General features: G+C 43.8%; 1 protein-coding gene and 1 pseudogene across 3 annotated transcripts; one reads left to right on the forward strand and one right to left on the reverse strand.

Moving 5' to 3' along the window:
* Positions 1–14218: 14218 nt before the first annotated feature.
* Gprk2 (G protein-coupled receptor kinase 2) lies at positions 14219–60701 on the forward strand. 3 transcript variants are annotated; one of them, XM_084590952.1, is made up of 9 exons: positions 14219–14356; positions 15182–15277; positions 20864–20976; positions 29322–29399; positions 29457–29554; positions 57511–57808; positions 57879–58556; positions 58616–58753; positions 58814–60701. In XM_084590952.1, the coding sequence occupies exons 1-9, from the start codon at positions 14305–14307 to the stop codon at positions 58958–58960; spliced, it is 1698 nt and encodes a 565-aa protein (XP_084447078.1). In that variant the 5' UTR covers positions 14219–14304; the 3' UTR covers positions 58961–60701. The 3 variants fall into 3 exon arrangements, with proteins under 3 accessions (XP_084447078.1, XP_084447079.1, XP_084447077.1); XM_084590953.1 differs by having other exon boundaries at positions 57640–57808; XM_084590951.1 differs by having other exon boundaries at positions 29322–29554.
* LOC146206309 (uncharacterized) lies at positions 33073–33776 on the reverse strand (annotated as a pseudogene).
* Positions 60702–63448: the final 2747 nt, after the last annotated feature.

Genomic DNA, 63448 nt, shown 5'->3' on the forward strand with positions numbered 1-63448 from the left:
CACCTTAGTTGACTGATTTAATTAACTATTTAGTTTTTGATACATCTTAATGTCACCCTAATTGACTGACTTAACTATTTTAGTATTTGATACATTCAAATGTGGCGCCAAGCCATTGGCTAATGAGACCATTTTCGCATTATATTTGTTTACTTTAATTAATTACCTAATTAACTTATTGGCCTAATTATTTTTCAGACACAACAATACATCACCCTCCATCGATTGACACCACTCATTACCCTCTACCACTTCTCAATTACTCACAGTTGCTGCGGACATGATTTTTCGGGCACGTTCTGTGGATACGGTGTTCGGACAGAAATCTGTGAACACAGAGAAGTAATACTTTTGCATTAATAAATCTTCCAGCTGCACAGTCTCTAATTATTGCATGTTTTTTTAAATAACGGGTAATTTTTTTATCCTACTCTGCAGCTAATGTCTGCTGCTCCTTTGTAAATGGGTCCAGGACCTAAGTGCATGAGTTGCTCTCTGAAACATTTAATTTAGCTCTCGAGACTAATATGCTCGAATTGAAATCACTGACTCCAGATTGGACTTTGAAATTAGTTGCAAAATTTTTAACTGCAAAGCCTATTGAAATCTAATATGTTTGTGTATTTTTACTAGGGAGCGAAATGCATCAGCTTCCTTTAATATCTTAGCCAGCACGCACACAATGCATCATTGAAATGTAGTTTGAATTCCAGTTTCGCCACGCATAACAATTGTCCATTCATGTTGGATGTTCATTAGAAATAACAATTCTAACCAGTAAGATGACCAGAACTTAGCAGCCCATAATAAAAATAAATTGCTTGTTTACAGAGTTAAAACTATGCAGTTGGGACTAAGTACTTATTCCAGCTGGGAGGTCATCTGGAAACTGGAAGACATTTGATTATGGAAATTCAATTAGGACTGAAAATTCTAACTGGAAAGAATGAAAAGATGCCTAAATGGAATGAGGGCTTCAAGAGAAAGTGTAAATTCTGGAAATTCAATGGGATAATGGAAGACTTTCTAGCAGGATCTAGAACACACCTTTTACAAATACATGAAACTTAAAAGAGCACTGGCTGGTACTCACAGCCGCAGCTCTCAGAATAACTGACAGCATGGGCAAAACTACAGTAGGTGTTAGTGCAGTACACACCAGTGTTGTCCCTGCGAAGTGAAGAGCCACAAAGCAAAGGACTGCCAATATAAAAGTCCTTCTCAGAGTCACCCCATTGTTTCCTGGCAGATCATGGGCCTTCAGCTTCATCGTCATGTTTTCTCATTTTTAGTCTTTTGTAGGATGTATTGGTCCTTCAGTGGTCTGTCAGGCAGCACTGCATAATTAATCCACTGATTGTAAAGCCGTTAACCAACAAAAATATCTTTTCACTTCATATGCGGCACAAAAACATCATGCATAAAAGAGGCCGCATGTCACTATTCCATCTTTATTTACACTTTCTCCCTTTAGCACACTCGAAAACCATTCCAGCAAAAAAGCTATAGCTTCTTTTATGCAAAGCGACATGGCAATTATTGTAGCTTGAAACATTTTCAAAACGGAAAAATAAATGCATGTGGTGGCTCAAAACCATTGTTTTTTGTAAAATTGTGTTGCTTCATAGGCAGTAACTTGAACAACACTGACAACATTTCTACATTACTTTGAAACAACCCAGGCAAAAATCCTAACTGGTGTAGCTGGTTTAAGGAACAAACTTCCAGTTCATACCAGTTGGATAACAATAGATCCCCAATTGCAATTCAACTGGGATCAACGTTCATGCGTATAAGGTACCCGTTGTATGCGAGCCTCGCTACCTGTTGATGGTTTACAACTCTAAAGAACACAAAAACGAGGGCACAAGTGCAGATAAGGCACATGTTTGCAGTCTCCAAGACCGGTTGTATTCATTTCTCTGTATCCCATGAAAGCACTCCATTTCTAACCCCCAATGGTATAGGTCTGCGACATTCGGTGAAGTAACGCGGGGCACCCCCCCCCCCCCCCACTTCCCCCACAACCTCTTCATGCACACACCTGAGTGCAATACCATCACCTACTTTGTCCTCAAGGCTTTCTTCGATGGGGGAAGTTTGTTTTTCGTATCGCACAACATGGAGCAAGCCGAGGCATTTTTTTCCTTCATTTCTTTTTAAGACTTCAACGTAACAAGCATACCCCACAACTGATAATAAGCTATTTTACGAGGGGCATGTCATATTTTTTTCTTTTCTTAAGAAAGGCGCATTTGTGAAGAACTAAATAGAGGTTTTTGACAGATGAACTTCTAGATTGGAACGACACAAATAAAAGGGCACACAAAAACAACGAGAATTGCAAACTTTCAGCATGTAGAATTACTTGGTCTAATGCACGCACAGTAACTAGAAAGTGGCAAAGTGGCAGATGCGACCAGGATTATAACATGATGCCACTGTGGACTATTTCATTTACATCAGGCATAGCGCAGTGCCAGCAAAAACCTCGAGAACTGGCTGTATTGCAGTTCATACTTTTTATGCTTCCACAAACTCTTCACAAGGACTGTTGAAAGCTTTGAACACGCACAAGACAACTGCACTTACATCGGCCACAGTGACAAAGAATAAAGTAAATGCGAACCAGCTAGGATGTTAGACTAAGCGTTCACATGCAAATATAGGCATAGAAATGCCATTTGAGAAGTAAGCATGCTAATAGCGAAAGGACAACCCGAACACACAGAAAAGAACTGAAGTTACAAAAACAAGCAGTCATAATTGAGGCCTTCAACGACTACGCTGTAAAAGACAAAGTTTGCAGAGGGACAAGCGCATAATTAAGTCTGCCGCACAAACGAAATAGTGAGCATACCCCTCGATCGATTCATTAAACAATATAGAAATGGCTTGTGTACAAAAAGTGGGAAACACTGAAGTCATCTTGCTTTGAGCAACTAATTTCGGATAATATAAACCTTGTTCTGAAAGTGGGTATTGATCTAAAGAGCATAAAGCAAAAATAAAAAATAAAAAAAAAACAACAAACAACCCAAACGCCAAAATTTTCATTTTCCGGTCTTTAAGGCTTCAAAGCTGCTACTCGGTTTGTCAAAATCAATGTTCTTTGCCAGCTCACCTTCGAGAGATGATAATGCAAGATCTGAAAGCGTGCACTGACCCATCATAGGTCCTCCTCCTCACAGGATACAACCTCCTCCTCTCACAGGATACAACAGACACTCATATATTAGGAATAGCTGCAGGCTGGGGAGAGGCTCTAGAAAATCTCAATCCGGGGAACTCCAATGCTGCCCAACTGTTGGCCTCTTCGAGTCCAATGCTAGCCACTTTAATTTGAGGTGTCTCCTCAGCCAAGGAATTTCGATGAAATGTGCTCTATCAGACAGCTTGTCGTAGAAGGATGTAAGCTTCGGAATACATACTTTAAGGCTTGAGCAGTTCCTCAGTACAATAAAAAAATCTCTTCACTTCAAGAGGACCAGATATGTTCTACAGCTTCTAAAATCGCTTTTGATTTAATGCAGAGCTTGGCATAAAATCTACCAGTGCAGTCCAGCATCACCCCTTTTATTTTCTTCCTGCAATGAAAACCCCTAACCTCAGACACATTCCCCTACCATACTCTTTTTTAACTTCTAGGGCCTGTCTACTGATATTCTGAGCTCATTTGATTTTACGAGTTTCTGCTCAATAGCATTATACACTGTGACCACACTCATCTTTGAGAAAGGGCTTTAAATCCTCCAACTTTGCCACCACTTTGGCAAGGTATAGGTGCTTTGTCTGCAAATGAAGTTGCGCAGCGTTTACTATTTCAGGTACTGCATGCTATAGGTGTAAGCAACATAGAAAAGCAGTCACAGACTACTGTAGCCTCCATGCAAATAAAAATGTTACCAATGAGCAGTGATGCCTTGCTAACAGAATTTAGTCTCAAAGTGGTCTTCAGCAGCGGAGTGACAGTGGGGGTCGTCAGGTTTGATTTCATGATTGATTGACTTGTATCTCTCATTTTAACAATAACCTTCTCTTACAGCAACAAAAGAGAGAAAGCATTCTCTTGAGGAAAAAAACTTAAGGCCCACAGTATTGCAGCATGTGAATTGTCTTGCATATATTTCGCTAACTGCATTTTCTAAGAAAGCATCTGTGTCTACTCATTTCTCTTTGCATTCTCACCCTCTCCCCCCCCCCCCCCCCCCCCCCCCATTACTAGCCACACTCCCCTGAGCACTGCACCCGGTGCAGTCCATACACCCCTATAGGGACAGCAAGGTTTCTAACCCCTCCTTTATGCTAAAAAAATGCCTTTTTATATTCTGAAAAGCAATCCCACAACGTCTGGACAGCCTGAAATTCAGCAAATACTCGTTTTACTCATCTCTACATCTTAGTAATGTATAAGTTTTTTTTTTTTTTGCTGTTGACATATTAGTCGCATAAAAGGTGGCATATGGCCAGAAAATGATGTTAAAAATTGGCTATAGTGCATGCTACCTTTCTCTTTCATAAGTCTTTTGCAAACTGAAGTGGTGGGCCACATTAACTTATTCTTCGTTGCATTATGCCATCATTGTGCAATTAAAAAAGTGTTCACTTGAATATATTCACAAGTGGTTTTGATAAATAACTGTCTTTAAACTCAGAGGTTGTGTGAAAGAGATACCAAATGGAAGGAAAAATAGTGTAGCACATATATAACTTTATATGTGTTTGCAAGTGTAAGGTATAGCCAAATAAGAATGTGAAGAATTTCTGGACTGCAAGCAATCACTGTAACGAATGACAAACATTTACTCAAGGCAATGAAAGTTATTGAAGCATTTCAATGTTTTTATGAAAAAAATAAATGCAGTGTTTGAATATATAATAAACAAATTTGTGATGGCAGTCAGCAGTCTGTTTCAGGCTACAGGTCCAGTTAACAATCACAATTGACACATATGACGGATGCAAAACTTGTTGCCATGAAAGAAATGCGGAAGACGTAAGGCGCTGTTTATTACGTATTAGACATGCGAAGGCATGACAAGCTGAAATGGTCCATGCGTTGCATTAGAACAAGTACTAAGTCATTAAACGATGCATGGATCACATGGATCTCAATTTGACAGCAAACATATGCTAACACTTACAAAACATACAATGCCATTACTCTTCATGTGATATACACTACAATATTTTCATGTTTTCTAAAGGCTACGCACAGTTCTGTACTACTTAGAAAGTACATATCTTATGATGCCCCTAGTTACCCAAATATAACATGACCGCATTAGTAACAATGTACATTTCTTCTTGTTAGCCTGAAATCCTGAGGCTGAATGTCCTGAAACCTGGTTGTATTAATTGCGACTTTATGATATGCTCCACCAACTTTATTTGAGGTATGAAGGCATTATGCTCTAAGTGCAAGATGGGGATTTGCTTTATTAAACTTAATCTAAAACAAGCCCTGATCAATGTGAAATGACTTACATAGCATTATAATAATCATAGCCCTAATGAGAATAGGATATCCATCAGGCACTTAATTGTTTTTGGCAACAGGGTAACCAAACAATGAGAGGTCATCCTTTAATACTACAGCTTATTTAGTTATTTTTTTCTCCTAATGAACACATCACTCCCAGCATCCCAATTCCAACCTAAACCTTTTTTGCCCCCTACAGTCATCGAATAGCTAGCTATTGCAGCCAGGATGTGCTTATAATAGTGCCGGCACTGCGGTGTTGCCAGCCGGCATCATATACATTCACCGGCGCGTTAGTTTGGAGTGAGGAAATTAGGCCCTTTTAGCCAATAAGAGGGGTCACTGAGCCCATTTCTGGTTAAAACAATTCATAATGAACTATTTCGCTTAGAAAAAGACCAAATTATATCGGACGCGCGGCAACGGGACGAGCGACCGTTGCCGAGAGCCCGCGCCTGAAAGACGTCGCACTGAGAAAGCTATTTTGCAAGGAAACGTTTTGCAAATATAAGAAATGTGTAGAAGAGCCGAATCACCGCAAACATGATGTACAGTTGTCATTGGAAAATTCGCTCGGCCAGCCTACGAACAGGTCAAACCGCGTTGGCGAACCTCGATTGTTTTTGTCGCCGAAAGGTCTCACACAGATCTAGATAAAGGAAAAGCAATTAAAATGTGATTTCCTCAGCAATTCGTGCGGTGTGACAAGCTTTCAGAAGCTTCTTCGCGGCTCGAAGCGTACATATATTATTTGACGTCGCTGCCGTTTCCACGGTGTCCGCACCACACGCAGCTAGGCCTCGCGGCTTGCCGCCGACAGCCATCGGCTGGGTGTCGCCAGGTCTGGCCGGGTGCTCTCAAAAGCATGGGGAATCCAGGGACAGTCTAGAGAAAACACGTGCGCCCTACATTCGGACATGACGTCATAAACTATCACGTGACCCTTGACGTTGTTGTGACGTCATATATGACGTGTAACAAATTTTGGGCCAATCAGCGTTTCCAGGCGAGCTACCCCGAAACGCTTTTTTTAGCACTGCTCCGCCTGAGGAGCTGGTCAGGAGGGAAAACGGCGACGACGACCCGAAACGCAGGAATGGGCGCCAAAGAGCTGCGCTCAAAAATTATGAAAACACCGCAAAATTGAAAAGCGGGTGTTAAGCAGGCTATCACTGCAAAACTCAGCTTTCGCTCTATCACTAGGCTCAAGCCATACCTAAACCCCATAATTTTTTTTTTTCAGTTTCAAAATGCATCTGTCTTGTCCACGGCTTCAAGCTCCTCACAGAGAATAACCATCCAATTGCGATAAATTGTTAATTAGTGGCTGTTAGTTAATTAGCTGGGTGATTTGGAGGTTCACAGCATATGCAGTGTCCACCGCAGCACAGAGTTTGTTCCTGCAAATATATTTTAAGAGTGTGATAGGGAACCCAAGCTCAAGTTTCACCGCACGACAGCAGCGTTGCATATCTCGTGTGGTGGCAAAATTTGAAACCACGGAGCATCGCCGGAACAGACGCTCCGCTAGCTTCCTGTGCACATACGGCGAACGAGTTGTTCCAGGTGGTTTTTTTGCAATACCGAAATGCTTCCGCCAAAGCAAAACGGAGATGCGAAGAGTTGTCATGGGACAGCTACAACAGCGTGCGAAACGCTGAATGACGAGGCTCACACATGGAACTATGCAGCTTCCTTTGTCAGCTTTTCCGCAAGACCTGTTTTCCAACCCAAAAACTTCGTTCTGAGACGTCTCGCATTCTGTATGGAAATGAAAAGATCAAGTTCCCCTTCTGCGTAAACTCCAAAATGTTGCCATTTGACAGATAGCTTGGAACGGCATCGAAAGAGTATACTATGATTTAATAACACGCTTAGAAAATGACCGGGATAGCGGATTCTCCTTTGCCTCGATCCCCGCGTGTGAGTTGTTTTGCCGATTTCCTGTGCACTCTCCCTGCTTTCAAGTGGAATACTTCTAACACAACACATAAGGGGGACCAGACAGCGTTGCGCTAGAGGTATTCCACTTTGAAAGCATGAACCAACTAGCCCGGAAACAAATGTTGCTCTCTCCCTGCTTTGTGAGCGCTTTAAAACCAACCAAATCAACAGATATCAAGCATGCAACATCCGCAATCGATTCGCATGTGTGAATGTGCCCTAAGGAACACCGCCTTAGCATTTCTACAACGACCGAAAAATATCGAGGAGCGAGGCCTTTTGGTTGGAAAATGTGCCTTTCTGAGAACTTTACTAACAGATTTCCGCAAATTGGTCAATAGCAAAATAATGTCGCAAGCGCAATACAACGGCGCACCTGTGGCGATCGATCGAAGCCACTCACACGGAACACTCCATTCCCTTCACAGACAAGACCCGATATATATATATATTGCTACGAAGATGACGAAGCGGGCAGTAGCACGGGGCGGAGCGCTCGCGCCTGGCCCACTGGCCATTAAAGCATATTTCATCGTCATGTCAGCACGTCGTTTTGTTTCTGTTGTGTCGCCATGTTCCATCGCTTGTCATGCCACCACGTAACAATATATAGGCACACGACCGACTTAACCGTCCTTCTCTTCTACCACGCGCTTGCGCTGCACCATGATTCCGTCTTCTCAACAGTAGGGACTTTAGTAGGGTCTAGGCTAAGGCGCCTCGATACCAGCGCCGCCAGCGCGCTAGTAGGGTCTAGAGTTGCTGTATATGCTACCGAAAGTAGCTGCCTTTGGTAGCATGTAACTCTAGTATGATGATGATGATGACATCATGGTCAAGCCGACTGTGGTCAAGCCCTTTGCAACTGGTGGACGTCGGTTTTCACGAGTTCGACCAATGATGATGATGATGCTCAGGCCATACCCTTTGAAACAAGTCGGCACCAAAACTGGTGCGCAGGCCAAAAGTGAAAGGAAGAAGAAAAAGAACAAACAAACAAAAGACAGAGGACTGGGAGAAGAGAAGCACGAACAGGATGATGCCACACCCTCCCAGGTGGAGTTTGAGGTGCAATAGCTGGCTCCACACTACACTCCTATACCACGCCGCACCACATTCATCCGCTCAGTTAGTCGCCTCTGTCACTGCCACTGGACTTGAACCACTTCCTGCAGTGGTGAAGTTGGGTACCGAGCGAGGGCAAAAACCCAGTGACTGTAGTAACGTGGCGATGGATAGCAAAAATCCTGTTACAACGAAGAGCGCAATTAAAGCCTACTGCTCTCGTCGCTTCTGTGGCTCAGTTGATAAAAGCTGCGTTTTGGAACGGCGAAACAACGATTCGAAATCTTATTGAGACTTTTTATGTAATTTTTTACAATTGACAATAAAATAGATTACTAACAAATTCATAGAGATGTACGTGTTCTCTTTTAGGTTGCATTTTTTTATGATTTTGATTATAAGTTGCCAGAAAAGCAGCCGTGTACGAGCCGGGAGGTATGACATCAAACGCTCGCACTCAATTCCGCAATTATTCCAGTTTATTTCCTGCCATCAGTGGGTGTGTATTACCTTTAGGTTGTGTTCAAACATACTTCTGCGCCGTAATCACCGTTTGCCCCAAGCTTCCCTTTCTGCGCCTTTATATATATATATATATATATATATATATATATATATATATATATATATATATATATATATATATATATATATATATACACATACCCCGGGCCCATTATAAACACGCGCAAATCTAATAATAATAATAATAATAATAATAATAATAATAATAACAGAATGTCTATATACACTCAGATATAGACATGAAAGAGAAAAAAGGGGGAAGAGAAAGAAAGATGGTTTAGCCTAGCAAAGTCTTGTTATGATGGTCGTTGGGCATTTCTTTGGTGTTTGACAGGCTAAACCATGGTAGACCAGCACCGACCGATTCAGCCGCGTGGCGTTCCCGCCTACTTGTGTCAGCGCGGCACCGCTCGGTTTAGGAGGTCGTGACGCTACGGCCTATCATGTAAACGCTGCGTTTCGGCTGCTCAGCGAGTCCAGAGTCACTCACGTGACCAAATTTTGGTTGATCTGGAAGTGACCTTGACCTATGCAATGGCTTGACCACTGACCATCCAGCGGTTCTCCAAACATATACTGAAGGTCTGACCTTATCTGAGCATTGAAGGTAACGGGCAGCGCACACCGAAGACGGCCAAGGCCTCAAGTAGTGAAGCTACTGCTCCAGAAGGAAACGTGGACGTAAAGAAATGTGGCGTTTATGAATAATGGGGGCGCCTGCGATCATTATGATGAACTGTGCTTAAGTTACAATTTGAGATTACAGTCCGGCCCACTTATAACAGCCGCAGATATAATGAACGCTCGCTTAATACGAACAGGGGCGGTGCTACCGTCAAAATATATATTGGAGCAATGGCACAGTGTCTCACATAGAATGAACTGTTGTGGCCTCAACACTCGGTTAGAGCGAACAAGAAGCTGTCGGGCCCCCGTGGTTGACCGAGCCGGCGGTGTTTGGCGCGGTTTCGCTCGACTGCGAACCCGCGGCAGGTGAATTTCGCGCACTTTGTGTTCCCGTGACACGACGCGAACACAGAGCGCACAAAGCGTCCTTGGGCGCTCCTTTGCGGGTAAAATAAAGTAAAAAAAGAAAAATTGCGCGCGCGCGCGGTGACGAAAGAGAAAGTGGTGCCGCCCGCGTCGCTGTGATGAATCCACGTGATCTGCATCGGCCAATCCGGAAAGTCAAGCGCCTGCTCTACCGGCTCAAAACAGTTCTTCATTTGTTGCTCCGTTGTCAACCCACGCCGAGGGCATTGCGCCGTCGATTCTTTCTGTGCGATGGCACTGCGTTGACATCATTGCTGCATCCGTGCCTTTCCCAGATCGGGGAGTTGAAGGCTGCCTCAACGCACGAGCCCAAGGACTTGACTTGCGCCTGGTGCGATGGAGGACTGTACGCCGACCTCTTCAGGTGCTAAAAGGAAAGCTGTCGACATCGCAACGAAGATGGCCATTGTTAATGAACTTGCTCAAGGTGCAAAAAACTGCGAACTGGTCAAGTAGTACGGACTGTCGAAATCGACCATTTCAACTATGCTAAGGGCAAGGAAAAGATTCTTGGTGCTACCGTGAATGCCGACTCGATGACTAGAAAGCGCCTTCGGAAGGCGACCTATGCGGACGTTGAAGACGCACTGCTGAAGTGGTTCTACCGCCGGTTGCTGTGAACGCTTCAACCGCGATCGGTTACATCGCGTCGCTTAAGGAACTCGTGTGCAGCAGAGGCCTTGGCGATGAACATATTACCGCGCTGGAAAAATTAGAAACGGCAGTGATGCGATCAGCTTTGAAGAAGCAGACATGCATCACGGACTTTTTTCAAAAATAAAGTTAACTTTCGTCTGGCTTGCTCTTTTTGCCCGTATTATAGGTGGTCCACTTACTACGAACTTTGGATACAACGAACAAATGCCGCGTGACGATCAAGTTTGTTATAAGTGAGCTGGACTGTATTGTTAAATGCATAAACTAAATTTGTTGGAAAAAGACAGGAACAAAACTTCTTAGACATAACAACAGTAGAGCTAAGTAAAAAAGAAAAGCGCTTTTCACGGGGCAACAGTGGTACATAGCTTTTATAGGACATTTATAGATGGCACTACAGTTCATAAGGCCTTGAACTCCAGGAAGAAATAAATGTACCGTGGAAAAGTGGGATTAAAATGAGCTAGGCCTACTCATAAGTACAAAAATTAAGGAAGTAAAAGCAGCAAAATGCAGGAATGGAAAGAGGAAGCCACAACGGTAGTGGAATGAAAATTAGGGAAGCCATCAAACCATGACAGGTAGCTTCAAAAGTACTCTGAGAGGCAATGAAGGTGCAGCTATGTCAGGAAAAAGTAGAGAAAAAGTGGGAATCATATTGACTAAAGAAACTAGTTGTACAGGCCTTCGTCCAAAGCAAAATAAAGCAGTCCACCGATAGCTGAACGGTTGAGATCTGCAATGCAACTAAAGCCAGACCAAGAAAATTCTGGAACCACATAAGTTGGCTAGGTAAAAAGGATCTGAGAGATCAGGAATAAATTCTAGATATCGTGAAAATATGTTAAGGGAGATCGATGCTGTTACTATGCTACATGAGTCATTTAGGAGTGACGAAAGGGCAATCTCACAGCATGAAGGAACAACACAGGACAACAAGCTAGAAAGCAGCTTAGAACTTACCAATCTGAACAGAAAAGAGGCTAAATGCACATCCGCAGGGATTGACGAAATTCCAATCAAGCTGATGCACTTGATCCCAGAAGCAAGGAAACGTTAAACGGTTTAAAACAGTCATAACGAATAAGCAAATTTCAGGCAGCTGGCAGCAGAGTAAAATGAATTTGATTTATAAGGGGAAAGGATATACGCTGCACATGGAAAGAAGGCTACAAGAGAGCAATCTGGGTTTTAATCAATCATATAAATTAGGTAGAAAAGTCATAGAGCAGTGCGTCCTAAGTTTAATGAATGCGGAATATATTGCACAGTTAGCAGATAGCCAGAAAGACTTGCAAACACTAGTTAATTCTTGTGGAGATGAAGGGGACACTCTAGACTTCAGTTTTAGCACAATTAAGTCGGGTCTGATGATTTTCAATGGTTCAACCGATCACGCGCTTAAAATACAAGACCATCAAATACCCAGAATGGCAGAATATAAATACCTCAGGGTATGGATAAATGAAGGACTAGCATACATGAAAAAGCATGAACAGTATGTTATCACAAAAGGGAAAGAGGTGCCGGGATAATAAAACATAGGGCATTGTGGGGTTACAACAGATATAAGGCGCTGAGGGGTATTTGGAAAGGAATTATGGAGCCAAGGCCTACTTTCGGCAATGCGGTTTTGGACCTAAAGGCAGAGGTACAGTGGTGGTTAGAAATAAATCAGAGCTGTTGGACGATTAGCACTAGGTGCCCACGGCAAAACCACAAACAAGGCGGTACAGGGTGATATGGGCTGGGCATCTTTCTAAGCACAGGAAGCTCAATGTAAAATATTATATGAAAAATGCCAGAGGAAAAGGACAGTAACAGGTATGTAGCTAGAGTATTTAAATACCTACACCTAGGAACCATTGACTCAATATGGAGGAACCGAACTAGTAAAAGAACCAAGTATGCAGAGCACAAGGGCAGGGAAATAAAGGGCGTTAAACAGCAGGTAAAAGATACAGAAGGTAAAAATTAGATACATTTTATAGATAAGAAGCAGAGTGTAGAAACATATCGAAACTAGAAAAGGCAGATCAGGAAGTAATCTTTCTTTGATAACTTAATACATGCAGTGCCCTACTTTTGAAACTGGGTGGCTTAGAACACGGCTACAGAAAGAAATTTAACCAAGATGACACATTTCCAATGCGTGGTAAATTCGCAGAAACAACTAAACTCAAATACGATATGGTATCCATCTGGATCTCGACGCAGGCACAGTCACTTCCCCTAGATACACTGTAAGTACCTTATAGAGGCTGGTCGGGTGAACGAATCTGTTGTGCAAATTAGCAAAAAGCAATTAGAAGATTCGTGGCATAAATAAAAGTTTTGAAACTGAAATGACGAGGGATTTACAGCAATATTTAGGATATAGAGAAAAAAAAAAAAAGAACGAGCATGATGGAACAACTGCCACTACCGCGTTTCAAAGGGATCCATCCAGCTGCTTGGTAATGCAGGAAAAACTGGTGTTGTTACATAAGAAATAACGTAGGTCGCTCTACACTGTGAGCGATGCGTGCGCTACATGCACTGCTATGGTCTTCTCTGTAGATCGCGCTTGCCGATAAACGCACAATCACAGCAAACACGGTAAAAACGAGTAACTGGCCATGTCACATGTAAGATTGTCAGCGCACGCGCCTACAAAGTGACCGTAGCGCTATAGTGCCTAGAGTATATTCTAGGCACTATAGTAGCGCTGAATCAGTGCATGTCGCCGGGTTGACAAGAACATTGACAAGAATACGGCCAACAAGCGTTCAAGAACTGGGGTACTCCAGAAAAACAAGCATACCTATTAATGTAAACGCATAGGGTTATGAGCTATCGGAAAATCGCCTATTTTAGCAGACGAATGCGGCGATTTCAGAATTACACTAAGTTTTAGCATGACCACATTGTTCATTCCACTATAAAACCTTTGTTGTCCGTCACATTGTTCACCATGCGATATGAAGAAATGGAAAAGCATACACTAGAAAAGAAAATGCTATCATTCGAGTTTTCCTACCGGAATACGTTCCTGTTGTTTGCGCTCTTTTAACCTTTTATTGTAAACGTGCATTCTAAAGAACGCTGTCACTGAATACGGCAAACGAGTGAACATAGATGTACAACGCTAAAAATAATAAACGTCAGTTTTTATCCGATACTACCTGTTATTTCTAGTGGGCGCACTGAAAAAGCAATAAATAATACGTAAAAATCTGACCAATGGCTAGCCTCGCTGTCCGACGCATCTCTGCTCACCGCCATTTTACCCCACCCAAGGCTCCGTGGAGGACTGTTATTTTCTTGTTATATTTATACCTAGTATTTATTCATAGATATTTATATTTCAGTTTGATCTGGAATGGTGTACTGAGAGGAAAGCCGGAGCTAGCCAAAATGCAGTCCACCAGAGCACCAGGAGAGTTTTCAGCGAGGTGAAACGGAAATTTACAAACTTCGGGCATGTGTTTACTGTACGAGTCCGTAGAAATATTCTCATCGACTAAGGGCTGAACAAAAACGGGGTGGGTTCCATAAAGAACCCGCCGTTGGACCAAACTGCGTTCAAGCTGGAACTGATGGAACTGGAGAATATTGTCGCCAACACGGTTTACCTCAAGGCCAGGGAAGGTTGGTGTTTTCGTCTCCGTAGGCCAGGTGCATGCAATCTGCACGTTCGCTCGCGAGGGTGGCGGTTGGGTGCGAAATGCCGGCAGTGGGCCGCCTTTCGTGCCGACATCGGCCAGCTTGCCTCCGGGCCTTTCTTCGTGATCAGAGTCCAAGAGTGCGACGATCTGGCGCGTGCTGTTCGTTCACGGCGGCGCAGCTGGCTCGCGCAGTTTCTCAAATGAAATCTCCAGCGAGTATCGCGCTACTCGGCGTGGCCCCGGTGATCTACGGGCGCCAGTCAGCGCGCTGGAAACGCGTCGCTGGCGGTCGCTCGAAATGCACCTTCAAGCCCAGTGCCTCAAACTATTTGGTTTTCTGGCGCTGTGCTTCGTGCGCCGCGTAGCCGTCCAAAAAGCGAGGCTCAACTGCGACCGGCCATTTCGGCGGCCCTGAACTGCCGCTGTAGTTTCCACGCAGGGACTCGCCATGTAGTCTACAATGCGCACCCTCTTGGTTTTAGCGCCTGCGAGCCTGGATATTTTCTCCATATGTTGCTGCAGCATAAACCTCGCTACCTTTGGTGGCGCATTACTAAGAATCTCGAGGATCCACCGGCGGCTTTTTTCCTCTTGCCCGATGTGCACCAACGCTCGGACGCAATTCTGCGGAGCAGACACACTTGGCAGCGGCCAGTGTCGCCCAAGGCGTGTACAAGAATATTATTTTGGTGCCGTTATTTGTGTTCACGCTGCTGTTGTGAGGGGAGATTAACACTACATGCTGACGCACACACGTGATTGCATGTTTGAATTTTGTCAAGAACTGATGCGTGTTCTAACCCGACAGGTGGTGCAGACTCAAACAAAGGCAAGAGCAAAAAATGGAAGAAGATACTGCAGTTTCCGCACATTTCACAGTGCGTATATCTCAGGGACAAAGTTGGTAAGCAACTCTATATCGGCGCGTTTTGATTCTCTGAAGCAAAGGCACTGGGCTCCTCAGCATGTGCCATTTTTTTTTTTTTGTGAGCAGTTACCTGGTATCCTGCGTTAGTTGTTTGCAGGTTTTAAGCGCAGCAGCTAACTAATCTTACTTGTTAGTACTTGACAATTTTGTTATTAGAAATAGCTCAAGTTGCCAGGTTTCGTGTTATGGAAATGTTTCATTGTTTCATGCTAGTCTATAATTATGTGGAGATGTTTGCTGAATTCTTTGCTGCTGTAGCTGAAACGTTATCATTATCTAGTGATTGAATTCGAATCATTTTCAGTGTCTTCTTTATTAGTAGTAGTACAGATCATGTGGGTACATTTTACAATCACTTCATTTTCCACAGCACCATTCCTCTTGACACTGACTGAGCTTATTAGCTTGCTGTTAACCACTAGGTTGTGTACTCTTTTTCTTTGCTACCACAAAAATGAACGCTTAATGTCAGTGCAGTTCTATTCATTCTAGTGCAGCGCCATTACATTTATTGCACTTTGCAGTATTTCTGATAGTCATATCTATAAATGACGGCATCTAGCCCCACTTTGCATGCCACGGGAAAAAAAGTACTGCAGCTTGATTGCCTGAGGAATTTTTCATCTTGTGTGGTCTGCAGGAAATTCAGTCGATTGTAATGTATCTAGAATGGGCTGCATTATTTGATGGCTATTTAACACTTGTACATTAGCATTGGTGCCTTCCCCTGTGCTCTTTAACAGAGTGGAGCTAATTTGTAGGTCACTTTCAGGTTGTAAAAGAAATATATTGAGCTCTGGTTCTTCTTTCTAAAAGGCTTTTAATTTTCGTTGTTAATCTAGCACAATTCAAAGATTATTGCTTCATTGCACCTTTTGTGTTTTCATCTGCCATGCGGCTCTCAGTCTGTATCATTTTTGTTAAGTACGGCTTCGGCACTGGGTAGTGCAGTTTGCAACACTGGTTTGATAATTTTTTCATATAATTTTTTGTTAACCTTTATGTTGTTCTTGCTTTTAGGTGATTCAGGTCCTTAAAACGAATAACTAGAGCTATATTGGCTGAATGGCTGGCAAGCATAATTATTAGGGAGTGACAATGAAAGTGATGTGTGACCACAAAGGCTCCTGTGGTGTAGACTGTCACTTGTTTGTGTGGAATGTGCAAATGAGGTTGTGGGCCTGATTATATTATATATATAATTAACTGTATGAATGGGCAGTCATATAAAGTGTATATGATAATTTTCTCGAATCCATGCCAGCATCAGTGGTAAACGGTATTGGTAGAGCAGCTTTTTTGTTTCATTGTGCATTGTAGTAGGTTTTTTTTTAAGGAAGCCATTATGGGGAGCTCACAAATTTGTTCAAAGTCGTTCAGACAAAAGTGCTTGAAGTATGAGGCTAAGTAAGAGTATCTATGCAGCCACAGGGAACTAGGAATGAGAAATTAAATAATAAAATGTTTCAGAAAAATTTATTAAACACTAAAGTGTAGTTTCAGGAACCTGATTTGGCATCTAAAGTCAGCCATTCAGCTGCTATTGATTTTTGCTTTTTCTGCAGTAGGTGCTGCTTGCCATGTTGGCGAACATATCCGAACTGTTTGCTGAAGACTAATCAAAGTCGAAACATGCATGCAAGAAGGCATTGTGTTTAAAGAGCAGAATTTTTGCTCTTTGAATGCAATGTAATAACATGCTACAAGCAAAGGCAACTGTACCTCACTATTGTTTTTTCTGTGTTGAATGAACCTTCGTGTGCACATAACTTTTAATTTGTTTCTGGCTTTTTTGTGTGGCCATTATTGTATTTATTTCCCTTACACAATGCAGTACAGTGATGATAAACAATTTGCCACAGTCCAAGTTGGCATGGTGTTTCATGGTGTCACATTATTTAGTAACCGCAGGTTGAGTTACTTTTAGGCAGTTTTTTGGGGAAACTGCTAGACTCCTTAACTGTCCTGTATCCAGTGGGTCCAGTATTACATAGTTTGTTTTCAAGGGACGCAAGTTTTATTAAATTGCTGGGAAAAACTTTTAGATGCAGTCTTCTTGTCAAGAAATATGTCTTTTGCTGCAAGACTTACATCAACATACTTCTAGAGAGAGTCGTGGAACTGCTGTACCAGCCATAGTTTTACTAAGAATGAAAATTGGGTACTCGGCGTCTCTTTACAATAATGACTGAAAACTGACCCAGAGGTGCACTGTGATCAGATTAAAAATGAGAAGGCCTTGCCACATATAGGCAGGTCAAGCATTGTAGTAACAATAAAATATGGATTTATGATTTCAATTTGGCATTGAAGTCTGAAGCTACATTGTGCAGTGAAATTCGCTATTGTTGATGTATCCCATCACGTTGCCATGTCTCACTGAAATATGAGATGTGAAACTGAAGGGTGCTGTGTTTTATTTTAGGCAACTTTTCATTTGCATTGTCAAGCTGAAGTACTTTGTGTAGTTGCTTCTAGATGACACCATAGGCTTTTTAACCCACTCTCTGCCAAAGCCGGGGAATCACCGGGGGTACGTGTGGTGGCCATATTGCCAAAGCCAGCAATTCGCCGGCCGGGCCGGACACCCGTTTGCCGTGATTTGTAAATTTGTACTTAGATGATGCTACAAGCTTGGTTTCAATGATTATTACTAGCATGTATTGTCATTAAATGACAATGCTTTGCAGTATTGTTGACATTTAAAGTGCTTTCTTCTTCTTTTCTATTTTTTTTTTTTTTCATTATTGAAAAGGGTTGATGAGAACTGGTGTTTGTGTGTGGTAGCAAACAGGTTAAGTCATAATGGTAGTGCGGTTTTGCTATGTTGCCATCGACAAGACATGTTTGTGCCATAATGGGTTGGTATGCGAAAATGGAAGTTAGTGTTATACCCCAGTCACGCGGTAATTTTCAAAGGCGATTGAGTCGATAGCCTTCGAGATTTTCAATTGCTATTGAACTCGAAGGAGTTGTGCCGCTGCTACATGGCAAAACTCAAAGGCTGTTGAAATAGTTCTGGTTTGCGGCAAACTTTTGAGGCGCCACTATCATTGCTTTCGGATGGCTGTGCTTTTAATTGTGTTTGCTTTTCTCGGCAACGCAGGTTACAGTGGTAGACAGCACAAAAATAATGCGCCTTAAAAAATAGCGCTGCTGTTTTTAAATTATTGCGCACACTAATATTTTACAGCATAAAATAAAGATATAAAATAACAATTGTTCATGTTTTTTTATCGTAAACACACTGTCCACGAGAGTGCACATGGCGCTCTTCGGGTCAACGCTAGCAACCTTGCGCGACGTTCGAAGGCCTTCGAGATCTCGATAGAGCTCTGAGCTGTTTCGTTGACTAGATAGACTATCGATTCAACGGCCATTGAAAACATTCGTGCGGCAGCGTTCGAAGGCCTTCGAGTCGATAGACAATCTGTTGGAGGGCCTTCGAAATGCAAGTGTGACAGCGGTAGTAATGTATGCTGAACTAAAGGTGTTTAAGCCCTTGAAGGATGTTTATGGCCGTGTCCTAATGCAACAAAATCTGTAGAAGTGGTCATTGTGAGTATTCGAGTCAAATTTAAAAACTCTGATTGGGCCCCATAATTTACAAATAATTTTTTTAAACTGCTCCTTGCAACTGCTCGGAACCAATTTGGGTGACATCTCACCATGGCGTTGTTAGTTGCCCTAGCCTGTTGATGTAAACTGGGTAGTCTGGATGCACCCAAGTGATACTGGCACGGGGCGCTATGGGGCATCATCGTAACTTTTTTTTTTCTTATGTGTCGGCACGTGCAAGTGAGAAAGGAGGAGTATCATTTTTTATCACTAATGTCATGACATTAGTGAAGCTAACTTCTTGTGTTGTGGAGACGAGTGATGGAATACTGATTGTCGTGCGTGTTTTCTAGTCATAGCAAGCATCTTTTTATGGTTCCTTTAATTGCTGTCTTTCTGGCCGGACTATTTATTTTTCGATTCCTTGATTTTTTGCTGCCGTGCAATCGCCATCATGCTCACCAATCGTTATTTCCTGCATTGGGGAACATGAATGTGAATGTATCCACTGGTAATTAAATTTTTCTGATAGATATGCGGCATTTCTTAAACTGTCAGAGTCCCGAGGTGGCGCAGTGTTTTCGGCATGATCTCTGACCTCATGTGTTGCACTGTTCAGACATTACATGACAGATAACGGCATAAAACACCGAAAAGCGACCTTATTAATCATGAGCATGTTGTCACGTGGGCCTGGTATCGACGGTGCTCGACAGGTTTCACAGGCATCACGGGCATGCATTGCTTGGTTTGGTGTCAGTTGTTTGAGAGCTGTAACAGAAGTCGGAATGAGTTTGTATATATAGGGCTGCCAACAGCTTGAAGTTTGCCAACTTCGTTTTCTTGCGCCCATCTTGTCGAGATATAGTCTCGAAAAGAAGGGGCAGGGCTTCATTCTAGATTTTTCGAATCTAAGTGCCCTCGCTCACTTTGGTCATCGCGATTGTGAAAAAAAAAGGGGGGCTTAGAATCGAGTAAATATGGTTTTCTTTATTGCGGTAACGACTTGGCAGAACTGGGTTTGATGCAGGACGAGCAAAGTAGGCTCAAATTTGCGGCCAATATAGGACATAGAAGAAAAAGCAACAGACAATGTCCATAGCAGCAATTTGGCCAGCTGACTGAAAAAAATGGCTTGAGGCCAAGGCACTTGATGAACCGGCTCTTTCTCATAAATTTCTTGCAATGCTGTTAACACCAGGTAGATTCCTTGTGTGGTTTGGGCCAAGGGTTCTGTGCCCTTGACTTCTTCTCTCTAGCTTGAGCTTTGATTTTCTTTCTCTTCCACTTTACCTTTATCCTTTTGGTCCCGCCAGGGTGGCGCAGTGGTTGCGGCACTCGACTACTGTTCCCAAGGATGCGGGATCGAATGCCGGCGGCCGCTTTTCGATGGGAGGCGAGAAACAAGGCGCCCGCGAGCTGTGCGATGTCAGTGCATGAGAACCCCAGGTGGTCGAAATTTCCAGAGTCCTCCACTACGCCGTCTGTCATAGCCTGAGTCGCTTTGGGACGTTAAACCCCACCAACCAAACCAACCAACCAACCTTTATCCTTTTGACTTGTTCACATCTAAACTGTACATGTTTTCAGAGGATAAATTTGGGCATAATAAAGATGAGATAAGATTGAACCCTCCGAGACCTTTGGAACCTGAGTCACACAAGCACGTTCTATGGTTTTGGTCTTTCACATGATATGTGCGACTTTGTGAGGTAATATAGGTGCAGGTTAAAGGATTGGTGATTAAGCGAATAGCAAAGGCCATATATGCGAACGAGTATCTGCAAGGAGATACAATGGGAGACATTAAAGCTATCGTGTCATACCCTTAATGGCGGAGCTGAAGTGTCTCCCAAGTAGGATCTGTCATCCCATCTGACCAGACTGCGATGTATCTTTTCAGACAAGTCTTAGGCAAGAGGTGCCAGTTTGTGTCATTTTCCATTGCCGTGTTTGTTGGTGTGCTGGGATCAAGTTCTTACCGTGGCTGGTCTCTGTTTGCAGACATCTCTTACGGGTACATTGTGGAGCAGCAGCCCATTGGCAGGCTCCTCTTCCGGCAGTACTGCCAAACAAAACCCCATTACTGCAAGTGCAACAGCTTCTTAGATGCTGTGGTAAGGAGTACAGCATTCTTCTTCTAATGGTCTGCATTGCATTCAGGAGGGTAAAATATGTGCATATAGGTGTTCCTTTCCATATGGTGATCTCTATGCTGCAACCACTCACTTGTATTCAAAAATATGGTGCCACTTTCTATCTTCAATCTTTATCCCTGAGGCTGGGTGGCTCATAATTTACTGTGAATGCTACCATTGGTTGGCAAGCTTGTGTGAAAGCAGAGGAAAGCACAGTCACAAGCACGCTATTAAGAAGATAGTGTGCAGCACGATGGCGTGTAATCAGAAAGAGGTTCAGGACTATTTCTATACTGGCTGGCTGCAACAAAATTTTACTTTGTTACGAGGCCGCCTAATGCGCTCGGTGTGTTGTAAAACCAATTATAATGGTTTCATGTTAATTCTGTAGTTACAACCACTTTAAAGCTGTGTAGCAGATGATATTTGCACCTGGCGGTGTATCGTGGAGTGGGCAACTTGCCACATGCCACATGTGATGTAGGAACGGGCGCTCGAGAGCTGTCCTTAAGCTGGACTTAGTGTGAGTGTATGGACTAGGGATGGCATGCAGTGAAGTGCTGGAGGCTAAAGTTTGTTTGGCTTGGTTGTCCTAGTTTGCTACAGTGGTGAAGTTTTTATAATTTCAGGCATCATTACTACGCTCAAATCCTATATAATTGTTGGGGGCACAGACGAGCATGGTGGACAAGAACTTGCATGTTGGAGGACATCTGTTCCCACTGCCTTAAATACATGTAATAGGCATTAGCGTCGCTCACAATACCTGAATGTAATGCGTGCCCACTCGTTGAGGTTTCTACGAGCAGCAAGCCGCCAAAATGACATGACTACTGTACCCATGGTTCGAATTGCGGCCCTTTTTACATCACTTTTGGCTCTTAATTGCCACCATGTTTCCAGTTTTAGTTTGGAAAATGGTGGTTTTTGAGAGCAATTCCCGACACACCAGGTACACTTTTATACGAATGCCATATTTTGTTTTAGTACCCTCTCCTGATGTGGTACTAGAAAACACACCTTTTCTGTAGCAAAAAATTCCATTGCAGTTTGCTTTTCAGACATGCTGTCCAGATGGGTGTTGGTGATTAGTATCATTCAGGCCATTGAAAGCACTAACTGTTCAGTCTCATAATCATGCATATCTAACCATGACAGAATAGTAAAGAAATAATGTTCAGACATATGTTACTACTTTTGAGCCTTTCAAAAATTGTATGAAATTTGTGCCCATGTTGCAGCTGCCACATTTGCTTGTTCGTGGTTGTTGTGCTTTATCAAACTTGGAAGTGTTGTGTCACTTCTATGTTGGACAGTCAATGGCCCCTACTGCATTCAGTAATACCACGTCATGCATGTGTGTAATTTTTACTATTGATAATTTAACCTTACTTATTAAATGTACAGAATTGCACGCATGCATTTTTTTAAATAGTTGTCGGCTATATTTTTGTGCAGTTCTAGCATAAGTCATTTTGCTGACTGCAGTGTTTTCCCCCTTCCCTTCCTTTAATTTTTTGTAGTTGTATTCTTTTCAATATCATCCTAACGGGCACAATTGCACTGTATTGAAGGGTGTGCACTGCTTTCACTAGAACGGTGTGCACTGCTTCCACTAGAATGTTTAGAGGCCATCAATTGACTTGATACACTGCTGGCTCAGTTGCCATGCAACCTCCTGTGCTGACCGATGAGTCAGTAAGACTACGTTTGAGTGCCTCTGCAACATGAGTATTGTAGAACCTCAGTTATATGATTTCAGGAGAGGACCATGCGAAATCATCATATAATCTGGGCATCGTTGATAGGAAATCTCGCAGAATAGGTGTGTTTGCATATAAATGCATCCACTACTGTGACTGCCAAAAAGTTTTAATTCTTTTCTCCACACATTACGAAAGCACCAATTTTTTCATTCTGCAAGAGTGAACTAATTAACTCGTGTAATTTGCTCTTTTTCTTCAAGTCATTTTTTTTTTTTTTAATGGTGTGTGCAAACTATGTAATTTTGCAAAAACACCCTAAAAGTTCTACAAGGATGAAAACATGCAATATACACTGTATATACACTGTATATTGCTGTGTAAACGCCAATCCCGAAATTCATGCCTCTCACTGGGAACAAAAATATTGCCTTCAAGATATAAATCGAGGCTGATGCTTGCACCCTGCCCCTTGCTCCATCATCTCATTTGTTGTTATGTAGTTTCCTTCAGAATGGCACATATGTGCAGCTCAGAGCAGTAAACGTGACAATGCAATCACGAATCTAGCAGTCAGGAGCAAATGGAGACCGATCAGACCTTGCTTGAGGACCAAGTAAGAAACGGAACCCTGTTTGGTAGTTTCGGATTAAGGTGAGTGCGCGCTGGAGGTTACTGGAAGTGTTTTGTCGCATCTCTTCATCCGCGAAACTGTCTTATGTGAATGAGCTAGAAAATGGCATGCAGTTTGAATGTTCTTTACCAACACCAATATGTAAACTGATTATACAAACTTGGCGACGTGACTGTGGCGATGACCCCAAGCTGGCCTTGCACACACCTAACCTCATATTGGTGTTCTAGAGCAGCAGGGAGCGTAAGATATATGAGTAAAAGGTTTTTGTTAACTTCAGTAGTAGATCAGGTGTGAACAAATTATGCAAGTAAATAAGTTGTAATGCGTCTGCGCAGCCAGGCTTTTTGGCATAGCAAAGGTAGGTTTTGACGGGGCCCACATGCACTCCTGTCCCATTGCGTTAAGGGCATACAGGGCCCGTGAAGGGCCGAAAATCGCGAACAAAAGCGACTCTTTAAAAGCAACATTTTGGAAAGCAACCCATCTCTTACATACCTACTAATTTATTCACGCCGTGGGCCATTCATCCCACTTTACAAGGTGCAGACGAGCCGAATAAATTCCATCTCAATTCATATTTTCTCGTTTTCTAAAATGCAAATTTTTGATGGTTTGCTAATTTCTTGTAGGATATATTTGCCTTTAGAGCTCCTAGGCGTTTAAGCTATACAATGTTAAAAACTGATTTTTCAATTCATGCCTGCTAATTTTTTTGCATGGTCTTAATTTAAATGGCTCGGTAACCTCTTTTTCTTGCATCAAACAACTCGAGAAATGACTAATACTGCCTTGATTAAAAATGTAGTTCCTACATTGTATTCTTTATACTACTATATACTATCTAGGTAGAACGAGAGGAGAAAATGGTTTACACGATACGAAGGAGCACTGAACAAGGGTAAATGGGGTACGCCTCAGTTCGCAGGTCGAGCCAACGTTTTGACAACTGGACTGGGCAAGTCCACTTGTCGAAATGTTGGCTCGACCTGCGAACTGAGGCGTACCCCATATACCCTTGTTCTGTGCTCCTTCATACTATATACTATCTAGCCACATGTTAATAGTAGTTTTCTGATTACTGGATTTTTGTCTTGTTCCTATAAACAAGGGATTAAAAATGTCAAATAATTAGAAAACTAATTGACATATCAGAAATGTAATTACATATTTAAAATCGACACAAAGAGGTGATTAAGCCTGCGCATTTTCATTACATTTTGCATAAAAATAAAGAAATGTTTCAAGATCCCTGTCCCCCTTAAGTAGGCATTACATGCGCCTTGAATGCTATCATCTGGACAGTGTACCAGAAATATACCTACTTCAGCACTTCAGTCTTCAGAGACATTTTATAATGTTTGGTAGAAAGATGCCAGCAACAAGTCTTCTGCTCACACTCCATTTAGAACTGCTGTCATTCGTTGCAGGGAAAAAACTAAATAGATATCGGTGTTTGCTTGCAGAGTGGATGTGGGTCTAGAGTGCACCTAAGCCATTGCATGGTTCCCGCAGCGATGTGCTGCCCTGCGGGGAAAGTACGCCACTCGTTGTGGTAGACCTAATGTGCTCTCCCACTGATTACAGGAACTCTTAACCTTCATACTGCCCCCACAATAACTTCATTCTGTTACCAGTGTAATATTGATTTCCGTAATTTCTTCATCAGCGAAGCATACAGTAAAGCGGACTAAACGAGGGCCATCACGCACCAGTCAACAGCCGCAGGTCGCACAAGCAAAGTCAGAGCCATTACCAGGACTATCAGTGCACAGGTCGTCATATGCTGAATCGTATCGTCGCGCACATTCTGTTGTGATTATGATTTGGAACACACTGGGTTGACGTGACTTCTGCCATTAAGATGCTCTGCCATTGTCTCTCATTCCACAGTTCCCACAGGTCGTTGTACTAAGCGGGGGGGTGTATGTAATTTTTCGTATTGTAATCAAGGTTTATAGTACACTACCCCTGTGGAAAATTCACCACACCTGGGCTAATTTGTCGTAAAATGTGGGTCGTTTCATAAACGGGAGCATTTACTCGGGGTTTCTACTGTACTCTTATCTAATGCTAATGGTTGCAACCATTGAGCTCATATGCTGACTCGAGAACACTAGTGGTAGGCACTCTACCATGCGCACCCTTTCTGCAATTTTGCAAACCTTTGTGGTCAGCATTATGGCACAACAAAATTTGGTGTCTATCAAAACAGTGGTTGATGTCTGTTCAAACAAATGTTCTTTCATAAAACAAGCTGCTAGCCGAACTCGTGAGGGTAACCGAGAGTGTACATGATAACATCATAGTGGGTCACCTCTCCGTACATAAGCGCCTTCTGTATAGGTTGCCATATTTGTGCAGCAACAGGAAGGGCATAGCATTTCCAAAGGTGCATCAGTGGGCTATGTAGTAGAATTATCAATTGTGTGCAATAGATTGACAGGTAGCGTCACCTGCCCAAGGTGAAGGCTGATTCACTTCAGTGCCTGGCATCATTTTATGCACAGGTTTGGCATGATTTCACGCATGTGTAGTCGAGGGCCATGCCTCTGTAATCAAGTATGCTTTGTGTTCATAATGAATGCCTCACCGAGCTCTTGGTCCTAACTACAGCATCACAAAATATACCTTTAACTGCTAAATGGGTATCCATGTAAAGATTGAAATCTGGCCAAGTATTTTTTTCTCATTAGTGCAAGCTCTGCAAAGTAGTAAGTATAAACAGGAATAACTGAAAATTTGATTAACGCTCCATCGTTTGTTATTATTTGTCGTGTTTGAATAAGTTAGGTTTTATATTTTATGAAGCTTAATTGGCAATTTTAGCACAAAAAGTTGTTCATGTAAAGCAGCCAAATTTGGTTATAAAGACTTATAGCGGTGGAGATTTCCTAATACAGTAGAACCCCGCTATAGTAAATTCGGATATAGTAAAAACTCTGATATAGTAAAGTGAAACTGAAGTCCTAGTTCATCTTCCATAGACAACTGTACGTTTCCCCCCTTTATAGTAAACACAATTTTGGCAAAAATCAGTTGTAAAGTGCGCCTGGCCGTGGCGACGACTCCCACGATGTGACATCGCCGCCCGCGCACTATCTAGAATCGTGAGGCAAAGAGTTTTTGTATTTGAAAACAGAAAAACACCGAATGTTCTTTTAGGTGTCTTTACCACTAGGCTTAGCAGCCGTCAGGAGAAGCCTACTTTACGGAGGCCTCGAAGCCATGAGAGAAAGCATGCAGTGCGTAAGAAAGAAAAAAAAAAAGAGAGTAAAGCTGTCTACAAACATAGAAAAGAGGCGGTGCTGTCCGTAGTAAAGTGCAGCAAAGAATGGCTAAGGGGAAGAAACGGGCAAACATTCCCAGCACTGTGCAGCACGAAGCATGAGGTAGTGGAGGCAAGAAGTGGGGGTGCAGCGTTTGTGGTCTTGCAGCACTTGATTGCCACATGCATTTATCATTTATTGCTTTTTAAAAGACAGAAACAGCAAAAAGTGACACAGTGTTAGTCCTCATGCTTAGGAGGTACTTCAACAAGTTGTAAAAAATTTTTATAACTGAAAAAAAAAAAAATCCACAGAGATAACAGAGAGGTGAAAGGTATTGAATGTTTTTTTTTTTTTTTCTTGGGACCATGTCATCACCAACAACTGATGTAGTAAAGACCCTGATATAGTAAAGGTTTTTGCTGGTTCCAGTGACTTTACTATAAAGGGGTTCTATTGTACACCATGATTTTAAGGCGAAAGCCATTATTGCCTCATCGTTGTCGCCAGCAAGTGTCATGCTTTTGCGGTGGCTCTGATTAGTCGAGACTGGATGACATCATAGAGGTCTCTACCAAGAGCACCACCATAGTATGCACGAATGCGTGCCTTGTATGGCCATATACCAATCAATGAGTAATTACTAAATAATGAATAATTAAGTAATTATTAATGGCTATTCAATTAATTACTTATTAATTATTTATAATTACTAACAGTTATTATTATGTAATAATTATTACTAATTGATGTCGCGCACCTGGTAGAAACCACACAACAGTAAATGTAGAACAACTACGTAGCTGCAAGGAGTGCGATCTCGTCGCTGCCAACCAGAATTCTGAATAAATGCACTCCCAGAATGTGAAAGAGTAGTCGCTCGCTTTACTCGTAGCAGCATTCATCACTACATGCGCAACAGTCGCGTAGCTGAATGCAGCACTCAGGCTTTTGCCTTTCATCACTTTAGTCGCCAAAGTGTCTTCAAATTTTTGAAAAGTGAAAGTGTGTTAGCCCATTTGGCTTTTTGTTGCCATATATGAGCATGTTTGAAATGAAAGAGGTGACTGAGTGTATTGCAAAAAGAACAAGAACTAATGGGCTCGTTGGTCAGACGTAATGATGACGCAGCACTGTGTCTCGTTCCTTCTTGTCCTGTGCCCTCGTGCCATTATGCTGTTGCATTAGAAATGCAAAAGAAGGACTAAGTGTGTGAGAAGATGAGGTGATTTTTGTTGCCTAAATTTATTATTTTTGCTTGAACATTTCGCATAACTATATAAGCATGCAGCACACTAAAATGGGGGCAAATAAATATGCTGTTTTGTACAGTAATATCTCATTCATTCAACTCCCGTTTATTCAACAGTTCAGCTAATTGAAACTAGGAGCGCAGTTCCAGCAGAAATTTTTTCGTCACAAATGTATTATATTATGTAATAAGATATGTATACAAGTTGATTTTACGTGTTTTGTGCATATTTTCATTTGTGGAATTGTTTTATAATAGCCAATGGCAAAATATCTCAACAAAAACATGATGTAACCGTGTACGCAACTTCCAAATTAAGCGTGGTGCGCCACTGCAGCTACGCCATTTTCAGTTAGGGGGCGGTTGTTATTGTTCATGGTGTTTTTAATGGGGGCTCACGGAATCATGGCCTAGTGTCAAATTTTAAGCATTTTTTAGTGTTTTACTGCTTTAAAAAGCTGTTCTTTGAACTTCACGCTTGGAGGTTCCAATTTTTTTTTAAAAACATGTTTTTCAGTTGCCAGTTTCGTGCCAACGAGTGCTTATGCGAGTGCACTCCGCTTTCCCGTTTAGCACTGAATAGCATAAAGTCTCCTTCAAGCTTCTAGTATCCCAATCAAGCGTGCAAGTTGAAGTGCACTTCCGCGGAGTGCACTTCACAGCTTGAAAGAGACTTTACGCTACGCAGTGCTAAACGGGAAAGCGAAGTGCACTCGCATACGCACTGGTTGGTACGAAACTAGCACTCGGAAAACATGTTTTAAAAAAGAAATTGGAACCTCCAAGTGCGAAGTTCAGGGAACTGCTTTTTAAAGTAGTAAAACATTCAAAAAATGCTTAAAATTTGACACCGGGCCATGATTCGTAGACCCCTTATCAACGAACACCATGAACAATAACAACCGCCCCCTAACTGAAAATGGCGTAGCCGCAGTAGCGCACCACTCATTATGTGGAAGTTGCGTTCGCGGTTACATCACGTTTTTGTTATTTGATATTTTGCCCGTCGCTATTATAAAACATTTCATCAAATGAAAATATGTACAAAACACGTAAAATCAACTTGTATACATATCTTATTACATAATGCATTTGTGACGAAGAAATTTCTGCCGGCGAGGCTACGCGCTCAGCCCTCGAAGTCTGTTTTGCGAACGCACTCCGACCTGAGTGCACACTTTGGCAAGTGCACTTATATTACGCTGTTTAGCAGCGGTAGAGTGCACCTTTCGTAAGTGACACTCGCCGTAAGTGCACTTTATTTTGCACGCTTGACAGGGGTATAAGTGCACTCCGCGTAAGTGCACTTAACTTTCACGCTTGACTGGGGTATAAGTTCCTCACAGCTGTCTTTGTAACGTTTAGCATGTTTGTGATGATTATGATGCCTGCTTTGGCCGGCTTGAAACTCTAGCATCAAATGAAAAGAAGGTTGTCAATTCCTAATTTTTATTTTCCTCTTTTAGGAAGCATATGAACTGCAGTTGGATGAAGACCGTGCTTTGGCAGCTCAAGATGTATTTAACAAGTTTCTCAGTGAACAGGTAAAGCTTCAGCACTGGTTTAGAGCGGGAATTATATGCGCTACTTTTGTTTTGCAGTCAAGTGAATTTGTTGATGTGGTCAATGAAGATCTTCTGGAGAAGTGCAAACAAGGCTTGACTGAAGCATCCAAAGACTTGTTTTCTGAATGTGCAAGGTAAGCCACATGTTGCCCTACACCAATATCGTGCTTTTCTGCATAATCGGGACTTATTTTGTAAGTAGTAGAAGTTGTATATCTTCATTTTTTTCACCTCGAAAATTTTGGTTCTACTCCAGTGTGGTTTTGAAAGCATCAGATTGGTGAGGGTGCTACATGTATAAAAATCGTTTGCAAACGCCGTTTTTACCATTTCAAAAAGTTGCAAGTTTGGAGCCCGGTTGCATACACACTCAACATTTCTCGTGAATTATTTTCTTAGCGAATAAGTTTACGCAGCTTTTACTAATAAAAACACTAAAAAAAAAAAGTGTTTTGATGCACTATGTGTTTTATTAAAAAATTGTTAACTTTGATTCAGGAGCAGTGCACTGCACAAAAGTCAATTTTCAGCGCTTTATTCTGGCATGATGCTCCCAAATTTTTCCGCTGAAACTTTTTGCCTGCATTAGGAGGTTATATTCTCTATTTCAACCAAAAGTGCAGTTGTAAGATTGTAAAAAATTTTTCCATGGCGCTTCAAAATCTGCTGAGGTTCAAAAACTTCAAAAAACGAGCAAATTTGATTTAAAAATAAAAAAATACATCATCTTCGATTTGTTTTTATAATTTGTCTGAATAATCCCTCATGTCTCTTAATTGTATCACGCTGAAAAAGTGTTGCATTATATTGTTTAAAATTATAAAAATACAAAATGCAAACTCAAGCTCGTGATTCCTGGGGATTTCGTAGTATTACCATTACAAATGTTTGGTTTGGTTTGGTTTGTTCGGTTTAACGTCCCAAAGCAACTCAGGCTATGAGAGACGCCGTAGTGGAGGACACCGGAAATTTCGACCACCTGGGGTTCTTTAACGTGCACTGACATCGCACAGCACACGGGCGCCTTTGCTTCCATCTTAACTGCGAAAGGGTAAATAAATTTGGAGCAATGAAAATGCAAGCAGATTTCCTTTTGCACAGTTTACAAAATCCTCATCAACCCCCTGGTTTATTTTTTTGCAATTACAGTGTGCGAAAGTTGGAGCAAATTCGCTTTTTGGCTTAATTTCTTGAGAACTGCTTAACATCGGTCAAACGTGTCCGCACTGTGCAAGTTCTACATTGTATGCGGCGCTTTGCTATGGAATAGATTATTTATTGATAGAGAATAACTGCACCTTCAAAATCTTTTTTGAATCTGCATACATAACAGGAATCTGTGGAATCTCGCAAAAAGTGTTACCGTGTTTGCTCGAATCTAAGCCGGCCGCGATTGCAAGCCGACCCCCCAAAACTCGCGAACCCGGGAAAAAAAAAACAAACACCTCGAATGCAAGCCGACAGAAAGAGACCACCCAGGACTAGAAAGACATTTATTCAATCAAATGAAGGCCGACTGATCACTCGTCGTCGTCTTTCTCACTGGAGGCTTCCTTATCACTGTCTTCCTCCCACAGCGCGCTGTCCTCAGTACCATCCAGGGCGTTTGAAATGTAGCATTTACGGAATTACCGCACGATCATCTCCGCGGGAATATCTTCCCACGCTGCTGCAACCCATTTGGCCACTTGACTTAGCGATGCGCGTTTAATGCGACCTGTCGGAGTGAGTTTGTGATCTTGTTCTGTCAGCCAATCAGTGGAGTACTTGCGCACCCTAGATTTGAAGGGTTTGTTGATGGCAACATCGAGTGGCTGAAGCTGACTGGTCATGCCGCCAGGTATTATAGCTACATCTGTCCCACCTCGTGAGAGTGCAGCCTTCACGCCGTCCGTCTAGTGTCCGCTGTACGAGTCTAGATCAGGAGGGAGTCCCGACACAACAATGCCCCTGGTCGACGTTGCCACACGAGTCTAATCCATTCTTCGACCATTGCCACGGTCATCCATCCGTTTTCGTGCAAACGAACGGTGACGTTTTTCGGGAACACTTCTTTCGCAGGAAGAGTCTTCCGCTTGAAGATGATGTACAGTGGCATCTTCCGTCCATCGGCAGTACAGCAAAGCATTACGGTTGAACGTTGCTTCTCGTAGCCCGCAGTACGCATTTTTACTTCTTTTGACCCCTTCTCGGCCACTGTGTACGCCATGGGCATATCGAAGTAAACTGGGGTCTGGTCGGCATTTCCAATTTGCCCAAGTGCGTACCCCTTTTCAAGCTTCTTTATGACATACCATTGAAAAGAAATTAATTTCTCTTCAAAATCTCCGGGCAGCTTCTGGCACACTGAAACCAAACCGCTTCATAAACCTTTGAAGCCAGCCTCTGCTTGCCTTGAACGTAGTGTGCGGGATGCCTCGTGCTTTCGCGACCTCCCTTGCCTTCGCCTGAATAACTTCTGTAGTTACAGGAAGTGCTCCGGCCCTCTGCGTCTTAACAAACTTGGCGACTTCTTCCACCACATGGTGACGGCTTCTGCGGGGTCCGGAAAATGCCATTCGGGTTGCAGCGCAGTTGAACAACTGGTCCCGTTGTTTTCGCCAGCGGCGGATATTTGTTTCGTCCACGCCGTACTCTCGCTGTGCTTGAAGGTTGGACGAGCTTTCTGCCGCAAGCACAACTTTCCGCCTGAAAGCAGCGGTATAATGACACCGCTTATTTGTAGGTGCCATCGCGTCGGGAAACGAAGGTCACGAATCGAAAGAACCACACGGAGAGTCCACGGACACACAGGCCAACGCTAGTCACCTGTGCAATACCGCGATGGCGATGGCGATTGTGCAGCCACATCCTCGAATCTAAGCCGACACCTCAGTTTCGTATTCGGAATTTCAGTAAAAACTATCGGCTTAGATTCGAATAAATACGGTAAATATAGCGTTTTTGATTGCTATGCGCTCTAACCGATGCACGACGGCTCCAGCTACCTGTCTCCTTCGCGCATACAAGGTGGCCGTTTCTGAGATAGCTACTACGGCGATGGCTACAAGCGATACCCACGATAGTGGCACGGGTTAGCGAAATCTGATATCTTCGGCACTGTCGGCGACGGCTCACTCATATGGCCGTGTGCGCGACGACGGAACTGGAAGCAATCCTCTACCTCTAGCAAGAGTCTATCTCCCGCTCTCGCAATAAACATCAGTACCTACCTTTTCCACCCTTATGCTGAAAAAATAATTCTTAGAGTGAACCCAGCAGCTGTGTTGAAAGATTCCCCAAGCACAGAGCTCCCTTGCCCCCAACTTGACATTGAAGGAGTAAGGTGACGTTTTGCGGCATCATTCTACCGCAGAAGTCTGTTTTTCTACAAGCCCCTTTTTTTAGTAACGGTGGCGTTCCCTGTACACCTGATATAACTCGGGGTTCTGTGGTTCTGCAGGGCACTGCCACAGTAGAAAATTTCTTCTGAAGGGGAACATTTTATTTTCAAAATTCAAAAAGGGTTTAACTGGCAAGGCAAGTTACAGATATGATGCCACTTTGTGTGTAGATTCTAATTCAGGAAAATCCTACAAGACAAAAAAAAAATAGCAGTCATTGACGTTGCTATTTGCTTCGCATATTGCCCAGCGCACAACCACAAACCAGATCACAGTCTCTTCCAATCTTCATCTGCAGGGGTGGCCACGTAAAAAGCGTTGCCTTCAGTTGACTGCACATACTTCCACATGTGAAGCGTCTGGACTGAAAACATCCATTTTATCTCTAGGCATTCATTGTGTTGTAGCTCACGAAACTGAAATTTATTCTTGAAGTGAGCAGGAGCTCCATCGCTTGCGTAGGTTACCTTGGTGTAGACTGGTGCGTTGTCCTCAAGGTGGGCTTTGATCTTCGCCAGAGCCAAGCATGCATGAGCTGAATCATGAGACGTGTCGTTGGAAATAACAGCATAGTTCCAAGTAGATTTTCTTGACGTGGCAACACATGTAAAAACAGTTACCTGCTTTTTTTGCCAATGGTACGCTTGTACTGCATCGGGAAGCACAACTGTCCAGTTCTAGGCAAAATCAAAATGCAAAACAATTTTTCCTTTCTCGGAGCCACGCTTTCCTTCGTGTATAGCTTTTGCTTGTACACATGGAACATGGTTGTGAGGATTTGAAATTCTCTCATGAACGATGAGGCATTCAGAGTTTTCTTAAGTTTGCCAGAAGCCCAGTTAGCTATGAGCACCTCGTCCTCATCGCTGATGCCAAATTTTTCGAAAGTGAAAATTTCATCTTGAAGGCACTGGTCACAGTTCCTGAGGAACCAAGATGTAGTAGGTACCTGGCGTACACAGGCTCTGCACATCTTCCGGAGAGAGGGAATTTCCGGACGCATTCTGCAGTCCTACAAGGCACAACTGAAAGTTTGCTTAACACGCACAAACACACACTTGCCACCGCAGAGCGCACTTCACCCATTTAGGACGCAAGGATATGAATTTTGTGAGTCCAACATTAGAGGCGGGTTGAGCTATCTTGTACCGGCGGTAAGCTTCTCGCAATGACTGTGTCATGAAACGTTTTGCTACCCATTCTTTCTGCCCGTCCCTCTGAATTTGCATAGCATCTTTTTTGTTGGGACTTTGTCTGGAGCAGTCGAGTTCATCCGTGGTGTATAATTCTAAAATTGCGGTAATGTCTTCCTGCTGTAGCTTACACCTAGTGAATCTCTCGAAAGTGGACCATCTGCTCTGCCATCTTCCTCGCTTTTTGAATTATGTACCTTGTTGCCTCAGGTACGATGACCTGTACATTTTTCACAGTCGGGGCGGATGGTAGTAGTGTCAGCAGTTGGCAACGTTCTTGAAATGATGAACATCGGTTGTAGGCGGCATGAAGGTTGCTTTCCCAGCTACTACAATTCGCACACTCGTCTACTGGTACAACAGAAGTCCCGGGGACATTATATGCTGCCTGTATCTCTGATCGGATTTCCCTGACCACCACTCTTGTCACCTCTCGCCGCTTTCACTTTGCATAGGAAAGTCTTGGACGTTTCTTCACAATGCTGGGCCGAATTACGTACCGCTCACAATTTCACTCACACATTTGTGAGCGTGATGTCAAATTGACATGGCTATGACGTGATCTTGAGACGTCAATCGCGACGGATTGCGAAATCGTCCAATTACCATTGACTTGTAGCATGGCTCCGTCCCTGAAGCGCCCGTTCCGTGGCCAACGCTGTTGCTACATCGTTGCCGCAACCTTGGCCGAACTCGACAAGGAACCGTCTCATAACTTTTTGTGAAACGGTGCAATAAATATGCAGTAAATAAAAGGAGCAAAGTTTTATCTTGCAAGAAAATGTTTTTAAAACCCAATAACATCAAGCAGAATTACTTTTGCAATTAAATCTTCCCTTCAGTAACCTACGCTGCCGCGAAGGCACGCTGACGACGTCAAACCGTGCACATGGCGGCTTCCGAAAGAACAGCTGATTCCTCGGCTATTTGCTGCTTTTCACGCGTCGTCTAAAATCGAGCTACCGTGTGGATGGGTTTAGTAGCCGACAAAAATCTTATTGAAGGCAGTGAAGGCTACAGACCTGCAGTGATCAACATGGTAGAAGCGCTTGGCACGAAAATCAACGAATGCAACTTGCTCATGTTCGTGTTGTCCGTCGATGCTTGCTATCTGACAAGAGCCACACGTGGGAGGTATGTGATCGGCGGTTTGGTATCTCTAGAATCTACAAGACGACTACGAAGGCTACCAACAGAGGAAAGCTGGCAAGTGCAGTAAGGCAGATGCTATGTAAGAGCTATCAGCCACTTGTGTGCAGAACGAGAAACGAAAGCCAACATGGTGACCCATCACCATGGACTCCTCGTGCATACAGTGAACGCTGCGCACATCGGGCTCGTGTCTTAATATTCCGTTCTCCGTACCGTTCACATTCAGTTGCTGATGTTGGTTGTTTAGCCTGGGTCAGAGGCAGAGAAGCTGTGATGTTTATGCTCCGTTTGGTTCGTTCACAGAGGAAGAAATTACTTTATTCAGCAGCCTTGTTATATTCACATGTGGTCGCATGTAGTCACAGTTGCATGTATTACGCAGTAAACACTATTGACATATCGCCTCAACGATGCATCTGTGATATTTACACTTATTTTTCTGCCGGCAAAGATATTCGAGTCATTCAGCAATCATTGTTGCACCCAGTCTGCAGTACACTCATGCACTCAGTTGTACACGAATCTCCTTGCAGCTGCTACAGCAGTTCACACTGCTCAGCATCTCTGGTCGTATACCACCCTGCTGGCATTGTCACTTCTGATATGTAAGCATATTATACACACGAAATGTTTGTAGTCAGGTAGCTTCAATATGAAAGAGAATAGGCACATCGAGCCCAGTAATTCAATCTGTCCTACACATGAAAATGCTCTACAATCGCTGTTCATGAAGGTATAGAGGTAAAGTGTGTTTGTATATATTATTCTACCTCTTTTGTAATATAAAAAATACTCGAGCAAAATGCCGTGGCTAAGAAATAAAACTACTATCTGTAATGAATATGCGTGGTACTAAAAAAATGTTCGGTTGTATTCAGTGCATCAAAACACCCCTACTACCGTCACCCGCACTCATGGGCTGTGGGCCCTCCTCCTGAAATGATATTTTCTGATCGCAGTATCGCAAATATATACTGCCCATTTAAGCATGTTTAATGGTGAATTCCAATCGCAGAGCAGGAGCACTTCCAGAGCAACGTTTTCTGCTCCTTTCGGAGCAATTGTCTTCCAAACGCAGATCCGGAACACGGATCGCGTCTTCCAAACGCAGAACGGGAGCAATTGCCGAGCAAGGGTCGCTCCGCGGAGCAGTCAAAACTGCTCTGCCAAAATCGGGGGAACCGACCGGAAGTTTGCATGACGTGACTTTCCGAGCGGCGCTTGCGCATGCGCTAGCTAGCGCATCCATTTCCGGTGGCTCGCCGCGTTGGCTTCAGAGGCAACGCGCCGCTCCATAGCAGACGATCAGTATTTGCCGCCGCCATGGATGGTGATTCGCGTCGCGCTCTTGCGCTCGCTTTGCTTGAGGACAGCGAGTCGGAGAGCAGCAGTTCCGACACATCTGTCGAAGAATCAAGAATCAACTATTTATATGTCCATCGTCCGTGTAAACTCAAAGCCGCGCACGTTACAGCTCGGCTCTGGAAGACTGCAAACATTCGGTACGTGAACCGAAGTTTTCTTCCATATTAAAGAAAGTGCTGAAGGAGTCTTACCTTGTGTGTCCACGCTCGGCTCTTCGAGCAAGGAGGATATAATTGTGTAAACGGCTGGTGTAACCTCCATATCAAAGGGAATAAAGGCTGCAGGCTTGCAAAGCAGACGACGCGAGCGCACGAAAAGCGCGGGCAAGTGCAAGGAATGATGGGTACTTTCTCCATCACCGTTTGCTCGCGAGCGCCACCTACTTGCTCCGGCCAGAGCAAGAGTATTCTAAACGCAGAGTCTGGGAGCGTGCTCTCCGCCGGATTGAGGCGTTCTGTGATGGAGCGTGCGCGCTGCTCCAGTTCTGCGATTGGAATTCGCCATAACACATGCATGTTAAACACAGTGGAAGCTGTGACAGATTTTTTCTTCTTGGGCTCCAAGATAACCCCGGAAGGAGACTGCAGCCATGAAATTAGGAGACGCCTACTTCTGGGAAAGAGAGCCATGGCTAGCCTTGACCGCCTAGTAAAGAGCAGAGACATTAGTCTGCCAACCAAGATCCGTATAACTCGTGCTATGGTATTTCCAGTTGTGATGTATGGATGTGAGAGTTGGACTGTGAAAAAGGCTGACCGCCGAAGAATTGACGCGCTGGCGAAGACTCTTGAGAGTTCCTTGGACTGCCAGAAGATCAAATCAGTCGATATTGTCGACCATAAACCCTGACTGCTCATTGGAGGGTCAAATTCTAAAGTTAAAGCTCAGCTACTTTGGTCATCTGATGAGAAGAGAGGAGTCGTCGGAGAAAGATTTGATGTTGGGAAAGGTTGAGGGTCACCGGAGAAGGGGTAGGCAGCGAACGCGATGGTTAGATGGTATCCTCGAGTCGCTGCAGATGAAGTTATGTGATGTTAGGAAGATAGTGAGAGACCGGAAAGCGTGGCGTGATATGGTCTATAGGGTCACGAAGAGTCGGACATGACTGGACAACTGAACTGAACTGAACTGAACACATAACTAGTAAACACAGCCAACTGCACTAGGCTGCAAGGCGATAGGAAGGAAGGGAAAGCGAGTTGGAGCTGGGATGGCTTCGCACTGGTGTAAGCAGCTGTGACTCCAGTGGGTAGTGCACTGTCCCCTGCATAACAAACAAAACAAATTACATCCACTTAGGCCCACCTTCATCCGAGCCTAGCATAACATGTATTATACAACTGAAGATCCATATTAAGTAGCGCACAGCCTGTCTTTGCTAAACATTCACAGATCCAACAACTCGTGATAGTGCTTAAGCGAGCACCGTTGTAAGGATAGCCCTGTAGCATCACATTAACATAAACAATGTGCTGATTGTTTTCATAATACAAACATCACAGTTTCTTAGGCAGCAAATGCAATAGATGTAAACTCAATAACCATCTAAGTGAAAGCTCGTTAATTCGAACCTCGATCATTCGAATTTTTGGATAATTCGAACTAGACTACTTGGTCCGGCCAAGCTCCATAGAGATCTGTGTATAAAAAAGCTCGTTAATTCGAACGCGAGTCGGTTTCGCTACGGATAATTCGAACTATGCGCCGCCGCATCTAGGCGGCTTGACGCACATCACGCGGCCAAAGTAAAGAAACTTCCGCGATCTGTAGGCATAATTAGAGGCTGCCACGTCTAAAACGGGGGCAGAAGATCGAACCAGGTAAAGCCATGGAAGAGTGGGTAAAACCTGAATGGCGCCATGACCGGCGTGGCGGCCGGCGGCGTTGGAGGGAGGGGACGGCGGCCGCAGCAAGGTCAGTGCATGGCCGCGCGGCGGCGGCTGCCTGCTCTCCCTTCTGCGCAACCTCCGTAGCTCGCAACTAAATACTCGTTAATTCCAACCCTGTTAATTTGGGAATAGGGATAAGTACTGTCAGCGCGGTCCCAGCCAACGCCCATAAAAGGCTATGATCTCGGACGGGCACTACGGGAACTTTTTTTGCGATAGCCATCCATCCTTCCACCCATCAGTCGTCAACGGAAGCACGCGAGTCAGCCGCGATCATGACGCCGGCTTTTAGCACCGTTCATTCCGATGATTGGAGTGGCAGTAGACTCTCATAGCATGATGAAGCGAACGTACTGAAAAGAAGGCTTGCACAATCGGACAAGCGCTGGCACTTTGCCAAGTTCGCTTTCCTCCCCCCTGCCCGAGCTACAGTCAAAAATAAACACGGCGCGCACTGCCAAGAAATGTGTTGTGGACCGTGACAGCGCAAAACGGAGGGACGCGCTAACGACTGACGCCTTTATTTATTATTTTAATTTTTTTTTATTCGTAGGCACAAATTGGGGCTAGGTGGGTTCATTATGTGAGCGAGTTCGTTACGCGACTAAATACAGTACATTTACCGTAATACAAATGGTTTTGGTCAGTTTTTTCGAGGCCATTCGATAATTCTAACTTTTTTCCTGGTCCCGTGAAGTTGGAATTAACGAGCTTTTACTGCCCGGCTGTGCACAATGGTGTAGTATTTATGGCGCTCGACTGCTGTTGCCCAGGGATGCTGACCGAGGCAACCGCTTTTCGATGGAGGAGAAAAGCAAGACGCCCATGTGCCGCGCGCTGTCAGTGCACTCTGAAAAGAGCTCCAGGTGGTAGAATTTCCGGAGTCGTTCTCTACGGCATCTTTCGTAGCCTGAGTCGCTTTGGGACGTTAAACCCCATAAACCAAAACAAAGCTATTTTTGCTGCTCTGATACTTTGCTCAATACATATAATCTAGGTCGTTCGATGACCGGCAGGGCTTCTTTAAAACTTACACAGGAAAAAGTCGCAGGCATTCTGCAGGCCTATGTCCACAGTGGAAGAATACCGCCAGACGAATGCGTGTCGTACGTGGTAAGAACGTAAGATTCTAAGATTCTAGGCAGCGAGGGTCCTCAGCCAGCAGAATGCGCATGTAGGTGTCGCAGATCTGAGGAAAAATAGGCACGGCACAACTTTACTGTGACCTTCAGAATTCATAGCCGGACACACGCATTAAAAAAAAAAAAGCCGAAGTCTGCTCACTTTTGCGATTTTCACAACGTTGATCCCCTTGCCTTGCGACTTGTTTGAGTGTCACCCCACGGGATCAGCATGCTGCCGGATGGCTTCCGCTACCGATGCACGCACTTGCTGACGGACGGTGGTGGGATGCCAATGGTATTACGATCCCAACGGAAATTGTAAGCCTCCAGTAGCGAAAAAACGTGGCGCGCATGCCATCACAGTGACGATGCATTCGCCAGCAAGCCTGCGTTCATCAGCGAGTGTCACCCCACGGCGCCTTGACGGCAATCAGCATGCCGCCCGATGGCTTCCGCTCTCGATGCACGCACTTGCTGACGGATGGCGGTGGGATGCCAACGGTATTACGATCCTAACGGAAATTGTAAGCCTCCAGTAGCGAAAAAGCGCGGCGCATGCCATCACAGTGACGACGCATTCGCCAGCAAGCCTCCGTTCATCGGCGAGTGTCACCCCACGGCGCCTTGACGGCAATCAGCATGCCGCCCAATGGCTTCCGCTCCCGATGCACGCACTTTCTGACGGATGGCGGTGGGATGCCAACGGTATTACGATCCCAACGGAAATTGTAAGCCTCCAGTAACGAAAAAACGCGGCGCATGCCATCACAGTGACGACGCATTCGCCAGCAAGCCTCCGTTCATCGGCGAGTTTGTCGGCAATCGTCGCACAGCTGCTCCCCTTTCAGCCGGCTCCCGAGTTGTACAGTGTCGGACAGCTCGTCCGGCAAATCAAACGAGTCTTCATGTGCCATCCGTCATAGATCGCGCCGACGCCACGGTCCCAGGCGCCGTTTCTCGAGGTAAAGAAACAGCCGCCATTTTCGCTCACAAACTTTGTGAGCGGTTTGTGCCTACTCCGCTGCGCTCACAATTTTAGTCACAATTCAGCGCGTGTGCAACGTCATCACTTTAGTTGTGTTCGTGACGTAAAACGCACTCACCAGTGAAGTCTGTGGTGGCGCAAAAATTCAATATGCCTGCCGCTTAGGGCCGACCAATAGGAGCAAGGCATTGTGAGCGGTTTGTCACTGTGAGCGGTACGTAATTCGGCCCTGGATTTCCCTGACCACCACTCTTGTCACCTCTCGCTGCTTTCACTTTGCATAGAAAAGTCTTAGACGTTTCTTCACAATGCTCGGTGGTTTGAAGGGTGAAATTTCGGAAGAAAGACTGACACTGGCGTTTAAGTTTTCCACAATTTCCTGCTCTGGGAAGAATTCTTCACCTACTTCCATGCCGTCTCTCTGCATGTTATCAATGTTTTCCTTGTAGCAGCGGTAACAGGTCTGACAGCTTACGTCACTTTCACGCATACGGAGAGCTTCTTCGGGAAGAAGGACTTTTCTGAGAGCCGCGACATTGAGATTCACTACACTGAAAATTTTGTCCACTTTCAATTTTCTTCTTGTGTCTCTTTGAGTAGTCAGCGTAAAACATTCGCCTCGGATAGTTCATGGTGCGAAATGCTCCCTCTTTTGAAGTGTCTTCCGAATAATCGCTGTTAGCAGACGCAGGTCCCAGGGCACATTTTCCTGTCGCACTTCACTGGTTATGAACCGGCAACACTGTTATTGTATAAGCCGCATGCAGTACTTATGAGCTGATGTGCCAAGCACTCTCGCAGAGAGAGCTCTAAAGCGTGCGGAGAAGCCTGAGAGAAAAAGCGACCTCACCGAATACGAAGCCCGATAACATCCGCTCACGATAGATTGGGCTGCATGTAAGGCCATAGCTCAAACAGATATGTTAAGCGTTCGGAAAAGAGGTAGTTTGCGACTAAGATCGATGGAATTGAGCTTAACTCCCCACGCAGCGGCGGCGGCAAAAGGGGTGCTATCACAGCCGGGATGTGCCAGGGGTTATACGCCTACGGAGCGGCTGTAGTCACGAGCAGTGGCATCTCTTTGAAGATACCTTGAGAGCAGCAACACGCGTCTTGAATACATATCTAGACTACCACAAAATGTCCGAGCTCTAAAATTGCGATCTAAAGTATGCTGTGAGTCAAACATGCCCCAGTGTCATGCAAGTTCTCAAAGTGAATACAAGTTTTTGTCTTTTATGATGGCTAAAAACACAAAGAATTTGCACTTGCGTATAGACAACTACACTGCTGAATATGTAGAAATATACCTAGCCTGGTCGAAGTTTCATAAAAGACACTTTCCAAGAGCAAATTTTAAGGAATTCCAATGAATGAAAACATTAACTTATATTTGTATTTATTTTTATAATTTCAAACAATATAATGCAACACTTTTTTAGCATGTTATAATTACGAGACAGGTGGGATCATTCTGATAAATTAAAAAAAAATCAACGTTTTTTTTTTTAATTATTATTCAAATTAAATTTGCTCGTTTTTTGACATTTTTGAACCTCAGCAGAGTTTGAAGTGCCATGGAAAAAAATTTTACAGTCTTACAACTGCACTATTTGCTTGAAATAGAGAATATACCCTCCATATTGCAGGCAAAAAGTTTCAGCGGAAAAATTTAGGAGCATCATGCCAAAATAAAGGGCTAAAAATTGACTTTTGTGCAGCGCGCTGCTCCTGAATCAAAGTTCGCGATTTTTTAATAAAACACATATTGCAGCAAAACGCTTTCTTTTTAGCGTTATTATTAGTAAAAGTTGCATACATTTATTCATTACAAAATAATTAACGAGAAATGTTTAGTGTGTATGCAACCGGGCCCCAAACTTGCAACTTCTTGAAATGGCAAAAACGGCGTTTTTCACCTCTAGTGATATAGGATTTTTTTCCGAGAAATCTACTGCATATCTTGCAAAACTAAGGTTCTTTCCTTTGTGTCGAGACATTTGCCCACAATATATAAAAATTTCATTGAAAATAAAAAATGGTCATGGAGCCTCAATATCGTTCTTATCAGAACACACCCATATATAAATGTAACAGATACCAAACTGCAGCTATTTAAATGTTCTTTCATACACTTGAATAATATTTGCTTAAGCATTTTATTTGTGCTTCGTGTTTGTAAACAATGTGGAGCTACAATCGGTAGTGACGCCGGAGTGTAGAAAAAACTCGGCATGCCTACACTGCTCCCAGCAACTCTGCTAAGAAGAACTTTGGTTTATGCCTAGTGAGTAGTTCCACACTTTTTCTGCCTACTACTGATGGAAATTTCCGGTGAAGAGCTGTGCCAGCTTTCTTCCCCTTCTATAGTTGCCAGCAACAGCGTGGCTACGGTGGGCGATTTGATTAAATTAAATGAAATAAAGTGCTATGTATAGACAAATTCTGCAGTAGAACCCTACTATAGTAAACTCGGGTATAGTTAAGTGAAACTGAAGTCCCACTTCATCTTCCATAGACAATTGTACATTTTTTTTTCCCCTTTACAGTAAAGAGGTTTTTGGGTTATAGTAAAGTATATCTGGCTGTGACGACATACTTCCTACAAAATAATATAGCGGCATGTGCGCGACCTAGAGTCATGGTAATTTTCTCTTTAAAAAAAAAAAGCATTTTTTTTTTTAATGGTTTTACCACCAGTTTTACCAGCTCCGAGGAGAAGCCAACATCATGTGGACTACATGGACCTTGAAGCCATGAAACAAAGCAAGAGGTGCTTAGGAAAAAAACATACAAATGAAGCTGGCTATGAACGTGGAAAGAAGTGATCTCTTCGATTTGGCTTGCACTGGCTGCAAGCCAAATCGGACACTAGTGTGCAACGGCAGCTGCCAAAGCGAGTATGCAAGTGTAGGATTCTGCAACCTATAGCAGACGTCAATGTGGACGCAATACATGGCAATACATCACTTGCCATAGCACTGATCACTATGGCCCATTTCGAAGCTTGCGTAGGCCAACTGCACTCGGAAAGTGACGACAACTGTGGCGGCAGTGGCGTCAATGGTGCCAAGTTCACCATTGTTTGCGTGGCTGCACGATCGTTATATCCGTCTGCGAAGATGCCATTCATGCGCCTGGGTACGAGAGAATTGAAGTTGTAAGCAGTTGCCGCGAGTATTAGTTTAAATCTATGCTGCTTCTGAAAAGACATATATGCCTCATTCTGTGGTGTGTACATTTACTCACAAACGTTTATGTAATCTGTGAGCGACTATTAAGTTTGGTGTCAACTCGTGTCTCTCACATCACTCAGCGGCCAAATCATGCTGGCATGGCGGAAATGACTCGATCGCAACTGCTTTCTCTTCGCACCTGCCCGTCTTTTTAGGTCAAGGGCAGTGCCACCAAACATGATACAAAAAAAGAAACCACATAGGAAAATGCGCGAAGATGCTGTATCGTGGCCACGTACCGCTACAATTAACTACGTATAATACCACTCCTGACCACCAACAAAATATTAATCACCAGCATGCAGCACAGCTACAGTGCAGTCCACTTATAACGATTCCGGATATAGCAATATATCGCTTATAATGATCAAATTCATGAGATTTGTCATTTTTCTCATTGTTCCTATGTACAGCGCGTTGCACAATTAGAGGCGCGCTGTAGAATGCCTCTCCCAGCTAAACTGCGAAATCCTCGCAGTTCAAATTTCGCTCAGAAATGACATTTTGTCATTAGTATTTTTTAATATCAAATTTGTTTGGGGTACTTGCGTGATTCGATCAAAAGAAGTCGGATGTTCTTACTATATGTGGCGGCGGCGAAGCAAAAGAAACCACCGCCCAACGCGTACACCAGAGGCGCCATCTTGTGCTGTTTCCCCAAACTCTGTCACAACAAAACAAAAGGCGACGAAAGGTTGTTGCACAAGATGGCACCTCTGGTGTAAGTGTTGGGGCGGTGGTGTCTTTTGCTTCGCCGCCGCCGAATACAGTAAGAACATCCGACTTCTTTTGATTGAATCAGGTAAGTACTCCAAACAAGTTTGGTATTAAAAAATACTAATGACAAAATGTCATTTCTGTGCGAAATTTGAACTGCGAGGATTCTGCGGTTTAGTTGGGAGAAGCATTCTACAGCGTGCCACTAATTGTGCAACACGCTATAAAAATAAACCAGATATAGCGATCGATTATCGGCAATACATCGGATACAACGAATCGCTGTCCGATAAATGTTTACCACGAAAATTTGACTGAATATTCAATAAAAGATAAAATATTAAGAAGGCAGTGATGTGAAAACTGGACATATGCGGCGAAAACTAAAGGAAATGAGCACTATCATTATCGCAATCGCAGCCGCGCAAATGGTGCTGCTGCGGCCATATCGTCATCGCCATCGCCGATTCTGCATCCTGTGGAGGATGGCGGCGACCACATTGATGGGCGGCGCGATAGCTCACGAGATGAAATGGCAGATTTATTGGGATTTTTGGCATGGTTTCAAGGTTGGAAGCCTCGTGAAAAAATACGGACATTCGAACGGTACGATTTTAATGATCATCAAGGCTAGGGATGTCCTTCAGTTCATCCAGTCGCTAATCAGTTTTGTGCACGCAAAAAGGACTGCCACCAGCGTAGCACACGCTACTGGAAGCGATGCTCACAGTGATTGTCGAGCTTCAGCTGCTGCTCAAGCGAGCGCGAATTTCCGACCTCTGCTTAAGTTATTTTATGGCTATTGATGTACTATACTCAAATAAAGTGTTTAGTGCTCTTTACGATGATTAGCGTTGTTCAACCTGATTTACTCATCTCTAGCAAGTAGGCAAGCCTACATGCATGTGAAAATATGTGGGTGTTCTTTGTTTATTTCAGCTTTTTTTTTTTTTTTTCTGCCAGTCCAAATATAACGATAATCGGTTATAACAATCGTATTTTCAGGTTTTCTCAATATTGTTATAAGTGGCCTGCACTGTGCCTTGTATATGTAAACATTCGCGAATCCGTTAGCAACAAACCGTCTGGGTTCTAAAGGAGGCGGACTTTATGAAGCTCTGCAGAACGATGCACAGCATCGTCTGGACTTGGCTGAGCAGCACGTAGCCATGCTGCACTTTTTTCTACACCTCCTCCGGAGCGAGTGCGTGATGGGCGAGGACCATGCGCAGAACTACTCCTGCACTGGCAAAACGAGGACGGCGGTGCTGCACTTCTTGAACTGGTGCAGCTGGTATAGCCAAATCGAAGAAGCCTAAGATGATGCGATCTGTTCAGAAAGTAACAGAAAGTAAAACTGGGGAGAGAAGTAGGGACGGGAAGAAACAGCTGAGCGCTCACAGCACTATGATGCACGAAGCAGCAGTAGCAAGAAGTGGAGGCGCAGCATGTGCGGTTTTTTCGCATTCAACTGTCGCATACATTTCTCATTCATTGTCTCTTAACTGACAAACTGTGGAAGACTAGCCATGTTCGTGAAATCAAACTCAGTTGTATTCGTAGCCTCACTGTATTCATGTTTAAGAGGTACTTCCACGAATAACTGGAAAAAAATATTGCGCAAAGAGAAGGATGAAATTTTTGGAATTTTTTTTTATATTTAAAGCAACAAGACATGTTTAATAAAAAGCCATTTAATTACCTGACAGCATCTTCAAGGCCATGTTTTTATCAACAACTGATCTAGTAAACACCCTTATATAAAGTTTTCTGCTGTTTGACTTTTATTGAGAGGCTCTACTGTAATCACCTCCACTTATGAATTTCTGGGCCTATTGATAGTGCATGCACGAAGGACAGTTGCATGGACGGCAAAAAAGATCTTTTCCATATGACAAACCTTCTGACATGTTTTCTGCAAGCATCTTTGCAGAAAAATCACTGGGAACTTAAGTCATGCAGTTACTTTGAATAAAAACATTTTGCCTTTGTAATATCGCTGAGTGTGCTGCAAACTTAATTCATGCTTTATTCTGCTCGATGAAACTTGTTTGAGGCAGCAGTTGAGGTCTTTGTCCACATGTATGCATGGAGATCCGCAAGAACATTTCACTTACTCTGCGCAAGTGTGTATTAAGATGTTTTCCTCGAGCTTCTAGCAAAACTTTCTCACTGTGCTGAGCTTCATATTCAAAATCATAGTCTTACTTCAAATTTTTATTCGGGTTTGCATCTTACTCTACTAACTAATTTTTCATCCCTCACAGCTGATGTCACTTTGGTGCGTTAACCCCAAATGCCACCTTCTTGTAGCTTTCAGCATGGTATTTTGTATGCTCGTAAGGTTCTAAATAACCTTTAATGAGAAAATTTCGATAATATTGGAAATAACACTGCGTGACTTTTTAGAATTCTAGTTATGCTTAATCGCTTTCTAGGAACGGTGTTGAAGTAGTCACTTGTTGAAGCTCGCGTGAGTGAGAAAAGAGGAAAAAAAAAACTATGCGTCATGCTACTTCTCAGTCTGGGCTGCTAATGGAACATCGCCTTTAGCGGCTTGGTGTGACTACTGAGAGTGACTGGCAGCAGGTTTTGTGTCCTTTTCTGCATGAACTGACAGTAGCGCTGGTTAACGGGGTCTGACAGTGGCTCCCCTCCACTCGATGTACAGGGGACATCACATCTATACTTAGAATGAAAGCATGGCAGAACGTGAGCAAGCTGCAGGCATTTTTTCTTGCCCTATTCGCCGCACGTGCGACCGAAGAGCAACCATCAGGATTGAGAGTCGCAAATAAACCAATCAAGTTCCTAAACATTTGCAGAAGTGCATTGTTAGCTGTCAAGGTGATTCATTGTTTTGGTTGCTTTGCCCATCGCTTTTATCACTATTTGACCACAAAAAGCTTGTGGAGACTGGTGCTGATGCTCGCGACGCAACCATTTGCACCATAGCTTGTCAGAATATTGCGAATTACGCTTGGAAACGTGGTATACCCAATGCGGAAGGTCCAATCTTTTGCCTACACTGCAAAAATCCTTCCTGTCGCCAGCACCGCTGCATCTCCATCTCCGTGACGTCATGGTTGTCTGTACATAACATGGAAAAAAAAATCTAAACCTTCCGAGAAGAAAATTATAAAATGTTAAAAAGCAAGAATATAAAAATAAGAAACTAATAAAAAATGTCACTATATATAAAATGTGGCACAATGCCCGTTATTGAAAATATGGCTTCCATATATGTTTCTCCTTTTTTGTGTGTGTGTTATTTTCTCCAGGACCATGGAATAAAGCAGGCTACTTGCAGAAAAAATTTGTATCAAATGAAATATTTATGATTCTGCTATAACATTACTAAAATGCACCGTTTTAGATGGCCGTTGAAATGCATGCGAAACTTGTTAACTTAAATCATGAAAAAAATAAAAATAATAATAATAATAATCTTGCTCTGGAAACTTCACGAAAAAAACATCCAAAACGTCGAAAAGGGCATGCGTCTTCACCTCCATGCTGCATACCCGGCTAATGATGGAACAGCAATTTCTTGAAACTTCATATTATGGCCATAATTTGCATGATTTGTGCAGCAGAACATGCTCGCATAGTTCCCCTAGCAGCTCTACATGTGTCTATGGAGCAGTAACATACAATTTTAGCATTTTGTGCCTGTTTTTCTGGTGGCCATGTTTGGGGCAACGCGCTATGTGGGAAAGCCAAAGGATTTGTGAAAGAGGTCTATAAAACAGAACAAAAATAATCCAGATTATGCAAAATATGCACACCTGTCTCCAGATTTTGTTTTTTAACATTGTTCAGAAGTACAGGGGTCACTGTTCGGTTCCCAGAGCTGTTGTTGCAAGTCATGATTTACCCATTTTGCCAAATGTGGTAACAAATGGTAACAAAATTCCGTGAAGCCAAATTAACTAGGAACTACAGTAGAACATCTCTATAGTAAAGTCACCTGGACTAGGAAAAATATTTGCTATATCAGGGTCTTTACTACAGTGGAGACCACATTCAATGTAACCGCTTATAGTGCAGGACAGGTTGTAATGTGCTTTTTGCCAGCCACTGGTCTGCCTCCAGTAGGACTCAATGTAACGTCACATACCACTTGTTATGCCGTCGTGCGAATGAATCGAAATATAGTAGTTATAGTGCAGTTTTAAAATCTGCTCAGTGACAGCGCGGAACGGCAAGTACACTTCCCTGCACAGCACCGGCATCCCTGGGTGACATTGGACATCGCACCACATGCTACGTTTTAGGGCTAGACACAAGTGTGCACCGCTCGTTTTCTCCTCCCGTTTCCACGCATTGCTGCCGTCTTGTACAAGATTACGCAACAGCTATGCTTTTTCCTCTGTCATTCTTTCGCTTTTCTCCTTTCCATGCATATTGGTCACGCCACGTTTTCTCGCCATGACTCCTCTAATACTTTCCTTCACTCACACATCGCTGTTTTCATAAAAGAGCAAGCAGAAATACTGCTCATTGTGATTGTGTTCTCGTTCAGGTTTGGTCGTACAACAGCAGCACTGCATTTCTCACGTGGTGGTGAACAGTGAACTGTCAGGCTGCCACTGGAACTGACGCTTGGCTAGCTTCCTCTCCACATGTGCCTAACGATTTGAGCAAGGTGGTATTTTCATTATGACAGCAGTGGTGATGCCGAGGCAAAATGGTGGTATGATGTCCTGGGCTGCGACAACAGTACGCAAAGCTAAATGAGGATTCCTCTGTCAGTGCCACCGTAAGACTTGTTTTCCAACTAAAAGGACTCGTTCTGAGATGCCTCGCATTCTTTGTGGGAATGAAAAGAGCCATGCAATGTTTTAGCATACTGCGTGCAGTGCAACTACGGAGGTTAGCGCGATCGCCTTCGCTGAACTGAGCATGCGCTTGATAACAACCGCATACTAAGTTTGAAAGTTTGCTGGCTGTTCTCACTACAAATGGCCAATTGGTTTTCCTTTAAGGCTCACAGAAATGCATGCGTATAAGCTAGCAGACTGTCACAGTCACATCTGCAGCTAACATTGAAAATTGAAAAGTAGGTGCTCTAAGCATCCATTTAAGTGTCTAGCGCTACCTTAGTGGATTGATTTTCACGTGAAGGTTTTTAAATCCTTTGTGGTGCTTGAGGGCATTGTGAGAGCCCTCAAAGCTGTCGCGCTGTTTTCTTAAGTCCTCTTTTTTTGTTGTAGGGATCACAAGATGTAGTTTGTCTGTGTGTCATGCCCTTCAATGCAGAGCTGAAGTATCGCCCCAAACTTTTTTAGTATAATTATTTGCATAACTAATCCCTTGTTGTCAAAGTACTGATCAATGTAGTACTCTGAGCTCTTGCATAAGTACTCCTCCTTGCTAACTATTTAGTTTGAACTCTCATTTCATACAAAAACGCTTCGGTAGCAAATATTTTTTTGGGGGACTGTGTTTGGGTGCAGTACCTGCCTGGTTTGTTTAAAATTAATCGGGAAGTCTGCAGTGTTTGCAGTAATACTGGCCTGAAAATAAACCAGCTGACTGTGCAGCTAGAATAAGTGTGTGGGCTAGTTGTTGATCCGTGACGAATATTCTATAGTTCAAAACTCAAGGGACGCCACAGAGATGACAAAAAGTCAAGCACTGAACAGCAGAAACCTCAGGTCACGGTATCCAGAATCAAAGAGCTTGGCTTCTAGAACCCTCAACTGCATCAGGACAAAAACAGTGCTTATTCGTTCCTCTGCCATTGGTCACTGTTATTAGGTGACATAGCCACTGTTGATGGCATCACGTTTAGCCAAGCAATGCCAGGGCAGGAATCAATGTAGAGAGAACATCGCTATTTCATGTGTGATTGTTAATGACTGTGCATCTTTTTTGTGGCCTCTGGCCTACTGGCTCCAATGTGAATGTGCACGACAGCGCGTTTGGCATGATGGACAATCTTTTTCAGAAGCACTTTCATCTCGAGTAGGAAACTGTCCGGTGATTGTGCCACACCAAATTGGCCAACAAGCTCAAAAATGCACCCATTTTATCACTTCCAAAGCAGTGCCAGGCATTGTGTGCACTACTAGCCTGTATTGCACACTGCATGCTTTAGCTTACCTTTGGCTGCAATATGCAGAACTCCCTATTTTCTTCAATGGACACTAGAAAGCTTCTAGCAGCAAAATACCTCTGTGGGCACAGTGCACAAAGTTCAGCTGAAAAGGATGAAACTTGCACATCTTCAGTCTCAACAACCAATCCTTCACACAGTTGCTTTTTGAGACAGAAGTGTTGCTAGAAAAGCTCATCCAGCATGTCAAATGTGTCGTCATGCATGTTTACTCTCCAGTGTTCGCGCCAGTTGCCCAGAGTCCACAAACAAATTATGGCAGTATCTGACAGTCACACATGAAACAGTAGCATTCTTGCTATTTTATGTCTGCCTTGGATGTGCAGGGCTACTGCTGATGTCATCAACATCAGGTATAGCAGCTGTGTCACCAAACAAGAGTAGCCAATGTCAGAAGTCCAAATGGACACTTTAGACCAGCAAACTGTTCACAAACAAAGGGCATGCTTGTGGATGCCACAACAGACTGTAGGTGACAAGTAAACTTAGCGGCCATAGGAATACATGGGAATAAAAGGTTTAAAGCGGTTTTCTGACTTTACAGTGTGCCTGTGACGTCGTCTCTTGGTTTGGTTTATGGGGTTTAACGTCCCAAAGTGACTCGGACTATGAGAGATGCCGTAGTGGAAGACTCCGGAAATTTCGACCACCTGGGGTTCTTTAACGTGCACTGACATCGCACAGCACGCTTTAAAGTCTTGACTCATACACTAACCCCAGTCAGCCCGTTTGGACAACAGCAGTGCCTCTGCATTTTTCTTAAATCACACATTGGTGTTGGTATATAGGATGGGGTTTTAGATAACACTGGAAGAAAAGGGTTTCCTTCTCTGTTACTGATCCAGGGATGACATTGCTTGTACACAGTTGTGAGAATTCTTTTCCCCTGGTTTATCATTACCACAGATGGTGAGCACTCTGTTCATTCTGACTGAAACAGGCAAATAAAACACGGTAGAGGAGCATGCCATTTATTTACAGGATTTGAGCGACATACCAGTGGTTTAGCCAGGGGAGGCATTCAAAGAAGGGCTGTGGGCGATGTAATCAGCACTCCTTCTGTGTTCCTGAGCTCCTTGGTCAGTTCTCATGTGCCAAGGACTCCCACTAATTTCATGGCCGAGAACCACTGGTTCCTGTAAAATGCATGTGCAAGCATATTTCGAATATGTATGTCTCGATGCACACTGCAAAGTACATCTCCCTTCTGCCGCAGGCACCCCTTGTGGTAAAAGCTTTTCCTTTGGTGGCTTTCTATGCTTAGGCATCACTGAAGAAAAGAGAGGCCACAGACTTTGCATATCAGCTGGTACATTATTTTATCATTATCAGTGGTGGAACTGCTGCACTATATGTGCCAAACTGCGCCAAATTAGAAATCCTGCTACATGCTGCTACAAAATCGTTTTTTTGCCTGCTTCTGCGCCACGCCTGTGCCAAAAGTCGCAGAATCACTCTGCCGACAGCGAAACCGAACTGTCACAAAACCAAAACTGACGTCTGCTGGCAACACTGTCAAGGCAGAAGAATATTTTTGCAGGTCCTGGACGGACAGTCATGTGACACAAAATTGACATGAGAGGGGACTGCAAGAGATCTCCCAAGTCCAATGCGTGGGAAGAGTGAAAGGAGGAGCTGGCAGACTGGCTGTAGAAGGGTTGAAGCACGTTCAAACGCGTGGCGACTTAGAGCTGCCCTGGGCGCTCGCATAATTTGTGTGCGTGTGCAAAGGATGTGCGAGCAGGCTGTCCAGTGCAGACGGCAGGGTTGTTTCAAACGAGTGACGGTTTGGAACTCCCTCGGCAAAGCACAGCTGGAGCAGTATGCACGCTTGCTTCCTGCCCCCCCCCCCCCTTTTTTTTTCTTGTACCAGTGAGGTATTATGGGCTGTGATGGCCTGATAGTGCGTGCGCACTGGACTCTGTTGGCCGCTTTTGTACCTTAAGTTCAACTCTCTATGTGGCACATCTTGTATAATTTCACAGCTTAATTCCAAACGTCAACGTTTACGCGCCCTTTAGCAGATTATCTGAGTCTTGACAGTTATTTCTTTTCCGTCACTACAAAACTGCATGTGTGTGGGCGCGCGTGTGTGCAAATAACTCATGCGCAGGTACTCAATATATTTGCAGCCCCGCCTACGGTCAGTAAGTACCCTTGGACGTTTTCATTACAATGAGGAAAGCATACGCACTATCCCTGCAGTGCATTGTGAAGAAGCAGACTCACGACTATGAGTCCCTGTGTCGCTTTGATTAACCAGCCATCCAGCCAAACCACCGGAAGAAAAAGAATGAAAGCAAAGATTGCGAATGCACGGAATCGGCGCTCACTCCACATCCTCGCGCATCGAGCCTTTTGACGCGCCTCTATCGAGGGGGGAGAAAAAAACATCTCCACCCAGGACCTGCAAAAATATTCTTCCCCCTTTCCCTCCAATCAGTACAGGTCTTTAAGGAAAAAGGCGCCTGGACATTACCCTGATGTACAGGATAAGGACAATCAGGAAAAGATAGAGGAAGAGATCAAGCTGACCAGGAATATATGAGCACCAATGCTGAGCTGCTTTTCTCAAAAGGCATCAAGTCTATAAATTTTGTAGACGTTGAGAGTGGACAAGCCCTTCTGAAGAATGGAAAGGAAAGGCTCATAGCGGCACTATCCGCTGCATCATCAAGGCAAGAGAAGAAATAGTGTCTTAGTTGCAGTTTTAAGAAGCGGCAGTTCTGAATTTCTACAGAGTTTTTATATTAAGACAGCTAACTACCTTCTTTCCAAGGCTACAATGTTTATAGTGTAGTTGCATATCTCGTCATGCCTTCCCTCTGAATAAAAACGACTTTGTTTTAACAAAGCCCCCATGTTTGCTTAATTTGGGGCTTTTTAAGGAAAGAACAGCACTTTAGACTGCACTTGAGCTTGAAGCTTGTGTTTGCATGGCTATGGTCGTTATAAATATGTGACAAATTAAGTTCCAGAAATAAAACAAGTCTTCTTTATTTAAGCGCCTCAAGATTTTAAATTTTGCTGCAAAAAGTTTTTTTTTTTTTCTGCTACAAAATCTCGAATATTTGCTACAAAATGCCATTTTTCATGCTACACATCTTTAAATTTCTGCTACAAAAGCTGCTACAAGAAGCCAGTTGCCAGTTCCACCACTGCATTGTGCACAAGCATGCTTGAGACTTGCTGCTTAAAATGAAACAAAATGTGAAATTGTGAGTAGCATGCATCTAGATGGTGGGCGCATTTAATTCACTTCCCTATAAAATTCAAGGAAACTAGCTATTTGAGTCATGCTGTAATGCGAGTCTACTCACTCCCCGAAGAAACATTTAGATATTTGTTCCACATGGCTCTAAAGGTGACCGGTATATTACAGTACCAAGTTAGGACACTCTGGCTAAGATCGAAAGAAGGAACAGGGTATAGGCCTCGCAAATTCTTGTTAACGCAAAAATATGTGTCTGCTTATACCTCTGAAATTGAAAAAGCATTAGCACAGCTTTCGGCTTAGATTTTTTTAATCTGTCTGCCCAGTTCTGCACTAAACCGCTTTCTTCACAATGTGCCTGCAATGCAGAAGCATGCATTGATAGAAAAGCTTACTGTTTAAATTGAGAGGGCTTCACACTAACCTTCTAAACAGCCCAAAATAACTAAAACCAACAGGGATATGTGCAAACAATAAGTAAAATTTAGGGGCTCATTAAGATATAATAAGAAAGGGGCCAATATGATATAAGAAAGGGTCTTCTTTTTGAACAAGCATGCACATTGTGAGGTAATTCTTCGATAATATGAAGAGAAGAAGGTGTGTACTTTCCGTGTCAAAATACTAAAGTTTCTTGCCTCTGCTGACAGGCTGAACGCGGGCGGCGAGCTAAGAAATCCTTTTAAAAGTAAAAAGTTGCGCTCTGTTACGTTATATTTGCACTCTAAAAGGCAATGCTGTAGGTCGCTTTTTTTCATAAAACTTCTCGCTTTTCATTGTCCACGAAATTCTTGGAGCTCGAACACAACAGCTTTGTTTTTCGTCTAATCTTCTCATCACCATTAAGAAATTTCCGTTGTTAAATGGCTACACAGCCTTAAAATCTTGTCAGATATTCAGATTATTTACCGATCATCGAGTGGGGAAAGAAAAGTGAACGCCTTGACAATACTCAATTATGTGGCTTTATACATGGCAATCACTACCAATTAACTGTCACTGAATCAGTCTTGACGAGACCTAACAGGACATGCTTGTCATGGCCACACATGCATCATGCTATGTCATCTTGCACACACTCGCTAGCGTGTGAGCACACCGTTCGAGGTCGACAGCACAAGTGTAGCAACGTCGGGAAAATGCCTCAACGCGCTCCGTATGTTACCACACAAAAGGCAAACTTAGAGCTCACATTGCATCCTACTGTCGCGCTTTACGAGCCAGAGAAGTCTTCTTTTTAGTTCATTCGGGAGTCTGAATATCTTCCAGTCATTTAGTGAGTGATTGTGCAAATGTCTCTCTCCATGACGAAGCATGAGGAGCGCAATGCTGACCACCGGCGACAGAATGCCACTTGACTCCAGCCTGCAAAAAGGGTGCATGCATCGATGCACCTTAGGTTAAAGGTACACCAAAAAAAAAAAAATGAGAGTGGATTGTATTGCTAGAATACCAGCTTCTAATCACAAGAACACCACTCTTGCTGAAAACAAAGCTCTTATAAGGTAGAAAAGAGTGAGAACAGAAATACAGATATCGCTGCCACAGCCCGCTCTCGCAAGTACATGGCGCATGATGTGCGAGGGATCCTGGAGGCTGTATGTTGTGCATTATAGTTACATGTCTGAATTCTTGAGTTTTATTTTAAAACTGCATGTGCACTTTTATCACTTGAAGAAGACTGCAAAAAGGGAGTGCAAGTGTTAGTAGGCAAAGAAAGCCTGCACTTTGACAGTGCCATGGTCATCAGTGTGCATCAGTTTCGGCTCTTCGCAATTACAGCTTTGCACTTTGCTTGCCTACATGGTTCTGTTTTTGATGTGCAGCATTTGAAGCCCCAAGTTCTGCTCAGGTGAAGTTCATGTCTCAGCAAATATAATAATTTGTTCACAGAAAGGGAAAGGCGCAGTATCTGTCACATTTGTTTCTGTGGGCACCTGAACCGCGCTGTAAGGGAAGGGAGGAAGGTGGGAGTGAAAGTGGAAAGAGAAAGAGGAGCCGTAGTGGAGGGCTACGGAGCAATTTCGACCACCTGGGGATCTTTAACGTGCGCTGACATCGCACAGCACAGGGACGCCTCTTCCTTTCGTCTCCAAAACGCAGCCGCCACGATCGGGATCGAACCTGGGTACTCCGGCGGGGCAGCAAGCACTTTACTGTTGCAAAATCTGGTGTGAAATATATAAAGATTGCGTATATTGGTTTATTGTGCGGGTTAAACCTGCATGAACCTCGGCGAAGCCGTTGTACAGGCTGACTCCGCATTACTCGCCGGACCTGGTGATTTGGAGATAGAAGAAAGGCTGGAAAAAAGTTACCAAGATCTAAAATGACACAAACATTTAATATGAAACTAATAAAAAAGTAAAAAAATATATGCACCGTGCAGGATTTGAACCTTAGCCCTTCGAACCTCTATCCGAATGTATAAACCATTGTGCTGATTTCTCAGTGTCCACTGTTCTGTCGTCTCAGTATGCACATGCAAAGAACTATCTGGTGCTTCAGTTTATAGTACTTCAGCTTCACATGTGTCCTGCGGAGCAGTGCTGCTGACAAATTTCAAGTAAGCCACGGGCCACTGTCCAGGGAAGGACCTTTTAAGCAAAGAAGCCCAAGTGTTTTGATCAGGTACCGAAGATGGTCTGTGCAAAATGCTACAGTGACTCGTGCCGCAAAGCAATGAAAATACAAATCAAAGCTCTCTCATGTTCTCCTTCAAGAAGCCAGCTTCCCCGTTCCCTGCGCTTACCCGTCGAGCCACAGCTATGACGTCTTAGTCGAAAACGACATCCATTTAATCCAGTGGCCAGTGGTAGCTCTAATCTTTGCTGCTTCTAGAGTGCATCACTTGCAGTGTGCCAGCAATCACAGAGTCTGCGTTTATGTCATGGTTTGTGCTACTTTGTATTTGGAAAGGAACACTTTAAACTGTTTGTATTTGGAAAGGAACACTTTAAACTGTCCTTTTTAAACCCGCACCCGTACTCTTGTTAATTGTTTTTTCCATCCTTCTTAGATTTTAGCCTGGTTTTTTTACTTTTCATTGTTTGTGTTGCCTTTACCTTTGTTTTTTGTTGTCTCCCATCTTTCACTCTCAGTTTCACAGTTTTAGCCTCGGCGGTTTTTCTTAGTTTTTAGTTCTTTTCAGCTTACATCTTTTAGTGGCTTTGCATCTTCATCGTTTTCTACTTTACTGTCGGTTCCGCGTCTCATCCCTTTTAGCTGAGCAAGTTTTGCTTATATACAGCGTTTTGTTGATGCCCTCATTCGTGGTATTGGTAGTATCTTCACTTTCAGGATTCTTATTCTTCCGGTTCCCTGTTATCCTTTTATCAAGTTTCAATGGTGTGTAAGCTTGCATGCACCGGTGTCCGCGCATCATGTACACGTATCTGTCAACAATTATCTGTTTTTGATCCCGGCTGTGTCATGTGGTGGTTGTTTTGAGCGTATAAAAGGGATGAAGTAGATGGGGGGGGGGGAATTACCAAAACATCTCGGCAGTAATTCTGCCTTTATTGCTTTCCAGCAGCAAAGCCACGAAATGCCTTGCTAACATAACAATTGTTATAGAGCTGTCATCAGTGTCCCTTCAAGTGGATTTTATATGGAATGAAGTAATTGTAGCAGTTCAGCCCTTGTTTCTTTTTTTCGTATGTAATTTCATCATTGTAGTGGAGTCTTGTTTACCTTGTCTACCCTCTGCAGGGCTGTTAAGGAGTTCCTCATGGGAGGACCGTTCCAGGAGTTTGAAGGCAGCATGTACTTTGACCGGTACCTGCAGTGGAAATGGCTGGAGAGTCAGCCTGTGACAGCCAAAACGTTTCGCATGTACAGGGTCTTGGGCAAGGGTGGCTTTGGCGAGGTGTGTGCTTGTCAAGTGCGTGCTACTGGGAAAATGTATGCCTGCAAGAAATTGGAAAAGAAGCGCATCAAAAAACGACGAGGTGAGACGATGGTGCTGATCGAGAAGCAGATTCTTCAAAAGGTCAACTCTCGCTTTGTGGTAAGTGATTGTTGCTGGTAGTGGTAAGTGCCTAAGAAGGCTGTGTTGTTTAGCCGTGTTCACTATGCAGGTGAGCTTGGCCTATGCATATGAGACTAAGGATGCACTGTGCCTGGTGCTGACCATCATGAATGGCGGGGATCTCAAGTTCCACATGTATTCTATGGGTGGGGAGCCTGGATTTGAGCCACAGCGGGCACGCTTCTATGCGGCAGAAGTGACACAGGGTTTGGAGCACCTGCACGCCAAAGGGATAGTGTACCGGGACCTCAAGCCAGAAAACATCCTGCTGGATGACCACGGCCATGTACGGATCTCAGACCTGGGTCTGGCTGTCGAGGTGCCTGATGAACAAGAAGGAGTTCGCGGTCGTGTGGGTACCGTGGGTTACATGGCCCCCGAGGTGATCGACAATGAGCGATACACATATAGCCCTGACTGGTTCAGTCTTGGCTGCCTGCTGTATGAAATGCTAGAAGGGCAAGCACCCTTCCGGGCACGGAAGGAGAAGGTAAAGCGTGAGGAGGTGGAACGTCGGGTCAAGGAGGAACGGGAGAAGTACTCAGCCAAGTTCAGCGAGGAAGCCAAGGACTGCTGCCAGCAGCTGCTGGCGAAGAGCCCCGCAACGCGTCTTGGGTGCCAAGAAGGCCGAGCAGGCGCCCGCCAGGTAAAACGGCACCCATTCTTCAAGAGCCTTAACTGGAAGAGACTGGAGGCAGGCATGCTGGAACCGCCCTTTGTGCCTGACGTAAGTCATTACATGGAGTGCAGTTGAAGCACTTGCTTCAACACCAACTTGCCTTTCAGCCGCATGCTGTGTATGCGAAGGATGTTCTGGACATCGAGCAGTTCTCCACTGTCAAGGGGGTCAACCTGGATGCCAGCGACGACTCCTTCTACAGCCAGTTCAACATGGGCTCAGTATCCATACCCTGGCAGACTGAGGTGAGTGGCAAAGACTTGGCTTTGTGGCGGTCTTTTAACACTATCACTGTCCATGTGCAGATGATTGAGACGGAGTGCTTCAAGGAGCTTAACGTGTTTGGACCGAGCCAGACGCGGCCCCCTGACCTGTGCTGGGAGCTACCCCCGGCTGAAGACCGCCGGGGCTGCTTCCCTTTCCGCAGGAAGCCACGATCCCGGCCCAGCTGAGCACTCCCAGACTATGCAGACCCTGTATTCCAGGCATAATTGTTGCACCCAATGGCACTCTGAGCCCAAACCTTTCAGGGACCCTTGTTTGGTGAATTGTTTGTGCAACGCTAGTCATGACATTCCTAGTTTTGGCGGACTACTCTTAATTTATTTGACACTCCTGTTGCGGAGTTATGTGGCACCATTTGCATCCAAACCTTGTGTGTGTTGTCCTGAAATGCCAGTCTGGTTTAGTTTGTAATTGCAGGAACGTTTGCGAGTTAGCCTGTGGCATATCCCCGCCGCCCTACCTTCTGTGTGTTTCAGTGGAGTTGTGATTGTGCCATTTACATTTTTGTAAATATTGTCAACCATGGTAAAGTAGCTGTTTCGTGACTCCCACAAATAAATTGTCATCTCTTGGTCATGGTGAGGCATACTTTGCTGCTGTCTAAGTGCAGAGTGGCCTTAGTGGAGGGCATCTGAAATGCTGTTGAAGCTGATGCTTCTGCATTCAAAGTTCAAGCTGGAAGTCCAGCTGTGCTGCCATCTTTTTTCTGTTAACAAGTGTCAACAAAGGCAGCAGAGAGGTATTACTGTGGCTGTGACATGCTAAGAGCTCATATAGTTGCTGCTACCACTCATGACATGGTCAAGCACACATATCAAAGTGGTACTGCAACTTGCCTGTCATACTTTTGTTTCAAAGAGAGCTATTGCTGTGCATTGCCATACCATGAAAGAAAGATTGAAAAAGTAGCTGAACATTAGTAAACATGGCCTTGCTGACAATATTTGCCACACACCTTGTTGTGCCTGGCCTCGAGACATGCAGTGTGGCCACCTCTTTTTCAATACCCTTTTATATTGAATGGATGTGCCAGAGTTATTTGAAGCGTGCTTGTAAACTTTTTACCTTGTCTTTTTTTTTTTTCCAGACATGCTTTGTTCCTCCTTTGTGGGAAAACACAATGTTCTGTTAGTGTCATTTGCAAGGACATATTCAATGGTTTTACTCAGGGTCATATCTACACTTCAACACAATCTTTAGCTTTATTCACTATCTTTGATGTTTCTTATACTTCTTAATTATCAATTATTATCAGTTGTACTTGTGTGCAATGACGCATACTCTTGCTTTGTGATGGGAATGCCAACTGCAGCATGGAGGAATTAAGAGATAGATTGTGAAATTGTACTTATTCGTTGACTGCATTTGCACAGTTGCCATTGTTGCAGGCAGCAAAAAGGGTGGGCAGTTCTTTATGATTAAGAGAATTTTGTGGCATGTTTGCATTGTGAAACCTACTTGTGTTACAAAAATGCCAGAGTGATATGTGCCATAGTAGATTTGTCATTAGATTCTTTGGGCATTGGCTGTGATTAAAAAGTGCTTTTCCCTCAAGGGTACTAGGTGTAGTGCCTGCTAGATGCGAAAATGGATTCACTAGTTTGTATTCATGCATGGCAATTGTATACTTGTTTTGCTAGACTTTTATATAATACATTTCGTTTATATTGAGCCCTGGTAGGTAAAGCCCAGCAGATACCAAAATGTGGCACCTGCTCAGGATAAGGGTGGCCTTTACTGCTTCACCTGTGGCAACATGCCTTGCAATCATTTTAATGACTTTCAGTATGGCTGTAGCAGAAGTACTAAATGTTGCATCCTGTTGGTTCTCCGGTTGAAGTATGCTTTGGTAAACTGCATCCATTTGTCCGTCAATAAAAAGACCACCTTTCCCCATTATTATCCCCACCATCGACTCTTCCTCTAATCAAATATAGTTCAGCAGGATTTCATCGCTTGCCAAGTCACATGTGATGCAAGGGAGACCGCTTGCATCTTGAGCAAGGTGCTTGCTCTTACATTTGCAGTAAAACATATGAATGTGTGTAAGTTACTTGATAAAACACAAGGAGCATTACATTGGTTACAGAGAAAGATGCAGTGGAAAGGATGAAATACATGATGCGCTTCACTGGAAAATATCATACCTGGGTCCGTATTCAAAGTTTGTGTCGTTTTCATAAATGTCATTTCCCTGATCTTGAGTCATCTGATTCGTGGAAATACCAAACAATGCAAGCTTGGAATATGGACCCAGGTCTTATATTTTCCACCAATCAGATGACTTGAGGTCAGGGAAATGATACTTTGAAAGCAATTCAAATTTTAAATATGGACTCTGCTGCACCTTTGGGTAGCTCTGGCGAGCTTGAGGCGAGGAGAGGCAATAAAATGTGGAAATACAGTGTTATGAAATGAAAAGGTGCAGGAAATGGATATGGCGTTTCGGATGTGCTATGTGCACCACAGGCATTTGGATACTAAGAGTATCTCTTCTCTGCCTTTTGGCTGAAAAGCAGAAAATTGAATGGGATTACAAGGTTAAAACATTTTGCTACTGCGGGGAAACCACAGTTCATTAATAGGTCAATTGTAAATCAGTGGGAGAGACTATAGTTCTGCTGTGAACAGCTTAATGGATTTTTTGCGTGAAATATCCGAGGCTACAATGCAGAGGCTAGTGGAGTGCTGTGGATAGACTTACCTCGCATGCATTTCTTGCATTTTTTCTCCATCGAGATGTAGATGCTGTGGTTGGGATTTAATACAGCAGAAAGCTTTCAGTGGACTTTGGACAGGCCAAGAATGGTTTATTGGACCTTTGGTGAGCATGCATGTTCACTTTCCTTCTTTTCCACTTTTCATGTGCTAAATCGAAGGCGAAATTCTGGTAAAGGCACTCCTGATGCTCGAAGTGCAGCCTTCCATGATATTGATACAATATAGTGTGATGGACTTGTGTTAAATGACCTCTGGTTTCAATAAAGTGATGCTTAAAAAAAGTCACCAAAAAGAAAAGCAGTTGTGCAAGATGTGGAGTGGCGCTATTTAAAGACATTTTTATTCTGACTGTTATGTCGCTGTATGTGGCAGAAATGGGCTGCTCCCATTTTGGAACCATACTAGTATACAAAGTTCCCGCGTCCGACTTTGGGCCAATGTTTAGGGAAATCTCACTCCTCCAAGGTGGTGTAGATTTACAATAACGGAATAATCGATTATTAGCATCCACCGAAGTGTAGTCACGGCGCTGATGAAGCGATTTTTAAGAGTGCTTGTGATTCGGTGACTTTATTGCAAGGGACGAGTTATGCTCCAATCACATAACTGTCAAATCGATTCTGACCGGCGGACCTGTCGACCAGCAGGAGGAGAAGGAAACTTTATTGAGGAAAAATTGGAATATTTTCTTCGTGGGAGGACGCTTCTCCTCAAGCCGCCCCAGGGGTGGTCGTCGCTCGATGGCGCTGGTCGACCTCCTTGGCTCAGGCCGTGATAGCATATTGCCGGCCTGGATTAGAGCTAAGCAATGTGGCCTCCCACTGTTCCGAATTGGTAATCTGCAGGCCCTTCGGCAGTCGCATGGTTTCACATTTAAACATGATGTGCTCTAGATCTGCCCTCTGATCACCGCAGAGGGAACATGAAGGGTTGTATTCGCCTGGATACCATTGTGCTAATTTATGTGAATTTAAGCACGTATTTGTCTGAAGTTTTCTGAGTAGCGTTTGTTGTGATTTGCTGAGTGTAGGGTAGAGTTCTGGGTATTTCAGTCTGTTGTTGCACCAATTCGTAATTCCTTTGTAAGTGGGGTCTCTCTCGCTAGCCGATCTTTATTTCGGGGTAACGCACCTCCCGGCCTACGACGAATCCTCGGGGATATTGGTGCGTCGCCTCGTTTCCAGGGTGACCCGCGTGTGCGGGGACCCACAATAGCTTGATCGAAAGTGCATTTTTTAGAGTAGTCAAAAGCCTTCAAAATTTCGGCTGCTGGTTGATGAATATCTACCTTTTGCGAAATTTCGAATGGCTATTTTCGAATCGCTAAAGACGAATTTGGAATTCGTCGTGACAATCGCCAGAGCTACAGCCACTACAGCTGCCTCTTCTAGTGTTCGTGTTTCTTTATTGTTGAGTTTTGTGATACGTATGGCTGACTAGTGCCAGGTCATAGGCTCTCTTATCCCCGTATTCTTAAAATAGTGTTTCTGTAACGACTGGGTTCTTGCAATCCGACGCTGCAGTTACTCCGGGTACATATGTTTTATGGTAGTGGAAGGACTTTATTTTATGTATTGAACGGGGGATCAATGTTACCTGGGAGTGTCTACCCACGTAGTGTATGTCGGTCTTTTGTAGTACCTGTCTTCCGGTGGAGGTTGCGGTCAGTCGCTCGTACTAAGCCGTGAGGTACGTGTGCTTCGGTCATTTCTTCTAGTGTGCCATGTATTCCCAGTTGCACGAGTTTCTCGGTAGCCGTGCTAATGGGAATACCGAGTGGTGTGGGCTGATTGACGGTTCGGCCCCCAGCCAGGCGGACAGAAAGGACTAGCGGTTTTTCTTTTTAGAAACGCTAGTTATTTCTATTCACCTCGCTGCTTGCACGCGGTCGCTGTAGCTGCGAATGTAGCTAGTTGCAGCCTTCAAGGGAAGTG

Source organism: Amblyomma maculatum, chromosome 1, assembly GCF_055883805.1.
Source record: "Amblyomma maculatum isolate TAMU_Amacu chromosome 1, ASM5588380v1, whole genome shotgun sequence".
NCBI lineage: Eukaryota > Metazoa > Arthropoda > Arachnida > Ixodida > Ixodidae > Amblyomma > Amblyomma maculatum.

Bases quoted from the DNA above. Each gene is read 5' to 3' on its own strand.
- Gprk2 (XM_084590951.1), top strand. From the start codon at position 14,305: ATGGAACTGGAGAATATTGTCGCCAACACGGTTTACCTCAAGGCCAGG. The intron at 20,977-29,321 runs GTAAGGAGTACA...TTCCTCTTTTAG, and splicing joins ACAGCTTCTTAGATGCTGTG to GAAGCATATGAACTGCAGTT. The intron at 58,557-58,615 runs GTAAGTCATTAC...CTTGCCTTTCAG, and splicing joins AACCGCCCTTTGTGCCTGAC to CCGCATGCTGTGTATGCGAA.